Source organism: Zootermopsis nevadensis, unplaced genomic scaffold (genome assembly GCF_977971745.1).
Source record: "Zootermopsis nevadensis isolate Lab colony 2312 unplaced genomic scaffold, Znev_1.0 Znev_ptg000046l, whole genome shotgun sequence".
In the NCBI taxonomy this organism is placed as follows: Eukaryota; Metazoa; Arthropoda; class Insecta; order Blattodea; family Termopsidae; genus Zootermopsis; species Zootermopsis nevadensis.
Window position 1 is genome coordinate 2449947 of NW_028259178.1, and position 72089 is coordinate 2522035.

The window sequence follows — 72089 nt, forward strand, 5'->3', positions numbered from 1 at the left end:
TTCGAATAATTTCGAAAAATTAAAATGTCTCTATCGTCCAAACCCTTTTACATACATTGACGAGATTCTGACATGAGGTTGACATATAAGTTCCCTCAAAGTGACATAAGTTCTGTCTCTCAGATGCCTACAGATCGGGAGATATTTGCCTTTTAAAATTGACTTTCGAATAATCTCGAAAAATTAAAATGTTTCTATTATCCAAACCCTTGGACATACATTGACGAGATTCTGACATGAGGTTGACATATACGTGCCCTCAAAGTGACATACGTTTTGTCTCTCAGATTCTTACAGATCGGGAGATATTTGCCTTTTAAAAATTGACTTTCGAATAACTAACTAAACTAACTAACTAGATGGCTTACCGAACCCGAAGGTTCATCACCGAATTAACCAAAGCCCTCCACCGGACCCTGTCCTGGGCCAACAACATCCAGTTTCCTTCAACTCCTATCTCCCATAGATCCCGCCTGAGATTATCCTCCCATCTACGTCTAGGTCTCCCCAGCGGTCTCTTCCCTTCAGGTTTCCCAACCAGTACCCGGTGCACACCTCTTGTCCCATCCATGCGCGCTACATGTCCCGCCCATCTCACTCTTCTCGACTTAATCACCCTCACAATACTGGGGGAGCAGTACAGATTTTAAGCTCGTCATTGTGCAGTTTTCTCCACGCCCCATCGTCTTCCCTCTTAGGCCCAAATATCCTCCTCAACACCCGATTCTCAAACACCTGCAATCTGTGTTCCTCCCTCTGAGTGAGGGACCATGTTTCGCACCCATACAAAACAACAGGCAAGATTATTGTTTTGTATACTTTAATTTTCAGGTTCTTAGAAATCAGACGGGAAGACAAAATATTTTGGACTGAGAAGTAGCAAGCATTTCCGGAATTTAGTCTCCTCCTAACTTCCTCACAAGTATCATTTTGATTTGTTATTGTTGTTCCCAAATATTTGAACTTTGTAACCCTTTCAAAGGATTTATTAGCTACCCTAAGATAATTTTGCCCGCCTGTCTTCTGATGACGAGATACTAACATGTACTTAGTTTTTTCTGAATTTACTTCCAGCCCCACTTGTCTACCAGCCTCTAGTAAAACTTCTGCGTTCCTCTTTATTGTATTTATATCGTCCCCCAATAAATTAACATCATCAGCATATGCCAATAGCTGATGTGTCCCGTTCAATTGCAAACCCTCCTGCCTACCTTGGACCTTCCTGATGGCGTATTCTAGCGCAAAGTTAAAGAGCAAGGGAGACAAAGCATCTCCTTGTTTTAGACCGTTCTTGATGAGGAATGTCTCAGATACATATTTACCTACTCGAATTTTGCTGCAGGTTTCATTTAAGCACATTTTTATTAGACCCACTAGCTTCTTTGGTATACCAAATTCAATAAGAATATTATATAGCACTTCTCTCTTCACAGAGTCATAGGCTTTTTTGAAATCTATAAATAACTGATGTACAGTCCCACCGAACTCCCATTTTTTCTCTAGTATCTGACGAATGCAAAAGATCTGATCAATCGTTGATCTGTTTCGTCTGAACCCACACTGATGATCCCCAATAGTTTCATTCGCATATGGGGTTAATCTTGCCAAAAGAATGTTGGATAGAATTTTGTATGAGGTTGATAGCAGCGATATTCCTCGGTAATTACCACACTCAGTCTTGTCCCCCTTCTTATAAATAGGAATAATTATGGATTCCTTCCATTGATGTGGCATCTCTTCCTTATCCCAAATTAACTGAATAAGCTTATGGATCCTCATATGCAACCCTTTGCCACCTGCTTTAATTAATTCGGCCGGAATCTGATCAATTCCTGGAGATTTATAACTTTTCAACTTCCCAATGGCTAGTTCCACTTCATCTAAGCTAGGTTCTGGCACCAACAGTTCAGCTGTATGCATTTTAATCTGTCTAATATCACCAGTATTATGAACATTTAAGAGCTCGCTAAAGAAATTTTTCCACCTATTCACAATTTTTATTGGATCTGCAAGCAAATTGCCACTATCATCCTTTACCAAATTAGTCTGGGGTTGATATCCTTTCTTAAAGTTATTAATGCCTCTGTACAGGTCTCTGATGTTTTTTTCCTTATTATTTGTCTCAAGTTCAGCAATTTTGCCCTTCAGGTATTCCCTTTTCTTAGTCCTAAAGGTTCTACTAGCCTCACGTCTCACGTTACATAGATTATCCGCATTTGTTTTGTTTGGGTTCTGCAACCATTGAAATTTTGTTTGCTTCCTTCGATCTATTAATTTTGAACATTCTTCATCAAACCACGGTTTATTTTGCTTTCTCCTGTAGTATCCTAGTTTCTCTTTTGCTGAAATTTTGATGCAGTTTCTGACATTTTCCCACTCCCTGTTGATGTCCACACTTTCATTATCCTCATTTGTCTCTAAAATTTGAAACCTATTCGAAATTTCAACTTGATATTGTTCCTTTGCCTCTCCCTCACTTAATTTTTTCAAATCAAATCTTTCTGTGTCAAAATTTTGTTTAGTTCGTCTACTTACTGAAAGCCGCTCCCTCACTTTTGCTACCACCAGATAATGATCAGTGTCGCAATCTGCTCCTCTGAATGATCTCACATCAATTACATTTGTCTGCCTTCTCTTATCTACTAAAACATGATCTATTTGATTGTGTGTTCTGCCATCTGGGGAAGTCCAAGTGTATTTATGAACATCACGGTGTGGAAATTTTGTACTTTTTACAATTAAATCTTTTGACGTAGCGAAGGTCACTGCTCTGACGCCATTATCATTACTAAGTGCATGGAGACTCTCGCTGCCTATTGTGGGTTTGAAGACATCCTCCCTCCCAATTTTTGCATTGAAATCTCCTAGCAGAATTTTCATGTGATACTTGCCAAATGTATCAAATACTGATTCCAATTCTTCATAAAAGCTATCCTTGATATCATCGCTTTTGTCTTCAGTTGGGGCATGAACATTAAGGACAATGATGTCGCACCAACGTCCTTCCAAAATTACGTAAGACAACCTGTCACTAACAAATTCTACTCTCTTAACTGCTGCCCTAATTCTGCTATGAACAAAAAAACCCGTCCCTAGCTGATGATTGTCATTCCCCTTTCCATAGAAAAATGTAAAATTGTCCACTGGGATCGTGCCCTCCCCCTCCCATCGCACTTCCTGCACTGCCACTAAGTCTAACTTATAATTACCTAATTCCCTACACACTGATTTCAGTGCCCCAGCCCTATAGAGGCTCCTAATGTTCCAGGTACCAAATCTCATGTCCTTTTTCAATTGCCGTGGTCGTGCCAAAGAGTCCGTCCTGATCCGAGGCTTGGTTGATTTTTTCGTAACACATATTTTTTTTTAAAGGTGAAAGGTTGTTAGCCCTACACCCAACCCCCAACCTGGAGGACCAGGGTATCACTCTTAGTCTAGCGCATCTCCTTAGACCTGTCCGGCTTGGGTGACCCTACCATGAGCCGAAGCTCAGGCCGGCATAGCCCTAAGGGTCATTTGAGCACGCAAGCCTCCTCACCCGGCAGATTGCCTTCGACAAGGTGGTGATACCTTCGAGAAGGCTTTCGAATAATCTCGAAAAATTAAAATGTCTCTATCGTCCAAACCCTTGGACATACATTGACGAGATTCTGACATGAGGTTGACATATACGTTCCCTCAAAGTGACATACGTTTTGTCTCTCAGATGCCTACAGATCGGGAGATATTTGCCTTTTAATAATTGACTTTCGAATAATCTCGAAAAATTAAAATGTCTCTATCGTCCAAACCCTTGGACATATATTGACGAGATTCTGACATGAAGTTGACATATATGTTCCCTCAAAGTGACAGAAGATTTGTCTCTCAGATGCCTACAGATCGGGAGATATTTGCCTTTTAAAAATTGACTTTCGAATAATCTCGAAAAATTAAAATGTCTCTATCGTCCAAACCTTGGACATACATTGACGAGATTCTGACATGAAGTTGACATATACGTTCCCTCAAAGTGACAGACGTTTTGTCTCTCAGATTCCTACAGATCGGGAGATATTTGCCTTTTAAAAATTGACTTTCGAATAATCTCGAAAAATTTAAATGTCTCTATCGTCCAAACCCTTTCACATACATTGACAAGATTCTGACATGAAGTTGACATATACGTTCCCTCAAAGTGACATAAGTTTTGTCTCTCAGATTCCTACAGATCGGAAGATATTTGCCTTTTCAAAAATTGACTTTCGAATAATCTCGAAAAATTAAAATGTCTCTATCCTCCAAACCCTTGGACATACATTGACGTGACTCTGACAGGAAGTTTACATATACGTTCCCTCAATGTGACATAAGGTTTGTCTCTCAGATTCCTACAGATCGGGAGATATTTGCTTTTTCAAAAATTGACTTTCGAATAATCTCGAAAAATTTAAATGTCTCTATCGTCCAAACCCTTGGACATACATTGACGAGATTCTGACATGAAGTTGACATTTACGTTCCCTCAAAGTGGCATAAGTTTTGTCTCTCAGATGCCTACAGATCGGGAGATATTTGCCTTTTAATAATTGACTTTCGAATAATCTCGAAAAATTAAAATGTCTCTATCGTCCAAACCCTTGGACATACATTGACGAGATTCTGACATGAGGTTGACATATACGTTCCCTCAAAGTGACATACGTTTTGTCTCTCAGATGCCTACAGATCGGGAGATATTTGCCTTTTAAGAATTGACTTTCGAATAATCTCGAAAAATTAAAATGTTTCTATCGTCCAAACCCTTGGACATACATTGACGAGATTCTGACATGAAGTTGACATATACGTTCCCTCAAAGTGACATAAGTTTTGTCTCTCAGATTCCTACAGATCGGGAGATATTTGCCTTTTCAAAAATTGACTTTCGAATAATCTCGAAAAATTAAAATGTCTCTATAATCGAAACCCTTGGACATACATTGACGTGACTCTGACAGGAAGTTGACATATACGTTCCCTCAAAGTGACATAAGTTTTGTCTCTCAGATTCCTACAGATCGGGAGATATTTGCCTTTTAAGAATTGACATTCGAATAATCTCGAAAAATTAAAATGTCTCTATCGTCCAAACCCTTGGACATACATTGACGGAATTCTGACATGAAGTTGACATATACGTTCCCTCAAAGTGACATAAGTTTTGTCTCTCAGATTCCTACAGATCGGGAGATATTTGCCTTTTCAAAAATTGACTCGCGAATAATCTCGAAAAATTAAAATGTCTCTATCCTCCAAACCCTTGGACATACATTGACGTGACTCTGAGAGGAAGTTGACATATACGTTCCCTCAAAGTGACATAAGTTTTGTCTCTCAGATTCCTACAGATCGGGAGATATTTGCCTTCTAATAATTGACTTTCGAATAATCTCGAAAAATTTAAATGTCTCTATCGTCCAAACCCTTTCACATACATTGACGAGATTCTGACATGAAGTTGACATATACGTTCCCTCAAAGTGACATAAGTTTTGTCTCTCAGATTCCTACAGATCGGAAGATATTTGCCTTTTCAAAAATTGACTTTCGAAAAATCTCGAAAAATTGAAATGTCTCTATCCTCCAAACCCTTGAACATACATTGGCGTGACTCTGACAGGAAGTTTACATACACGTTCCCTCAATGTGACATCAGGTTTGTCTCTCAGATTCCTACAGATCGGGAGATATATGCTTTTTCAAAAATTGACTTTCGAATAATCTCGAAAAATTAAAATGTCTCTATCGTCCAAACACTTGGACATACATTGACGAGATTCTGACATGAAGTTGACATATACGTTCCCTCAAAGTGGCATAAGTTTTGTCTCTCAGATGCCTATAGATCGGGAGATATTTGCCTTTTAATAATTGACTTTCGAATAATCTCGAAAAATTAAAATGTCTCTATCGTCCAAACCCTTGGACATACATTGACGAGATTCTGACATGAGGTTGACATATACGTTCCCTCAAAGTGACATACGTTTTGTCTCTCAGATGCCTACAGATCGGGAGATATTTGCCTTTTAAAAATTGACTTTCGAATAATCTCGAAAAATTAAAATGTCTCTATCGTCCAAACCCTTGGACATATATTGACGAGATTCTGACATGAAGTTGACATATGTGTTCCCTCAAAGTGACAGAAGATTTGTCTCTCACATGCCTACAGATCGGGAGATATTTGCCTTTTAAAAATTGACTTTCGAATAATCTCGAAAAATTAAAATGTCTCTATCGTCCAAACCCTTGGACATACATTGACGAGATTCTGACATGAAGTTGACATATACGTTCCCTCAAAGTGACAGACGTTTTGTCTCTCAGAATCCTACAGATCGGGAGATATTTGCCTTTTAAAAATTGACTTTCGAATAATCTCGAAAAATTTAAATGTCTCTATCGTCCAAAAACTTGGACATACATTGACGTGACTCTGACATGAAGTTGACATATGCCTTCCCTCAAAGTGACATGAGTTTTGTCTCTCATATTCCTACAGATCGGGAGATATTTGCTTTTTCAGAAATTGACTTTCGAATAATTTCGAAAAATTAAAATGTCTCTATCGTCCAAACCCTTGGACATACATTGACGTGACTCTCACAGCAAGTTGACATATACGTTCCCTCAAAGTGACATAAGTTTTGTCTCTCAGATTCCTACAGATCGGGAGATATTTGCCTTTTAAAAATTGACCTTCGAATAATCTCGAAAAATTAAAATGTCTCTATAGTCCAAACCCTTGGACATACATTGACGAGATTCTGACATGAAGTTGACATAAACGTTCCCTCAAAGTGACATAAGTTTTGTCTCTCAGATTCTACAGATCGGGAGATATTTGCCTTTTGAAGAATTGACTTTCGAATAATCTCGAAAAATTAAAATGTCTCTATCCTCCAAACGATTAGACATACATTGACGTGACTCAGTCAGGAAGTTGACATATACGTTCCCTCAAAGTGACATAAGTTTTGTCTCTCAGATTAGTACAGATCGGGAGATATTTGCCTTTTAAGAATTGACATTCGAATAATCTCGAAAAATTAAAATGTCTCTCTCGTCAAACCCTTGGACATACATTGACGAGATTCTGACATGAAGTTGACATATACGTTCCCTCAAAGTGACATTAGTTTTGTCTCTCAGATGCCTACAGATCGGGAGATATTTGCCTTTAAAAATTGACTTTCGAATAATCTCGAAAAATTAAAATGTCTCTATCGTCCAAACCCTTGGACATACATTGACGTGACTCTGACAGGAAGTTTACATATACGTTCCCTCAATGTGACATAAGGTTTGTCTCTCAGATTCCTACAGATCGGGAGATATTTGCTTTTTCAAAAATTGACTTTCGAATAATCTCGAAAAATTAAAATGTCTCTATCCTCCAAACCCTTGGACATACATTGATGAGATTCTGACATGAAGTTGACATATACGTTCCCTCAAAGTTGCATAAGTTTTGTCTCTCAGATGCCTACAGATCGGGTGATATTTGCCTTTTAATAATTGAGTTTCGAATAATCACGAAAAATTAAAATGTTTCTATCGTCCAAACTCTTTTACATACATTGACGAGATTCTGACATGAGGTTGACATATACGTTCCCTCAAAGTGACATACGTTTTGTCTCTCAGATGCCTACAGATCGGGAGATATTTGCCTTTTAAAAATTGACTTTAGAATAATCTCGAATAATTAAAATGTCTCTATCGTCCAAACCCTTGGACATACATTGACGTGACTCTGACAGGAAGTTGACATATACGTTCCCTCAAAGTGACATAAGTGTTGTCCCTCATTTTACTACAGATCGGAAGATATTTGGCTTTTAATAATTGACTTTCGAATAATCTCGAAAAATTAAAATGTCTCTATCGTCCAAACCCTTGGACATACATTGACGAGATTCTGACATGAGGTTGACATATACGTTCCCTCAAAGTGACATAAGTTTTGTCTCTCAGATGCCTACAGATCGGGAGATATTTGCCTTTTAAAAATTGACTTTCGAATAATCTCGAAAAATTAAAATGTCTCTATCGTCCAAACCCTTGTACATACATTGACGATATTCTGACATGAGGTTGACATATACGTTCCCTCAAAGTGACATACGTTTTGTCTCTCAGATGCCTACAGATCGGGAGATATTTGCCTTTTAATAATTGACTTTCGAATAATCTCGAAAAATTAAAATGTCCCTATCCTCCAAACCCTTGGACATACATTGACGTGACTCTGACATGAAGTTGACATATGCCTTCCCTCAAAGTGACATGAGTTTTGTCTCTCAGATTCCTACAGATCGGGAGATATTTGCTTTTTCAAAAATTGACTTTCGAATAATCTCGAAAAATTAAAATGTCTCTATCGTCCAAACCCTTGGACATACATTGACGTGACTCTCACAGCAAGTTGACATATACGTTCCCTCAAAGTGACATAAGTTTTGTCTCTCAGATTCCTACAGATCGGGAGATATTTGCCTTCTAATAATTGACTTTCGAATAATCTCGAAAAATTTAAATGTCTCTATCGTCCAAACCCTTTCACATACATTGACGAGATTCTGACATGAAGTTGACATATACGTTCCCTCAAAGTGACATAAGTTTTGTCTCTCAGATTCCTACAGATCGGAAGATATTTGCCTGTTAAAAAATTGACTTTCGAAAAATCTCGAAAAATTTAAATGTCTCTATCCTCCAAACCCTTGGACATACATTGACGTGACTCTGACAGGAAGTTTACATACACGTTCCCTCAATGTGACATAAGGTTTGTCTCTCAGATTCCTACAGATCGGGAGATATTTGCTTTTTCAAAAATTGACTTTCGAATAATCTCGAAAAATTAAAATGTCTCTATCGTCCAAACCCTTGGACATACATTGACGAGATTCTGACATGAAGTTGATATATACGTTCCCTCAAAGTGGCATAAGGTTTGTCTCTCAGATGCCTATAGATCGGGAGATATTTGCCTTTTAATAATTGACTTTCGAATAATCTCGAAAAATTAAAATGTCTCTATCGTCCAAACCCTTGGACATACATTGACGAGATTATGACATGAGGTTGACATATACGTTCCCTCAAAGTGACATACGTTTTGTCTCTCAGATGCCTACAGATCGGGAGATATTTGCCTTTTAAAAATTGACTTTCGAATAATCTCGAAAAATTAAAATGTCTCTGTCGTCCAAACCCTTGGACATACTTTGACGAGATTCTGACATGAAGTTGACATATACGTTCCCTCAAAGTGACATTAGTTTTGTCTCTCATATTCCTACAGATCGGGAGATATTTGCCTTTTAAAAATTGACTTTCGAATAATCTCGAAAAATTAAAATGTTTCTATTATCCAAACCCTTGGACATACATTGACGAGATTCTGACATGAGGTTGACATATACGTTCCCTCAAAGTGACATACGTTTTGTCTCTCAGATGCCTACAGATCGGGAGATATTTGCCTTTTAATAATTGACTTTCGAATAATCTCGAAAAATTAAAATGTCTCTATCGTCCAAACCCTTGGACATATATTGACGAGATTCTGACATGAAGTTGACATATATGTTCCCTCAAAGTGACAGAAGATTTGTCTCTCAGATGCCTACAGATCGGGAGATATTTGCCTTTTAAAAATTGACTTTCGAATAATCTCGAAAAATTAAAATGTCTCTATCGTCCAAACCTTGGACATACATTGACGAGATTCTGACATGAAGTTGACATATACGTTCCCTCAAAGTGACAGACGTTTTGTCTCTCAGATTCCTACAGATCGGGAGATATTTGCCTTTTAAAAATTGACTTTCGAATAATCTCGAAAAATTTAAATGTCTCTATCGTCCAAACCCTTTCACATACATTGACAAGATTCTGACATGAAGTTGACATATACGTTCCCTCAAAGTGACATAAGTTTTGTCTCTCAGATTCCTACAGATCGGAAGATATTTGCCTTTTCAAAAATTGACTTTCGAATAATCTCGAAAAATTAAAATGTCTCTATCCTCCAAACCCTTGGACATACATTGACGTGACTCTGACAGGAAGTTTACATATACGTTCCCTCAATGTGACATAAGGTTTGTCTCTCAGATTCCTACAGATCGGGAGATATTTGCTTTTTCAAAAATTGACTTTCGAATAATCTCGAAAAATTTAAATGTCTCTATCGTCCAAACCCTTGGACATACATTGACGAGATTCTGACATGAAGTTGACATTTACGTTCCCTCAAAGTGGCATAAGTTTTGTCTCTCAGATGCCTACAGATCGGGAGATATTTGCCTTTTAATAATTGACTTTCGAATAATCTCGAAAAATTAAAATGTCTCTATCGTCCAAACCCTTGGACATACATTGACGAGATTCTGACATGAGGTTGACATATACGTTCCCTCAAAGTGACATACGTTTTGTCTCTCAGATGCCTACAGATCGGGAGATATTTGCCTTTTAAGAATTGACTTTCGAATAATCTCGAAAAATTAAAATGTTTCTATCGTCCAAACCCTTGGACATACATTGACGAGATTCTGACATGAAGTTGACATATACGTTCCCTCAAAGTGACATAAGTTTTGTCTCTCAGATTCCTACAGATCGGGAGATATTTGCCTTTTCAAAAATTGACTTTCGAATAATCTCGAAAAATTAAAATGTCTCTATAATCGAAACCCTTGGACATACATTGACGTGACTCTGACAGGAAGTTGACATATACGTTCCCTCAAAGTGACATAAGTTTTGTCTCTCAGATTCCTACAGATCGGGAGATATTTGCCTTTTAAGAATTGACATTCGAATAATCTCGAAAAATTAAAATGTCTCTATCGTCCAAACCCTTGGACATACATTGACGGAATTCTGACATGAAGTTGACATATACGTTCCCTCAAAGTGACATAAGTTTTGTCTCTCAGATTCCTACAGATCGGGAGATATTTGCCTTTTCAAAAATTGACTCGCGAATAATCTCGAAAAATTAAAATGTCTCTATCCTCCAAACCCTTGGACATACATTGACGTGACTCTGAGAGGAAGTTGACATATACGTTCCCTCAAAGTGACATAAGTTTTGTCTCTCAGATTCCTACAGATCGGGAGATATTTGCCTTCTAATAATTGACTTTCGAATAATCTCGAAAAATTTAAATGTCTCTATCGTCCAAACCCTTTCACATACATTGACGAGATTCTGACATGAAGTTGACATATACGTTCCCTCAAAGTGACATAAGTTTTGTCTCTCAGATTCCTACAGATCGGAAGATATTTGCCTTTTCAAAAATTGACTTTCGAAAAATCTCGAAAAATTGAAATGTCTCTATCCTCCAAACCCTTGAACATACATTGGCGTGACTCTGACAGGAAGTTTACATACACGTTCCCTCAATGTGACATCAGGTTTGTCTCTCAGATTCCTACAGATCGGGAGATATATGCTTTTTCAAAAATTGACTTTCGAATAATCTCGAAAAATTAAAATGTCTCTATCGTCCAAACACTTGGACATACATTGACGAGATTCTGACATGAAGTTGACATATACGTTCCCTCAAAGTGGCATAAGTTTTGTCTCTCAGATGCCTATAGATCGGGAGATATTTGCCTTTTAATAATTGACTTTCGAATAATCTCGAAAAATTAAAATGTCTCTATCGTCCAAACCCTTGGACATACATTGACGAGATTCTGACATGAGGTTGACATATACGTTCCCTCAAAGTGACATACGTTTTGTCTCTCAGATGCCTACAGATCGGGAGATATTTGCCTTTTAAAAATTGACTTTCGAATAATCTCGAAAAATTAAAATGTCTCTATCGTCCAAACCCTTGGACATATATTGACGAGATTCTGACATGAAGTTGACATATGTGTTCCCTCAAAGTGACAGAAGATTTGTCTCTCACATGCCTACAGATCGGGAGATATTTGCCTTTTAAAAATTGACTTTCGAATAATCTCGAAAAATTAAAATGTCTCTATCGTCCAAACCCTTGGACATACATTGACGAGATTCTGACATGAAGTTGACATATACGTTCCCTCAAAGTGACAGACGTTTTGTCTCTCAGAATCCTACAGATCGGGAGATATTTGCCTTTTAAAAATTGACTTTCGAATAATCTCGAAAAATTTAAATGTCTCTATCGTCCAAAAACTTGGACATACATTGACGTGACTCTGACATGAAGTTGACATATGCCTTCCCTCAAAGTGACATGAGTTTTGTCTCTCATATTCCTACAGATCGGGAGATATTTGCTTTTTCAGAAATTGACTTTCGAATAATTTCGAAAAATTAAAATGTCTCTATCGTCCAAACCCTTGGACATACATTGACGTGACTCTCACAGCAAGTTGACATATACGTTCCCTCAAAGTGACATAAGTTTTGTCTCTCAGATTCCTACAGATCGGGAGATATTTGCCTTTTAAAAATTGACCTTCGAATAATCTCGAAAAATTAAAATGTCTCTATAGTCCAAACCCTTGGACATACATTGACGAGATTCTGACATGAAGTTGACATAAACGTTCCCTCAAAGTGACATAAGTTTTGTCTCTCAGATTCTACAGATCGGGAGATATTTGCCTTTTGAAGAATTGACTTTCGAATAATCTCGAAAAATTAAAATGTCTCTATCCTCCAAACGATTAGACATACATTGACGTGACTCAGTCAGGAAGTTGACATATACGTTCCCTCAAAGTGACATAAGTTTTGTCTCTCAGATTAGTACAGATCGGGAGATATTTGCCTTTTAAGAATTGACATTCGAATAATCTCGAAAAATTAAAATGTCTCTCTCGTCAAACCCTTGGACATACATTGACGAGATTCTGACATGAAGTTGACATATACGTTCCCTCAAAGTGACATTAGTTTTGTCTCTCAGATGCCTACAGATCGGGAGATATTTGCCTTTAAAAATTGACTTTCGAATAATCTCGAAAAATTAAAATGTCTCTATCGTCCAAACCCTTGGACATACATTGACGTGACTCTGACAGGAAGTTTACATATACGTTCCCTCAATGTGACATAAGGTTTGTCTCTCAGATTCCTACAGATCGGGAGATATTTGCTTTTTCAAAAATTGACTTTCGAATAATCTCGAAAAATTAAAATGTCTCTATCCTCCAAACCCTTGGACATACATTGATGAGATTCTGACATGAAGTTGACATATACGTTCCCTCAAAGTTGCATAAGTTTTGTCTCTCAGATGCCTACAGATCGGGTGATATTTGCCTTTTAATAATTGAGTTTCGAATAATCACGAAAAATTAAAATGTTTCTATCGTCCAAACTCTTTTACATACATTGACGAGATTCTGACATGAGGTTGACATATACGTTCCCTCAAAGTGACATACGTTTTGTCTCTCAGATGCCTACAGATCGGGAGATATTTGCCTTTTAAAAATTGACTTTAGAATAATCTCGAATAATTAAAATGTCTCTATCGTCCAAACCCTTGGACATACATTGACGTGACTCTGACAGGAAGTTGACATATACGTTCCCTCAAAGTGACATAAGTGTTGTCCCTCATTTTACTACAGATCGGAAGATATTTGGCTTTTAATAATTGACTTTCGAATAATCTCGAAAAATTAAAATGTCTCTATCGTCCAAACCCTTGGACATACATTGACGAGATTCTGACATGAGGTTGACATATACGTTCCCTCAAAGTGACATAAGTTTTGTCTCTCAGATGCCTACAGATCGGGAGATATTTGCCTTTTAAAAATTGACTTTCGAATAATCTCGAAAAATTAAAATGTCTCTATCGTCCAAACCCTTGTACATACATTGACGATATTCTGACATGAGGTTGACATATACGTTCCCTCAAAGTGACATACGTTTTGTCTCTCAGATGCCTACAGATCGGGAGATATTTGCCTTTTAATAATTGACTTTCGAATAATCTCGAAAAATTAAAATGTCCCTATCCTCCAAACCCTTGGACATACATTGACGTGACTCTGACATGAAGTTGACATATGCCTTCCCTCAAAGTGACATGAGTTTTGTCTCTCAGATTCCTACAGATCGGGAGATATTTGCTTTTTCAAAAATTGACTTTCGAATAATCTCGAAAAATTAAAATGTCTCTATCGTCCAAACCCTTGGACATACATTGACGTGACTCTCACAGCAAGTTGACATATACGTTCCCTCAAAGTGACATAAGTTTTGTCTCTCAGATTCCTACAGATCGGGAGATATTTGCCTTCTAATAATTGACTTTCGAATAATCTCGAAAAATTTAAATGTCTCTATCGTCCAAACCCTTTCACATACATTGACGAGATTCTGACATGAAGTTGACATATACGTTCCCTCAAAGTGACATAAGTTTTGTCTCTCAGATTCCTACAGATCGGAAGATATTTGCCTGTTAAAAAATTGACTTTCGAAAAATCTCGAAAAATTTAAATGTCTCTATCCTCCAAACCCTTGGACATACATTGACGTGACTCTGACAGGAAGTTTACATACACGTTCCCTCAATGTGACATAAGGTTTGTCTCTCAGATTCCTACAGATCGGGAGATATTTGCTTTTTCAAAAATTGACTTTCGAATAATCTCGAAAAATTAAAATGTCTCTATCGTCCAAACCCTTGGACATACATTGACGAGATTCTGACATGAAGTTGATATATACGTTCCCTCAAAGTGGCATAAGGTTTGTCTCTCAGATGCCTATAGATCGGGAGATATTTGCCTTTTAATAATTGACTTTCGAATAATCTCGAAAAATTAAAATGTCTCTATCGTCCAAACCCTTGGACATACATTGACGAGATTATGACATGAGGTTGACATATACGTTCCCTCAAAGTGACATACGTTTTGTCTCTCAGATGCCTACAGATCGGGAGATATTTGCCTTTTAAAAATTGACTTTCGAATAATCTCGAAAAATTAAAATGTCTCTGTCGTCCAAACCCTTGGACATACTTTGACGAGATTCTGACATGAAGTTGACATATACGTTCCCTCAAAGTGACATTAGTTTTGTCTCTCATATTCCTACAGATCGGGAGATATTTGCCTTTTAAAAATTGACTTTCGAATAATCTCGAAAAATTAAAATGTTTCTATTATCCAAACCCTTGGACATACATTGACGAGATTCTGACATGAGGTTGACATATACGTGCCCTCAAAGTGACATACGTTTTGTCTCTCAGATGCCTACAGATCGGGAGATATTTGCCTTTTAAAAATTGACTTTCGAATAATCTCGAAAAATTAAAATGTCTCTATCGTCCAAACCCTTGGACATACATTGACGAGATTCTGACATGAGGTTGACATATACGTTCCCTCAAAGTGACGTACGTTTTGTCTCTCAGATGCCTACAGATCGGGAGATATTTGCCTTTTAAAAATTGACTTTCGTATAATCTCGAAAAATTAAAATGTCTCTATCGTCCAAACCCTTTTACATATATTGACGAGATTCTGACATGAAGTTGACATATGTGTTCCCTCAAAGTGACAGAAGATTTGTCTCTCAGATTCCTACAGATCGGGAGATATTTGCCTTTTAAAAATTGACTTTCGAATAATCTCGAAAAATTAAAATGTCTCTATCGTCCAAACCCTTGGACATACATTGACGAGATTCTGACATGAAGTTGACATATACGTTCCCTCAAAGTGACAGACGTTTTGTCTCTCAGATTCCTACAGATCGGGAGATATTTGCCTTTTCAAAAATTGACTTTCGAATAATCTCGAAAAATTAAAATGTCTCTATCCTCCAAACCCTTGGACATACATTGACGTGACTCTGACAGGAAGTTTACATATACGTTCCCTCAATGTGACATAAGGTTTGTCTCTCAGATTCCTACAGATCGGGAGATATTTGCTTTTTCAAAAATTGACTTTCGAATAATCTCGAAAAATTTAAATGTCTCTATCGTCCAAACCCTTGGACATACATTGACGAGATTCTGACATGAAGTTGACATTTACGTTCCCTCAAAGTGGCATAAGTTTTGTCTCTCAGATGCCTACAGATCGGGAGATATTTGCCTTTTAATAATTGACTTTCGAATAATCTCGAAAAATTAAAATGTCTCTATCGTCCAAACCCTTGGACATACATTGACGAGATTCTGACATGAGGTTGACATATACGTTCCCTCAAAGTGACATACGTTTTGTCTCTCAGATGCCTACAGATCGGGAGATATTTGCCTTTTAAGAATTGACTTTCGAATAATCTCGAAAAATTAAAATGTTTCTATCGTCCAAACCCTTGGACATACATTGACGAGATTCTGACATGAAGTTGACATATACGTTCCCTCAAAGTGACATAAGTTTTGTCTCTCAGATTCCTACAGATCGGGAGATATTTGCCTTTTCAAAAATTGACTTTCGAATAATCTCGAAAAATTAAAATGTCTCTATAATCGAAACCCTAGGACATACATTGACGTGACTCTGACAGGAAGTTGACATATACGTTCCCTCAAAGTGACATAAGTTTTGTCTCTCAGATTCCTACAGATCGGGAGATATTTGCCTTTTAAGAATTGACATTCGAATAATCTCGAAAAATTAAAATGTCTCTATCGTCCAAACCCTTGGACATACATTGACGGAATTCTGACATGAAGTTGACATATACGTTCCCTCAAAGTGACATAAGTTTTGTCTCTCAGATTCCTACAGATCGGGAGATATTTGCCTTTTCAGAAATTGACTTTCGAATAATCTCGAAAAATTTTAAATGTCTCTATCCTCCAAACCCTTGGACATACATTGACGTGACTCTGAGAGGAAGTTGACATATACGTTCCCTCAAAGTGACATAAGTTTTGTCTCTCAGATTCCTACAGATCGGGAGATATTTGCCTTCTAATAATTGACTTTCGAATAATCTCGAAAAATTTAAATGTCTCTATCGTCCAAACCCTTTCACATACATTGACGAGATTCTGACATGAAGTTGACATATACGTTCCCTCAAATTTACATAAGTTTTGTCTCTCAGATTCCTACAGATCGGAAGATATTTGCCTTTTCAAAAATTGACTTTCGAAAAATCTCGAAAAATTAAAATGTCTCTATCCTCCAAACCCTTGGACATACATTGACGTGACTCTGACAGGAAGTTTACATACACGTTCCCTCAATGTGACATCAGGTTTGTCTCTCAGATTCCTGCAGATCGGGAGATATATGCTTTTTCAAAAATTGACTTTCGAATAATCTCGAAAAATTAAAATGTCTCTATGGACCAAACACTTGGACATACATTGACGAGATTCTGACATGAAGTTGACATATACGTTCCCTCAAAGTGGCATACGTTTTGTCTCTCAGATGCCTATAGATCGGGAGATATTTGCCTTTTAATAATTGACTTTCGAATAATCTCGAAAAATTAAAATGTCTCTATCGTCCAAACCCTTGGACATACATTGACGAGATTCTGACATGAGGTTGACATATACGTTCCCTCAAAGTGACATACGTTTTGTCTCTCAGATGCCTACAGATCGGGAGATATTTGCCTTTTAAAAATTGACTTTCGAATAATCTCGAAAAATTAAAATGTCTCTATCGTCCAAACCCTTGGACATATATTGACGAGATTCTGACATGAAGTTGACATATGTGTTCCCTCAAAGTGACAGAAGATTTGTCTCTCACATGCCTACAGATCGGGAGATATTTGCCTTTTAAAAATTGACTTTCGAATAATCTCGAAAAATTAAAATGTCTCTATCGTCCAAACCCTTGGACATACATTGACGAGATTCTGACATGAAGTTGACATATACGTTCCCTCAAAGTGACAGACGTTTTGTCTCTCAGAATCCTACAGATCGGGAGATATTTGGCTTTTAAAAATTGACTTTCGAATAATCTCGAAAAATTTAAATGTCTCTATCGTCCAAACCCTTTCACATACATTGACAAGATTCTGACATGAAGTTGACATATACGTTCCCTCAAAGTGACATAAGTTTTGTCTCTCAGATTCCTACAGATCGGAAGATATTTGCCTTTTCAAAAATTGACTTTCGAATAATCTCGAAAAATTAAAATGTCTCTATCCTCCAAACCCTTGGACATACATTGACGTGACTCTGACAGGAAGTTTACATATACGTTCCCTCAATGTGACATAAGGTTTGTCTCTCAGATTCCTACAGATCGGGAGATATTTGCTTTTTCAAAAATTGACTTTCGAATAATCTCGAAAAATTTAAATGTCTCTATCGTCCAAACCCTTGGACATACATTGACGAGATTCTGACATGAAGTTGACATTTACGTTCCCTCAAAGTGGCATAAGTTTTGTCTCCCAGATGCCTACAGATCGGGAGATATTTGCCTTTTAATAATTGACTTTCGAATAATCTCGAAAAATTAAAATGTCTCTATCGTCCAAACCCTTGGACATACATTGACGAGATTCTGACATGAGGTTGACATATACGTTCCCTCAAAGTGACATACGTTTTGTCTCTCAGATGCCTACAGATAGGGAGATATTTGCCTTTTAAAAATTGACTTTCGAATAATCTCGAAAAATTAAAATGTTTCTATCGTCCAAACCCTTGGACATACATTGACGAGATTCTGACATGAAGTTGACATATACGTTCCCTCAAAGTGACATAAGTTTTGTCTCTCAGATTCCTACAGATCGGGAGATATTTGCCTTTTCAAAAATTGACTTTCGAATAATCTCGAAAAATTAAAATGTCTCTATAATCGAAACCCTTGGACATACATTGACGTGACTCTGACAGGAAGTTGACATATACGTTCCCTCAAAGTGACATAAGTTTTGTCTCTCAGATTCCTACAGATCGGGAGATATTTGCCTTTTAAGAATTGACATTCGAATAATCTCGAAAAATTAAAATGTCTCTATCGTCCAAACCCTTGGACATACATTGACGGAATTCTGACATGAAGTTGACATATACGTTCCCTCAAAGTGACATAAGTTTTGTCTCTCAGATTCCTACAGATCGGGAGATATTTGCCTTTTCAAAAATTGACTTTCGAATAATCTCGAAAAATTAAAATGTCTCTATCCTCCAAACCCTTGGACATACATTGACGTGACTCTGAGAGGAAGTTGACATATACGTTCCCTCAAAGTGACATAATTTTTGTCTCTCAGATTCCTACAGATCGGGAGATATTTGCCTTTTAAGAATTGACTTTCGAATAATCTCTAGAAATTTAAATGTCTCTATCCTCCAAACCCTTGGACATACATTGACGTGACTCTGACATGAAGTTGACATATGCCTTCCCTCAATGTGACATGAGTTTTGTCTCTCAGATTCCTACAGATCGGGAGATATTTGCTTTTTCAAAAATTGACTTTCGAATAATCTCGAAAAATTAAAATGTCTCTATCGTCCAAACCCTTGGACATACATTGACGTGACTCTCACAGCAAGTTGACATATACGTTCCCTCAAAGTGACATAAGTTTTGTCTCTCAGATTCCTACAGATCGGGAGATATTTGCCTTCTAATAATTGACTTTCGAATAATCTCGAAAAATTTAAATGTCTCTATCGTCCAAACCCTTTCACATACATTGACGAGATTCTGACATGAAGTTGACATATACGTTCCCTCAAAGTGACATAAGTTTTGTCTCTCAGATTCCTACAGATCGGGAGATATTTGCTTTTTCAAAAATTGACTTTCGAATAATCTCGAAAAATTTAAATGTCTCTATCGTCCAAACCCTTGGACATACATTGACGAGATTCTGACATGAAGTTGACATTTACGTTCCCTCAAAGTGGCATAAGTTTTGTCTCTCAGATGCCTACAGATCGGGAGATATTTGCCTTTTAATAATTGACTTTCGAATAATCTCGAAAAATTAAAATGTCTCTATCGTCCAAACCCTTGGACATACATTGACGAGATTCTGACATGAGGTTGACATATACGTTCCCTCAAAGTGACATACGTTTTGTCTCTCAGATGCCTACAGATCGGGAGATATTTGCCTTTTAAGAATTGACTTTCGAATAATCTCGAAAAATTAAAATGTTTCTATCGTCCAAACCCTTGGACATACATTGACGAGATTCTGACATGAAGTTGACATATACGTTCCCTCAAAGTGACATAAGTTTTGTCTCTCAGATTCCTACAGATCGGGAGATATTTGCCTTTTCAAAAATTGACTTTCGAATAATCTCGAAAAATTAAAATGTCTCTATAATCGAAACCCTAGGACATACATTGACGTGACTCTGACAGGAAGTTGACATATACGTTCCCTCAAAGTGACATAAGTTTTGTCTCTCAGATTCCTACAGATCGGGAGATATTTGCCTTTTAAGAATTGACATTCGAATAATCTCGAAAAATTAAAATGTCTCTATCGTCCAAACCCTTGGACATACATTGACGGAATTCTGACATGAAGTTGACATATACGTTCCCTCAAAGTGACATAAGTTTTGTCTCTCAGATTCCTACAGATCGGGAGATATTTGCCTTTTCAGAAATTGACTTTCGAATAATCTCGAAAAAATTTAAATGTCTCTATCCTCCAAACCCTTGGACATACATTGACGTGACTCTGAGAGGAAGTTGACATATACGTTCCCTCAAAGTGACATAAGTTTTGTCTCTCAGATTCCTACAGATCGGGAGATATTTGCCTTCTAATAATTGACTTTCGAATAATCTCGAAAAATTTAAATGTCTCTATCGTCCAAACCCTTTCACATACATTGACGAGATTCTGACATGAAGTTGACATATACGTTCCCTCAAATTTACATAAGTTTTGTCTCTCAGATTCCTACAGATCGGAAGATATTTGCCTTTTCAAAAATTGACTTTCGAAAAATCTCGAAAAATTAAAATGTCTCTATCCTCCAAACCCTTGGACATACATTGACGTGACTCTGACAGGAAGTTTACATACACGTTCCCTCAATGTGACATCAGGTTTGTCTCTCAGATTCCTGCAGATCGGGAGATATATGCTTTTTCAAAAATTGACTTTCGAATAATCTCGAAAAATTAAAATGTCTCTATCGTCCAAACACTTGGACATACATTGACGAGATTCTGACATGAAGTTGACATATACGTTCCCTCAAAGTGGCATACGTTTTGTCTCTCAGATGCCTATAGATCGGGAGATATTTGCCTTTTAATAATTGACTTTCGAATAATCTCGAAAAATTAAAATGTCTCTATCGTCCAAACCCTTGGACATACATTGACGAGATTCTGACATGAGGTTGACATATACGTTCCCTCAAAGTGACATACGTTTTGTCTCTCAGATGCCTACAGATCGGGAGATATTTGCCTTTTAAAAATTGACTTTCGAATAATCTCGAAAAATTAAAATGTCTCTATCGTCCAAACCCTTGGACATATATTGACGAGATTCTGACATGAAGTTGACATATGTGTTCCCTCAAAGTGACAGAAGATTTGTCTCTCACATGCCTACAGATCGGGAGATATTTGCCTTTTAAAAATTGACTTTCGAATAATCTCGAAAAATTAAAATGTCTCTATCGTCCAAACCCTTGGACATACATTGACGAGATTCTGACATGAAGTTGACATATACGTTCCCTCAAAGTGACAGACGTTTTGTCTCTCAGAATCCTACAGATCGGGAGATATTTGGCTTTTAAAAATTAACTTTCGAATAATCTCGAAAAATTTAAATGTCTCTATCGTCCAAACCCTTTCACATACATTGACAAGATTCTGACATGAAGTTGACATATACGTTCCCTCAAAGTGACATAAGTTTTGTCTCTCAGATTCCTACAGATCGGAAGATATTTGCCTTTTCAAAAATTGACTTTCGAATAATCTCGAAAAATTAAAATGTCTCTATCCTCCAAACCCTTGGACATACATTGACGTGACTCTGACAGGAAGTTTACATATACGTTCCCTCAATGTGACATAAGGTTTGTCTCTCAGATTCCTACAGATCGGGAGATATTTGCTTTTTCAAAAATTGACTTTCGAATAATCTCGAAAAATTTAAATGTCTCTATCGTCCAAACCCTTGGACATACATTGACGAGATTCTGACATGAAGTTGACATTTACGTTCCCTCAAAGTGGCATAAGTTTTGTCTCCCAGATGCCTACAGATCGGGAGATATTTGCCTTTTAATAATTGACTTTCGAATAATCTCGAAAAATTAAAATGTCTCTATCGTCCAAACCCTTGGACATACATTGACGAGATTCTGACATGAGGTTGACATATACGTTCCCTCAAAGTGACATACGTTTTGTCTCTCAGATGCCTACAGATAGGGAGATATTTGCCTTTTAAGAATTGACTTTCGAATAATCTCGAAAAATTAAAATGTTTCTATCGTCCAAACCCTTGGACATACATTGACGAGATTCTGACATGAAGTTGACATATACGTTCCCTCAAAGTGACATAAGTTTTGTCTCTCAGATTCCTACAGATCGGGAGATATTTGCCTTTTCAAAAATTGACTTTCGAATAATCTCGAAAAATTAAAATGTCTCTATAATCGAAACCCTTGGACATACATTGACGTGACTCTGACAGGAAGTTGACATATACGTTCCCTCAAAGTGACATAAGTTTTGTCTCTCAGATTCCTACAGATCGGGAGATATTTGCCTTTTAAGAATTGACATTCGAATAATCTCGAAAAATTAAAATGTCTCTATCGTCCAAACCCTTGGACATACATTGACGGAATTCTGACATGAAGTTGACATATACGTTCCCTCAAAGTGACATAAGTTTTGTCTCTCAGATTCCTACAGATCGGGAGATATTTGCCTTTTCAAAAATTGACTTTCGAATAATCTCGAAAAATTAAAATGTCTCTATCCTCCAAACCCTTGGACATACATTGACGTGACTCTGAGAGGAAGTTGACATATACGTTCCCTCAAAGTGACATAATTTTTGTCTCTCAGATTCCTACAGATCGGGAGATATTTGCCTTTTAAGAATTGACTTTCGAATAATCTCTAGAAATTTAAATGTCTCTATCCTCCAAACCCTTGGACATACATTGACGTGACTCTGACATGAAGTTGACATATGCCTTCCCTCAAAGTGACATGAGTTTTGTCTCTCAGATTCCTACAGATCGGGAGATATTTGCTTTTTCAAAAATTGACTTTCGAATAATCTCGAAAAATTAAAATGTCTCTATCGTCCAAACCCTTGGACATACATTGACGTGACTCTCACAGCAAGTTGACATATACGTTCCCTCAAAGTGACATAAGTTTTGTCTCTCAGATTCCTACAGATCGGGAGATATTTGCCTTCTAATAATTGACTTTCGAATAATCTCGAAAAATTTAAATGTCTCTATCGTCCAAACCCTTTCACATACATTGACGAGATTCTGACATGAAGTTGACATATACGTTCCCTCAAAGTGACATAAGTTTTGTCTCTCAGATTCCTACAGATCGGAAGATATTTGCCTTTTCAAAAATTGACTTTCGAAAAATCTCGAAAAATTAAAATGTCTCTATCCTCCAAACCCTTGGACATACATTGACGTGACTCTGACAGGAAGTTTACATACACGTTCCCTCAATGTGACATAAGGTTTGTCTCTCAGATTTATACAGATCGGGAGATATTTGCTTTTTCAAAAATTGACTTTCGAATAATCTCGAAAAATTAAAATGTCTCTATCGTCCAAACCCTTGGACATACATTGACGAGATTCTGACATGAAGTTGACATATACGTTCCCTCAAAGTGGCATACGTTTTGTCTCTCAGATGCCTATAGATCGGGAGATATTTGCCTTTTAATAATTGACTTTCGAATAATCTCGAAAAATTAAAATGTCTCTATCGTCCAAACCCTTGGACATACATTGACGAGATTCTGACATGAGGTTGACATATACGTTCCCTCAAAGTGACATACGTTTTGTCTCTCAGATGCCTACAGATTGGGAGATATTTGCCTTTTAAAAATTGACTTTCGAATAATCTCGAAAAAATAAAATGTATCTATCCTCCAAACCCTTGGACATACATTGACGTGACTCTGACAGGGAGTTGACATATACGTTCCCTCAAAGTGACATAAGTTTTGTCTCTCAGATTCCTACAGATCGGGAGATATTTGCCTTTTAAGATTTGACATTCGAATAATCTCGAAAAATTAAAATGTCTCTATCGTCCAAACCCTTGGACATACATTGACGAGATTCTGACATGAAGTTGACATATACGTTCCCTCAAAGTGACATTAGTTTTGTCTTTCATATGCCTACAGATCGGGAGATATTTGCCTTTTAAAAATTGACTTTCGAATAATCTCGAAAAATTAAAATGTCTCTATCGTCCAAACCCTTGGACATGCATTGACGAGATTCTGACATGAAGTTGACATATACGTTCCCTCAAAGTGACATACGTTTTGTCTCTCAGATGCCTACAGATCGGGAGATATTTGCCTTTTAATAATTGACTTTCGAATAATCTCGAAAAATTAAAATGTCTCTATCGTCCAAACCCTTTTACATACATTGACGAGATTCTGACATTAGGTTGACATATACGTTCCCTCAAAGTGACATACGTTTTGTCTCTCAGATGCCTACAGATCGGGAGATATTTGCCTTTTAAAAATTGACTTTCGAATAATCTCGAAAAATTAAAATGTCTCTATCGTCCAAACCCTTAGACATCTATTGACGAGATTCTGACATGAAGTTGACATATGTGTTCCCTCAAAGTGACATAAGATTTGTCTCTCAGATGCGTACAGATCGGGAGATATTTGCCTTTTAAAAATTGACTTTCGAATAATCTCGAAAAATTAAAATGTCTCTATCCTCCAAACCCTTGGACATACATTGACGTGACTCTGAGAGGAAGTTGACATATACGTTCCCTCAAAGTGACATAAGTTTTGTCTCTCAGATTCCTACAGATCGGGAGATATTTGCCATCTAATAATTGACTTTCGAATAATCTCGAAAAATTTAAATGTCTCTATCGTCCAAACCCTTTCACATACATTGACGAGATTCTGACATTAAGTTGACATATACGTTCCCTCAAAGTGACATAAGTTTTGTCTCTCAGATTCCTACAGATCGGAAGATATTTGCCTTTTCAAAAATTGACTTTCGAAAAATCTCGAAAAATTAAAATGTCTCTATCCTCCAAACCCTTGGACATACATTGACGTGACTCTGACAGGAAGTTTACATACACGTTCCCTCAATGTGACATCAGGTTTGTCTCTCAGATTCCTACAGATCGGGAGATATATGCTTTTTCAAAAATTGACTTTCGAATAATCTCGAAAAATTAAAATGTCTCTATCGTCCAAACACTTGGACATACATTGACGAGATTCTGACATGAAGTTGACATATACGTTCCCTCAAAGTGGCATAAGTTTTGTCTCTCAGATGCCTATAGATCGGGAGATATTTGCCTTTTAATAATTGACTTTCGAATAATCTCGAAAAATTAAAATGTCTCTATCGTCCAAACCCTTGGACATACATTGACGAGATTCTGACATGAAGTTGACATATACGTTCCCTCAAAGTGACATAAGTTTTGTCTCTCAGATTCCTACAGATCGGAAGATATTTGCCTTTTCAAAAATTAACTTTCGAATAATCTCGAAAAATTTAAATGTCTCTATCCTCCAAACCCTTGGACATACATTGACGTGACTCTGACATGAAGTTGACATATGCCTTCCCTCAAAGTGACATGAGTTTTGTCTCTCATATTCCTACAGATCGGGAGATATTTGCTTTTTCAAAAATTGACTTTCGAATAATTTCGAAAAATTTAAATGTCTCTATCGTCCAAACCCTTGGACATACATTGACGTGACTCTCACAGCAAGTTGACATATACGTTCCCTCAAAGTGACATAAGTTTTGTCTCTCAGATTCCTATAGATCGGGAGATATTTGCCTTTTAAAAATTGACCTTCGAATAATCTCGAAAAATTAAAATGTCTCTATAGTCCAAACCCTTGGACATACATTGACGAGATTCTGACATGAAGTTGACATAAACGTTCCCTCAAAGTGACATAAGTTTTGTCTCTCAGATTCTACAGATCGGGAGATATTTGCCTTTTGAAAAATTGACTTTCGAATAATCTCGAAAAATTAAAATGTCTCTATCCTCCAAACGATTAGACATACATTGACGTGACTCTGTCAGGAAGTTGACATATACGTTCCCTCAAAGTGACATAAGTTTTGTCTCTCAGATTAGTACAGATCGGGAGATATTTGCCTTTTAAGAATTGACATTCGAATAATCTCGAAAAATTAAAATGTCTCTCTCGTCAAACCCTTGGACATACATTGACGAGATTCTGACATGAAGTTGACATATACGTTCCCTCAAAGTGACATTAGTTTTGTCTCTCAGATGCCTACAGATCGGGAGATATTTGCCTTTTAAAAATTGACTTTCGAATAATCTCGAAAAATTAAAATGTCTCTATCGTCCAAACCCTTGGACATACATTGACGAGATTATGACATGAAGTTGACATATACGTTCCCTCAAAGTGACATAAGTTTTTTCTCTCAGATTCCTACAGATCGGGAGATATTTGCCTTTTCAAAAATTGACTTTCGAATAATCTCGAAAAATTAAAATGTCTCTATCCTCCAAACCCTTGGACATACATTGACGTGACTCTGAGAGGAAGTTGACATATACGTTCCCTCAAAGTGACATAATTTTTGTCTCTGAGATTCCTACAGATCGGGAGATATTTGCCTTTTAAGAATTGACTTTCGAATAATCTCTAGAAATTTAAATGTCTCTATCCTCCAAACCCTTGGACATACATTGACGTGACTCTGACATGAAGTTGACATATGCCTTCCCTCAAAGTGACATGAGTTTTGTCTCTCAGATTCCTACAGATCGGGAGATATTTGCTTTTTCAAAAATTGACTTTCGAATAATCTCGAAAAATTAAAATGTCTCTATCGTCCAAACCCTTGGACATACATTGACGTGACTCTCACAGCAAGTTGACATATACGTTCCCTCAAAGTGACATAAGTTTTGTCTCTCAGATTCCTACAGATCGGGAGATATTTGCCTTCTAATAATTGACTTTCGAATAATCTCGAAAAATTTAAATGTCTCTATCGTCCAAACCCTTTCACATACATTGACGAGATTCTGACATGAAGTTGACATATACGTTCCCTCAAAGTGACATAAGTTTTGTCTCTCAGATTCCTACAGATCGGAAGATATTTGCCTTTTCAAAAATTGACTTTCGAAAAATCTCGAAAAATTAAAATGTCTCTATCCTCCAAACCCTTGGACATACATTGACGTGACTCTGACAGGAAGTTTACATACACGTTCCCTCAATGTGACATAAGGTTTGTCTCTCAGATTCCTACAGATCGGGAGATATTTGCTTTTTCAAAAATTGACTTTCGAATAATCTCGAAAAATTAAAATGTCTCTATCGTCCAAACCCTTGGACATACATTGACGAGATTCTGACATGAAGTTGACATATACGTTCCCTCAAAGTGACATAAGTTTTGTCTCTCAGATGCCTATAGATCGGGAGATATTTGCCTTTTAATAATTGACTTTCGAATAATCTCGAAAAATTAAAATGTCTCTATCGTCCAAACCCTTGGACATACATTGACGAGATTCTGACATGAGGTTGACATATACGTTCCCTCAAAGTGACATACGTTTTGTCTCTCAGATGCCTACAGATTGGGAGATATTTGAATTTTAAAAATTGACTTTCGAATAATCTCGAAAAAATAAAATGTATCTGTCGTCCAAACCCTTGGACATACTTTGACGAGATTCTGACATGAAGTTGACATATAAGTTCCCTCAAAGTGACATAAGTTTTGTCTCTCAGATTTTTACAGATCGGGAGATATTTGCCTTTTCAAAAATTGACTTTCGAATAATCTCGAAAAATTAAAATGTCTCTATCCTCCAAACCCTTGGACATACATTGACGTGACTCTGACAGGGAGTTGACATATACGTTCCCTCAAAGTGACATAAGTTTTGTCTCTCAGATTCCTACAGATCGGGAGATATTTGCCTTTTAAGATTTGACATTCGAATAATCTCGAAAAATTAAAATGTCTCTATCGTCCAAACCCTTGGACATACATTGACGAGATTCTGACATGAAGTTGACATATACGTTCCCTCAAAGTGACATTAGTTTTGTCTTTCATATGCCTACAGATCGGGAGATATTTGCCTTTTAAAAATTGACTTTCGAATAATCTCGAAAAATTAAAATGTCTCTATCGTCCAAACCCTTGGACATGCATTGACGAGATTCTGACATGAAGTTGACATATACGTTCCCTCAAAGTGACATACGTTTTGTCTCTCAGATGCCTACAGATCGGGAGATATTTGCCTTTTAATAATTGACTTTCGAATAATCTCGAAAAATTAAAATGTCTCTATCGTCCAAACCCTTTTACATACATTGACGAGATTCTAACATTAGGTTGACATATACGTTCCCTCAAAGTGACATAAGTTCTGTCTCTCAGATGCCTACAGATCGGGAGATATTTGCCTTTTAAAATTGACCTTCGAATAATCTCGAAAAATTAAAATGTTTCTATTATCCAAACCCTTGGACATACATTGACGAGATTCTGACATGAGGTTGACATATACGTTCCCTCAAAGTGACATACGTTTTGTCTCTCAGATGCCTATAGATCGGGAGATATTTGCCTTTTAAAAATTGACTTTCGAATAATCTCGAAAAATTAAAATGTCTCTATCGTCCAAACCCTTGGACATCTATTGATGAGATTCTGACATGAAGTTGACATATGTGTTCCCTCAAAGTGACATAAGATTTGTCTCTCAGATGCGTACAGATCGGGAGTTATTTGCCTTTTAAAAATTGACTTTCGAATAATCTCGAAAAATTAAAATGTCTCTATCCTCCAAACCCTTGGACATACATTGACGTGACTCTGAGAGGAAGTTGACATATACGTTCCCTCAAAGTGACATAAGTTTTGTCTCTCAGATTCCTACAGATCGGGAGATATTTGCCTTCTAATAATTGACTTTCGAATAATCTCGAAAAATTTAAATTTCTCTATCGTCCAAACACTTTCACATACATTGACGAGATTCTGACATGAAGTTGACATATACGTTCCCTCAAAGTGACATAAGTTTTGTCTCTCAGATTCCTACAGATCGGAAGATATTTGCCTTTTCAAAAATTGACTTTCGAAAAATCTCGAAAAATTAAAATGTCTCTATCCTCCAAACCCTTGGACATACATTGACGTGACTCTGACAGGAAGTTTACATACACGTTCCCTCAATGTGACATCAGGTTTGTCTCTCAGATTCCTACAGATCGGGAGATATATGCTTTTTCAAAAATTGACTTTCGAATAATCTCGAAAAATTAAAATGTCTCTATCGTCCAAACACTTGGACATACATTGACGAGATTCTGACATGAAGTTGACATATACGTTCCCTCAAAGTGGCATAAGTTTTGTCTCTCAGATGCCTATAGATCGGGAGATATTTGCCTTTTAATAATTGACTTTCGAATAATCTCGAAAAATTAAAATGTCTCTATCGTCCAAACCCTTGGACATACATTGACGAGATTCTGACATGAGGTTGACATATACGTTCCCTCAAAGTGACATACGTTTTGTCTCTCAGATGCCTACAGATCGGGAGATATTTGCCTTTTAAAAATTGACTTTCGAATAATCTCGAAAAATTAAAATGTCTCTATCGTCCAAACCCTTGGACATATATTGACGAGATTCTGACATGAAGTTGACATATGTTCCCTCAAAGTGACAGAAGATTTGTCTCTCACATGCCTACAGATCGGGAGATATTTGCCTTTTAAAAATTGACTTTCGAATAATCTCGAAAAATTAAAATGTCTCTATCGTCCAAACCCTTGGACATATATTGACGAGATTCTGACATGAAGTTGACATATACGTTCCCTCAAAGTGACAGACGTTTTGTCTCTCAGAATCCTACAGATCGGGAGATATTTGCCTTTTAAAAATTGACTTTCGAATAATCTCGAAAAATTTAAATGTCTCTATCGTCCCAACCCTTTCACATACATTGACAAGATTCTGACATGAAGTTGACATATACGTTCCCTCAAAGTGACATAAGTTTTGTCTCTCAGATTCCTACAGATCGGAAGATATTTGCCTTTTCAAAAATTGACTTTCGAATAATCTCGAAAAATTAAAATGTCTCTATCCTCCAAACCCTTGGACATACATTGACGTGACTCTGACAGGAAATTTACATATACGTTCCCTCAATGTGACATAAGGTTTGTCTCTCAGATTCCTACAGATCGGGAGATATTTGACTTTTAATAATTGACTTTCGAATAATCTCGAAAAATTAAAATGTCTCTATCGTCCAAACCCTTGGACATACATTGACGAGATTCTGACATGAGGTTGACATATACGTTCCCTCAAAGTGACATATGTTTTGTCTCTCAGATGCCTACAGATCGGGAGATATTTGCCTTTTAAGAATTGACTTTCGAATAATCTCGAAAAATTAAAATGTTTCTATCGTCCAAACCCTTGGACATACATTGACGAGATTCTGACATGAAGTTGACATATACGTTCCCTCAAAGTGACATAAGTTTTGTCTCTCAGATTCCTACAGATCGGGAGATATTTGCCTTTTCAAAAATTGACTTTCGAATAATCTCGAAAAATTTAAATGTCTCTATAATCGAAACCCTTGGACATACATTGACGGAATTCTGACATGAAGTTGACATATACGTTCCCTCAAAGTGACATAAGTTTTGTCTCTCAGATTCCTACAGATCGGGAGATATTTGCCTTTTCAAAAATTGACTTTCGAATAATCTTGAAAAATTAAAATGTCTCTATCCTCCAAACCCTTGGACATTCATTGACGTGACTCTGAGAGGAAGTTGACATATACGTTCCCTCAAAGTGACATAATTTTTGTCTCTCAGATTCCCACAGATCGGGAGATATTTGCCTTTTAAGAATTGACTTTCGAATAATCTCTAGAAATTTAAATGTCTCTATCCTCCAAACCCTTGAACATACATTGACGTGACTCTGACATGAAGTTGACATATGCCTTCCCTCAAAGTGACATGAGTTTTGTCTCTCAGATTCCTACAGATCGGGAGATATTTGCTTTTTCATAAATTGACTTTCGAATAATCTCGAAAAATTAAAATGTCTCTATCCTCCAAACGATTAGACATACATTGACGTGACTCTCACAGCAAGTTGACATATACGTTCCCTCAAAGTGACATAAGTTTTGTCTCTCAGATTCCTACAGATCGGGAGATATTTGCCTTCTAATAATTGACTTTCGAATAATCTCGAAAAATTTAAATGTCTCTATCGTCCAAACCCTTGGACATACATTGACGAGATTCTGACATGAAGTTGACATATACGTTCCCTCAAAGTGACATAAGTTTTGTCTCTCAGATTCCTACAGATCGGAAGATATTTGCCTTTTCAAAAATTGACTTCGAAAAATCTCGAAAAATTAAAATGTCTCTATCCTCCAAACCCTTGGACATACATTGACGTGACTCTGACAGGAAGTTTACATACACGTTCCCTCAATGTGACATAAGGTTTGTATCTCAGATTCCTACAGATCTGGAGATATTTGCTTTTTCAAAAATTGACTTTCGAATAATCTCGAAAAATTAAAATGTCTCTATCGTCCAAACCCTTGGATATACATTGACGAGATTCTGACATGAAGTTGACATATACGTTCCCTCAAAGTGGCATAAGTTTTGTCTCTCAGATGCCTATAGATCGGGAGATATTTGCCTTTTAATAATTGACTTTCGAATAATCTCGAAAAATTAAAATGTCTCTATCGTCCAAACCCTTGGACATACATTGACGAGATTCTGACATGAGGTTGACATATACGTTCCCTCAAAGTGACATAAGTTTTGTCTCTCAGATGCCTACAGATCGGGAGATATTTGCCTTTTAAAAATTGACTTTCGAATAATCTCGAAAAATTAAAATGTCTCTGTCGTCCAAACCCTTGGACATACTTTGACGAGATTCTGACATGAAGTTGACATATACTTTCCCTCAAAGTGACATTAGTTTTGTCTCTCATATTCCTACAGATCGGGAGATATTTGCCTTTTAAAAATTGACTTTCGAATAATCTCGAAAAATTAAAATGTCTCTATCGTCCAAACCCTTGGACATGCATTGACGAGATTCTGACATGAAGTTGACATATACGTTCCCTCAAAGTGACATACGTTTTGTCTCTCAGATGCCTACAGATCGGAAGATATTTGCCTTTTAATAATTGACTTTCGAATAATCTCGAAAAATTAAAATGTCTCTATCGTCCAAACCCTTTTACATACATTGACGAGATTCTGACATGAGGTTGACATATAAGTTCCCTCAAAGTGACATAAGTTCTGTCTCTCAGATGCCTACAGATCGGGAGATATTTGCCTTTTAAAATTGACTTTCGAATAATCTCGAAAAATTAAAATGTTTCTATTATCCAAACCCTTGGACATACATTGACGAGATTCTGACATGAGGTTGACATATACGTGCCCTCAAAGTGACATACGTTTTGTCTCTCAGATGCCTACAGATCGGGAGATATTTGCCTTTTAAAAATTGACTTTCGAATAATCTCGAAAAATTAAAATGTCTCTATCGTCCAAACCCTTGGACATACATTGACGAGATTCTGACATGAGGTTGACATATACGTTCCCTCAAAGTGACATACGTTTTGTCTCTCAGATGCCTACAGATCGGGAGATATTTGCCTTTTAAAAATTGACTTTCGTATAATCTCGAAAAATTAAAATGTCTCTATCGTCCAAACCCTTGGACATATATTGACGAGATTCTGACATGAAGTTGACATATGTGTTCCCTCAAAGTGACAGAAGATTTGTCTCTCAGATGCCTACAGATCGGGAGATATTTGCCTTTAAAAAATTGACTTTCGAATAATCTCGAAAATTTAAAATGTTTCTATCGTCCAAACCCTTGGACATACATTGACGAGATTCTGACATGAAGTTGACATATACGTTCCCTCAAAGTGACAGACGTTTTGTCTCTCAGATTCCTACAGATCGGGAGATATTTGCCTTTTAAAAATTGACTTTCGAATAATCTCGAAAAATTTAAATGTCTCTATCGTCCAAACCCTTTCACATACATTGACAAGATTCTGACATGAAGTTGACATATACGTTCATTCAAAGTGACATAAGTTTTGTCTCTCAGATTCCTACAGATCGGAAGATATTTGCCTTTTCAAAAATTGACTTTCGAATAATCTCGAAAAATTAAAATGTCTCTATCCTCCAAACCCTTGGACATACATTGACGTGACTCTGACAGGAAGTTTACATATACGTTCCCTCAATGTGACATAAGGTTTGTCTCTCAGATTCCTACAGATCGGGAGATATTTGCTTTTTCAAAAATTGACTTTCGAATAATCTCGAAAAATTTAAATGTCTCTATCGTCCAAACCCTTGGACATACATTGACGAGATTCTGACATGAAGTTGACATTTACGTTCCCTCAAAGTGGCATAAGTTTTGTCTCTCAGATGCCTACAGATCGGGAGATATTTGCCTTTTAATAATTGACTTTCGAATAATCTCGAAAAATTAAAATGTCTCTATCGTCCAAACCCTTGGACATACATTGACGAGATTCTGACATGAGGTTGACATATACGTTCCCTCAAAGTGACATACGTTTTGTCTCTCAGATGCCTACAGATCGGGAGATATTTGCCTTTTAAGAATTGACTTTCGAATAATCTCGAAAAATTAAAATGTTTCAATCGTCCAAACCCTTGGACATACATTGACAAGATTCTGACATGAAGTTGACATATACGTTCCCTCAAAGTGACATAAGTTTTGTCTCTCAGATTCCTACAGATCGGGAGATATTTGCCTTTTCAAAAATTGACTTTCGAATAATCTCGAAAAATTAAAATGTCTCTATAATCGAAACCCTTGGACATACATTGACGTGACTCTGACAGGAAGTTGACATATACGTTCCCTCAAAGTGACATAAGTTTTGTCTCTCAGATTCCTACAGATCGGGAGATATTTGCCTTTTAAGAATTGACATTCGAATAATCTCGAAAAATTAAAATGTCTCTATCGTCCAAACCCTTGGACATACATTGACGGAATTCTGACATGAAGTTGACATATACGTTCCCTCAAAGTGACATAAGTTTTGTCTCTCAGATTCCTACAGATCGGGAGATATTTGCCTTTTCAAAAATTGACTTTCGAATAATCTCGAAAAATTTTAAATGTCTCTATCCTCCAAACCCTTGGACATACATTGACGTGACTCTGAGAGGAAGTTGACACATACGTTCCCTCAAAGTGACATAAGTTTTGTCTCTCAGATTCCTACAGATCGGGAGATATTTGCCTTCTAATAATTGACTTTCGAATAATCTCGAAAAATTTAAATGTCTCTATCGTCCAAACCCTTTCACATACATTGACGAGATTCTGACATGAAGTTGACATATACGTTCCCTCAAAGTGACATAAGTTTTGTCTCTCAGATTCCTACAGATCGGAAGATATTTGCCTTTTCAAAAATTGACTTTCGAAAAATCTCGAAAAATTAAAATGTCTCTATCCTCCAAACCCTTGGACATACATTGACGTGACTCTGACAGGAAGTTTACATACACGTTCCCTCAATGTGACATCAGGTTTGTCTCTCAGATTCCTGCAGATCGGGAGATATATGCTTTTTCAAAAATTGACTTTCGAATAATCTCGAAAAATTAAAATGTCTCTATCGTCCAAACACTTGGACATACATTGACGAGATTCTGACATGAAGTTGACATATACGTTCCCTCAAAGTGGCATAAGTTTTGTCTCTCAGATGCCTATAGATCGGGAGATATTTGCCTTTTAATAATTGACTTTCGAATAATCTCGAAAAATTAAAATGTCTCTATCGTCCAAACCCTTGGACATACATTGACGAGATTCTGACATGAGGTTGACATATACGTTCCCTCAAAGTGACATACGTTTTGTCTCTCAGATGCCTACAGATCGGGAGATATTTGCCTTTTAAAACTTGACTTTCGAATAATCTCGAAAAATTAAAATGTCTCTATCGTCCAAACCCTTGGACATATATTGACGAGATTCTGACATGAAGTTGACATATGTGTTCCCTCAAAGTGACAGAAGATTTGTCTCTCACATGCCTACAGATCGGGAGATATTTGCCTTTTAAAAATTGACTTTCGAATAATCTCGAAAAATTAAAATGTCTCTATCGTCCAAACCCTTGGACATACATTGACGAGATTCTGACATGAAGTTGACATATACGTTCCCTCAAAGTGACAGACGTTTTGTCTCTCAGAATCCTACAGATCGGGAGATATTTGGCTTTTAAAAATTGACTTTCGAATAATCTCGAAAAATTTAAATGTCTCTATCGTCCAAACCCTTGGACATACATTGACGGAATTCTGACATGAAGTTGACATATACGTTCCCTCAAAGTGACATAAGTTTTGTCTCTCAGATTCCTACAGATCGGGAGATATTTGCCTTTTCAAAAATTGACTTTCGAATAATCTCGAAAAAGTAAAATGTCTCTATCCTCCAAACCCTTGGACATACATTGACGTGACTCTGAGAGGAAGTTGACATATACGTTCCCTCAAAGTGACATAATTTTTGTCTCTCAGATTCCTACAGATCGGAAGATATTTGCCTTTTCAAAAATTGACTTTCGAATAATCTCTAGAAATTTAAATGTCTCTATCCTCCAAACCCTTGGACATACATTGACGTGACTCTGACATGAAGTTGACATATGCCTTACCTCAAAGTGACATGAGTTTTGTCTCTCAGATTCCTACAGATCGGGAGATATTTGCTTTTTCAAAAATTGACTTTCGAATAATCTCGAAAAATTAAAATGTCTCTATCGTCCAAACCCTTGGACATACATTGACGTGACTCTCACAGCAAGTTGACATATACGTTCCCTCAAAGTGACATAAGTTTTGTCTCTCAGATTCCTACAGATCGGGAGATATTTGCCTTCTAATAATTGACTTTCGAATAATCTCGAAAAATTTAAATGTCTCTATCGTCCAAACCCTTTCACATACATTGACGAGATTCTGACATGAAGTTGACATATACGTTCCCTCAAAGTGACATAAGTTTTGTCTCTCAGATTCCTACAGATCGGAAGATATTTGCCTTTTCAAAAATTGACTTTCGAAAAATATCGAAAAATTAAAATGTCTCTATCCTCCAAACCCTTGGACATACATTGACGTGACTCTGACAGGAAGTTTACATACACGTTCCCTCAATGTGACATAAGGTTTGTCTCTCAGATTCCTACAGATCGGGAGATATTTGCTTTTTCAAAAATTGACTTTCGAATAATCTCGAAAAATTAAAATGTCTCTATCGTCCAAACCCTTGGACATACATTGACGAGATTCTGACATGAAGTTGACATATACGTTCCCTCAAAGTGGCATAAGTTTTGTCTCTCAGATGCCTATAGATCGGGAGATATTTGCTTTTAATAATTGACTTTCGAATAATCTCGAAAAATTAAAATGTCTCTATCGTCCAAACCCTTGGACATACATTGACGAGATTCTGACATGAGGTTGACATATACGTTCCCTCAAAGTGACATACGTTTTGTCTCTCAGATGCCTACAGATTGGGAGATATTTGCCTTTTAAAAATTGACTTTCGAATAATCTCGAAAAAATAAAATGTATCTGTCGTCCAAACCCTTGTACATACTTTGACGAGATTGTGACATGAAGTTGACATATAAGTTCCCTCAAAGTGACATAAGTTTTGTCTCTCAGATTTTTACAGATCGGGAGATATTTGCCTTTTCAAAAATTGACTTTCGAATAATCTCGAAAAATTAAAATGTCTCTATCCTCCAAACCCTTGGACATACATTGACGTGACTCTGACAGGGAGTTGACATATACGTTCCCTCAAAGTGACATAAGTTTTGTCTCTCAGATTCCTACAGATCGGGAGATATTTGCCTTTTAAGATTTGACATTCGAATAATCTCGAAAAATTAAAATGTCTCTATCGTCCAAACCCTTTTACATACATTGACGAGATTCTGACATTAGGTTGACATATACGTTCCCTCAAAGTGACATAAGTTCTGTCTCTCAGATGCCTACAGATCGGGAGATATTTGCCTTTTAAAATTGACCTTCGAATAATCTCGAAAAATTAAAATGTTTCTATTATCCAAACCCTTGGACATACATTGACGAGATTCTGACATGAGGTTGACATATACGTTCCCTCAAAGTGACATACGTTTTGTCTCTCAGATGCCTACAGATCGGGAGATATTTGCCTTTTAAAAATTGACTTTCGAATAATCTCGAAAAATTAAAATGTCTCTATCGTCCAAACCCTTGGACATCTATTGACGAGATTCTGACATGAAGTTGACATATGTGTTCCCTCAAAGTGACATAAGATTTGTCTCTCAGATGCGTACAGATCGGGAGATATTTGCCTTTTAAAAATTGACTTTCGAATAATCTCGAAAAATTAAAATGTCTCTACCCTCCAAACCCTTGGACATACATTGACGTGACTCTGAGAGGAAGTTGACATATACGTTCCCTCAAAGTGACATAAGTTTTGTCTCTCAGATTCCTACAGATCGGGAGATATTTGCCTTCTAATAATTGACTTTCGAATAATCTCGAAAAATTTAATTGTCTCTATCGTCCAAACCCTTTCACATACATTGACGAGATTCTGACATGAAGTTGACATATACGTTCCCTCAAAGTGACATAAGTTTTGTCTCTCAGATTCCTACAGATCGGAAGATATTTGCCTTTTCAAAAATTGACTTTCGAAAAATCTCGAAAAATTAAAATGTCTCTATCCTCCAAACCCTTGGACATACATTGACGTGACTCTGACAGGAAGTTTACTTACACGTTCCCTCAATGTGACATCAGGTTTGTCTCTCAGATTCCTACAGATCGGGAGATATATGCTTTTTCAAAAATTGACTTTCGAATAATCTCGAAAAATTAAAATGTCTCTATCGTCCAAACACTTGGACATACATTGACGAGATTCTGACATGAAGTTGACATATACGTTCCCTCAAAGTGGCATAAGTTTTGTCTCTCAGATGCCTATAGATCGGGAGATATTTGCCTTTTAATAATTGACTTTCGAATAATCTCGAAAAATTAAAATGTCTCTATCGTCCAAACCCTTGGACATACATTGACGAGATTCTGACATGAGGTTGACATATACGTTCCCTCAAAGTGACATACGTTTTGTCTCTCAGATGCCTACAGATCGGGAGATATTTGCCTTTTAAAAATTGACTTTCGAATAATCTCGAAAAATTAAAATGTCTCTATCGTCCAAACCCTTGGACATATATTGACGAGATTTTGACATGAAGTTGACATATGTTCCCTCAAAGTGACAGAAGATTTGTCTCTCACATGCCTACAGATCGGGAGATATTTGCCTTTTAAAAATTGACTTTCGAATAATCTCGAAAAATTAAAATGTCTCTATCGTCCAAACCCTTGGACATACATTGACGAGATTCTGACATGAAGTTGACATATACGTTCCCTCAAAGTGACAGACGTTTTGTCTCTCAGAATCCTACAGATCGGGAGATATTTGCCTTTTAAAAATTGACTTTCGAATAATCTCGAAAAATTTAAATGTCTCTATCGTCCAAACCCTTTCACATACATTGACAAGATTCTGACATGAAGTTGACATATACGTTCCCTCAAAGTGACATAAGTTTTGTCTCTCAGATTCCTACAGATCGGAAGATATTTGCCTTTTCAAAAATTGACTTTCGAATAATCTCGAAAAATTAAAATGTCTCTATCCTCCAAACCCTTGGACATACATTGACGTGACTCTGACAGGAAGTTTACATATACGTTCCCTCAATGTGACATAAGGTTTGTCTCTCAGATTCCTACAGATCGGGAGTTATTTGCCTTTTAATAATTGACTTTCGAATAATCTCGAAAAATTAAAATGTCTCTATCGTCCAAACCCTTGGACATACATTGACGAGATTCTGACATGAGGTTGACATATACGTTCCCTCAAAGTGACATATGTTTTGTCTCTCAGATGCCTACAGATCGGGAGATATTTGCCTTTTAAGAATTGACTTTCGAATAATCTCGAAAAATTAAAATGTTTCTATCGTCCAAACCCTTGGACATACATTGACGAGATTCTGACATGAAGTTGACATATACGTTCCCTCAAAGTGACATAAGTTTTGTCTCTCAGATTCCTACAGATCGGGAGATATTTGCCTTTTCAAAAATTGACTTTCGAATAATCTCGAAAAATTAAAATGTCTCTATCCTCCAAACCCTTGGACATTCATTGACGTGACTCTGAGAGGAAGTTGACATATACGTTCCCTCAAAGTGACATAATTTTTGTCTCTCAGATTCCTACAGATCGGGAGATATTTGCCTTTTAAGAATTGACTTTCGAATAATCTCTAGAAATTTAAATGTCTCTATCCTCCAAACCCTTGGACATACATTGACGAGATTCTGACATGAAGTTGACATATACGTTCCCTCAAAGTGACATAAGTTTATGTCTCTCAGATTCCTACAGATCGGGAGATATTTGCCTTTTCAAAAATTGACTTTCGAATAATCTCGAAAAATTAAAATGTCTCTATAATCGAAACCCTTGGACATACATTGACGTGACTCTGACAGGAAGTTGACATATACGTTCCCTCAAAGTGACATAAGTTTTGTCTCTCAGATTCCTACAGATCGGGAGATATTTGCCTTTTAAGAATTGACATTCGAATAATCTCGAAAAATTAAAATGTCTCTATCGTCCAAACCCTTGGACATACATTGACGGAATTCTGACATGAAGTTGACATATACGTTCCCTCAAAGTGACATAAGTTTTGTCTCTCAGATTCCTACAGATCGGGAGATATTTGCCTTTTCAAAAATTGACTTTCGAATAATCTCGAAAAATTAAAATGTCTCTATCCTCCAAACCCTTGGACATTCATTGACGTGACTCTGAGAGGAAGTTGACATATACGTTCCCTCAAAGTGACATAATTTTTGTCTCTCAGATTCCTACAGATCGGGAGATATTTGCCTTTTAAGAATTGACTTTCGAATAATCTCTAGAAATTTAAATGTCTCTATCCTCCAAACCCTTGGACATACATTGACGTGACTCTGACATGAAGTTGACATATGCCTTCCCTCAAAGTGACATGAGTTTTGTCTCTCAGATTCCTACAGATCGGGAGATATTTGCTTTTTCAAAAATTGACTTTCGAATAATCTCGAAAAATTAAAATGTCTCTATCGTCCAAACCCTTGGACATACATTGACGTGACTCTCACAGCAAGTTGACATATACGTTCCCTCAAAGTGACATAAGTTTTGTCTCTCAGATTCCTGCAGATCGGGAGATATTTGCCTTCTAATAATTGACTTTCGAATAATCTCGAAAAATTTAAATGTCTCTATCGTCCAAACCCTTTCACATACATTGACGAGATTCTGACATGAAGTTGACATATACGTTCCCTCAAAGTGGCATAAGTTTTGTCTCTCAGATTCCTACAGATCGGAAGATATTTGCCTTTTCAAAAATTGACTTCGAAAAATCTCGAAAAATTAAAATGTCTCTATCCTCCAAACCCTTGGACATACATTGACGTGACTCTGACAGGAAGTTTACATACACGTTCCCTCAATGTGACATAAGGTTTGTCTCTCAGATTCCTACAGATCGGGAGATATTTGCTTTTTCAAAAATTGACTTTCGAATAATCTCGAAAAATTAAAATGTCTCTATCGTCCAAACCCTTGGATATACATTGACGAGATTCTGACATAAAGTTGACATATACGTTCCCTCAAAGTGGCATAAGTTTTGTCTCTCAGATGCCTATAGATCGGGAGATATTTGCCTTTTAATAATTGACTTTCGAATAATCTCGAAAAATTAAAATGTCTCTATCGTCCAAACCCTTGGACATACATTGACGAGATTCTGACATGAGGTTGACATATACGTTCCCTCAAAGTGACATACGTTTTGTCTCTCAGATGCCTACAGATTGGGAGATATTTGCCTTTTAAAAATTGACTTTCGAATAATCTCGAAAAATTAAAATGTATCTGTCGTCCAAACCCTTGGACATACTTTGACGAGATTCTGACATGAAGTTGACATATAAGTTCCCTCAAAGTGACATAAGTTTTGTCTCTCAGATTTTTACAGATCGGGAGATATTTGCCTTTTCAAAAATTGACTTTCGAATAATCTCGAAAAATTAAAATGTCTCTATCCTCCAAACCCTTGGACATACATTGACGTGACTCTGACAGGGAGTTGACATATACGTTCCCTCAAAGTGACATAAGTTTTGTCTCTCAGATTCCTACAGATCGGGAGATATTTGCCTTCTAATAATTGACTTTCGAATAATCTCGAAAAATTTAATTGTCTCTATCGTCCAAACCCTTTCACATACATTGACGAGATTCTGACATGAAGTTGACATATACGTTCCCTCAAAGTGACATAAGTTTTGTCTCTCAGATTCCTACAGATCGGGAGATATTTGCCTTTTCAAAAATTGACTTTCGAAAAATCTCGAAAAATTAAAATGTCTCTATCCTCCAAACCCTTGGACATACATTGACGTGACTCTGACAGGAAGTTTACTTACACGTTCCCTCAATGTGACATCAGGTTTGTCTCTCAGATTCCTACAGATCGGGAGATATATGCTTTTTCAAAAATTGACTTTCGAATAATCTCGAAAAATTAAAATGTCTCTATCGTCCAAACACTTGGACATACATTGACGAGATTCTGACATGAAGTTGACATATACGTTCCCTCAAAGTGGCATAAGTTTTGTCTCTCAGATGCCTATAGATCGGGAGATATTTGCCTTTTAATAATTGACTTTCGAATAATCTCGAAAAATTAAAATGTCTCTATCGTCCAAACCCTTGGACATACATTGACGAGATTCTGACATGAGGTTGACATATACGTTCCCTCAAAGTGACATACGTTTTGTCTCTCAGATGCCTACAGATCGGGAGATATTTGCCTTTTAAAAATTGACTTTCGAATAATCTCGAAAAATTAAAATGTCTCTATCCTCCAAACCCTTGGACATATATTGACGAGATTCTGACATGAAGTTGACATATGTTCCCTCAAAGTGACAGAAGATTTGTCTCTCACATGCCTACAGATCGGGAGATATTTGCCTTTTAAAAATTGACTTTCGAATAATCTCGAAAAATTAAAATGTCTCTATCGTCCAAACCCTTGGACATACATTGACGAGATTCTGACATGAAGTTGACATATACGTTCCCTCAAAGTGACAGACGTTTTGTCTCTCAGAATCCTACAGATCGGGAGATATTTGCCTTTTAAAAATTGACTTTCGAATAATCTCGAAAAATTTAAATGTCTCTATCGTCCAAACCCTTTCACATACATTGACAAGATTCTGACATGAAGTTGACATATACGTTCCCTCAAAGTGACATAAGTTTTGTCTCTCAGATTCCTACAGATCGGAAGATATTTGCCTTTTCAAAAATTGACTTTCGAATAATCTCGAAAAATTAAAATGTCTCTATCCTCCAAAACCTTGGACATACATTGACGTGACTCTGACAGGAAGTTTACATATACGTTCCCTCAATGTGACATAAGGTTTGTCTCTCAGATTCCTACAGATCGGGAGATATTTGCCTTTTAATTATTGACTTTCGAATAATCTCGAAAAATTAAAATGTCTCTATCGTCCAAACCCTTGGACATACATTGACGAGATTCTGACATGAGGTTGACATATACGTTCCCTCAAAGTGACATATGTTTTGTCTCTCAGATGCCTACAGATCGGGAGATATTTGCCTTTTAAGAATTGACTTTCGAATAATCTCGAAAAATTAAAATGTTTCTATCGTCCAAACCCTTGGACATACATTGACGAGATTCTGACATGAAGTTGACATATACGTTCCCTCAAAGTGACATAAGTTTTGTCTCTCAGATTCCTACAGATCGGGAGATATTTGCCTTTTCAAAAATTGACTTTCGAATAATCTCGAAAAATTAAAATGTCTCTATCCTCCAAACCCTTGGACATTCATTGACGTGACTCTGAGAGGAAGTTGACATATACGTTCCCTCAAAGTGACATAATTTTTGTCTCTCAGATTCCTACAGATCGGGAGATATTTGCCTTTTAAGAATTGACTTTCGAATAATCTCTAGAAATTTAAATGTCTCTATCCTCCAAACCCTTGGACATACATTGACGAGATTCTGACATGAAGTTGACATATACGTTCCCTCAAAGTGACATAAGTTTATGTCTCTCAGATTCCTACAGATCGGGAGATATTTGCCTTTTCAAAAATTGACTTTCGAATAATCTCGAAAAATTAAAATGTCTCTATAATCGAAACCCTTGGACATACATTGACGTGACTCTGACAGGAAGTTGACATATACGTTCCCTCAAAGTGACATAAGTTTTGTCTCTCAGATTCCTACAGATCGGGAGATATTTGCCTTTTAAGAATTGACATTCGAATAATCTCGAAAAATTAAAATGTCTCTATCGTCCAAACCCTTGGACATACATTGACGGAATTCTGACATGAAGTTGACATATACGTTCCCTCAAAGTGACATAAGTTTTGTCTCTCAGATTCCTACAGATCGGGAGATTTTTGCCTTTTCAAAAATTGACTTTCGAATAATCTCGAAAAATTAAAATGTCTCTATCCTCCAAACCCTTGGACATTCATTGACGTGACTCTGAGAGGAAGTTGACATATACGTTCCCTCAAAGTGACATAATTTTTGTCTCTCAGATTCCTACAGATCGGGAGATATTTGCCTTTTAAGAATTGACTTTCGAATAATCTCTAGAAATTTAAATGTCTCTATCCTCCAAACCCTTGGACATACATTGACGTGACTCTGACATGAAGTTGACATATGCCTTCCCTCAAAGTGACATGAGTTTTGTCTCTCAGATTCCTACAGATCGGGAGATATTTGCTTTTTCAAAAATTGACTTTCGAATAATCTCGAAAAATTAAAATGTCTCTATCGTCCAAACCCTTGGACATACATTGACGTGACTCTCACAGCAAGTTGACATATACGTTCCCTCAAAGTGACATAAGTTTTGTCTCTCAGATTCCTACAGATCGGGAGATATTTGCCTTCTAATAATTGACTTTCGAATAATCTCGAAAAATTTAAATGTCTCTATCGTCCAAACCCTTTCACATACATTGACGAGATTCTGACATGAAGTTGACATATACGTTCCCTCAAAGTGGCATAAGTTTTGTCTCTCAGATTCCTACAGATCGGAAGATATTTGCCTTTTCAAAAATTGACTTCGAAAAATCTCGAAAAATTAAAATGTCTCTATCCTCCAAACCCTTGGACATACATTGACGTGACTCTGACAGGAAGTTTACATACACGTTCCCTCAATGTGACATAAGGTTTGTCTCTCAGATTCCTACAGATCGGGAGATATTTGCTTTTTCAAAAATTGACTTTCGAATAATCTCGAAAAATTAAAATGTCTCTATCGTCCAAACCCTTGGATATACATTGACGAGATTCTGACATAAAGTTGACATATACGTTCCCTCAAAGTGGCATAAGTTTTGTCTCTCAGATGCCTATAGATCGGGAGATATTTGCCTTTTAATAATTGACTTTCGAATAATCTCGAAAAATTAAAATGTCTCTATCGTCCAAACCCTTGGACATACATTGACGAGATTCTGACATGAGGTTGACATATACGTTCCCTCAAAGTGACATACGTTTTGTCTCTCAGATGCCTACAGATTGGGAGATATTTGCCTTTTAAAAATTGACTTTCGAATAATCTCGAAAAATTAAAATGTATCTGTCGTCCAAACCCTTGGACATACTTTGACGAGATTCTGACATGAAGTTGACATATTAGTTCCCTCAAAGTGACATAAGTTTTGTCTCTCAGATTTTTACAGATCGGGAGATATTTGCCTTTTCAAAAATTGACTTTCGAATAATCTCGAAAAATTAAAATGTCTCTATCCTCCAAACCCTTGGACATACATTGACGTGACTCTGACAGGGAGTTGACATATACGTTCCCTCAAAGTGACATAAGTTTTGTCTCTCAGATTCCTACAGATCGGGAGATATTTGCCTTTTAAGAATTGACATTCGAATAATCTCGAAAAATTAAAATGTCTCTATCGTCCAAACCCTTGGACATACATTGACGAGATTCTGACATGAAGTTGACATATACGTTCCCTCAAAGTGACATTAGTTTTGTCTCTCATATGCCTACAGATCGGGAGATATTTGCCTTTTAAAAATTGACTTTCGAATAATCTCGAAAAATTAAAATGTCTCTATCGTCCAAACCCTTGGACATGCATTGACGAGATTCTGACATGAAGTTGACATATACGTTCCCTCAAAGTGACATACGTTTTGTCTCTCAGATGCCTACAGATCGGGAGATATTTGCCTTTTAATAATTGACTTACGAATAATCTCGAAAAATTAAAATGTCTCTATCGTCCAAACCCTTTTACATACATTGACGAGATTCTGACATTAGGTTGACATATACGTTCCCTCAAAGTGACATAAGTTCTGATCCTCAGATGCCTACAGATCGGGAGATATTTGCCTTTTAAAATTGACCTTCGAATAATCTCGAAAAATTTAAATGTTTCTATTATCCAAACCCTTGGACATACATTGACGAGATTCTGACATGAGGTTGACATATACGTTCCCTCAAAGTGACATACGTTTTGTCTCTCAGATGCCTACAGATCGGGAGATAGTTGCCTTTTAAAAATTGACTTTCGAATAATCTCGAAAAATTTAAATGTTTCTATCGTCCAAACCCTTGGACATCTATTGACGAGATTCTGACATGAAGTTGACATATGTGTTCCCTCAAAGTGACATAAGATTTGTCTCTCAGATGCATACAGATCGGGAGATATTTGCCTTTTAAAAATTGACTTTCGAATAATCTCGAAAAATTAAAATGTCTCTATCGTCCAAACCCTTGGACATACATTGACGAGATTCTGACAGGAAGTTGACATATACGTTCCCTCAAAGTGACATAATTTTTGTCTTTCAGATTCCTACAGATCGGGAGATATTTGCCTTTTAAGAATTGACTTTCGAATAATCTCGAAAAATTAAAATGTCTGTATCGTCCAAACCCTTGGACATACATTGACGAGATTCTGACATGAGGTTGACATATACGTTCCCTCAAAGTGACATAAGTTTTGTCTCTCAGATTCCTACAGATCGGGAGATATTTGCCTTTTCAAAAATTGACTTTCGAATAATCTCTAAAAATTTAAATGTCTCTATCCTCCAAACCCTTGGAAATACATTGACGTGACTCTGACATGAAGTTGACATATGCCTTCCCTCAAAGTGACATGAGTTTTGTCTCTCAGATTCCTACAGATCGGGAGATATTTGCTTTTTCAAAAATTGACTTTCGAATAATCTCGAAAAATTAAAATGTCTCTATCGTCCAAACCCTTGGACATACATTGACGAGATTCTGACATGAGGTTGACATATACGTTCCCTCAAAGTGGCATAAGTTTTGTCTCTCAGATGCCTACAGATCGGGAGATATTTGCCTTTAAATAATTGACTTTCAAATAATCTCGAAAAATTAAAATGTCTCTATCGTCCAAACCCTTGGACATACATTGACGGGATTCTGACATGAGGTTAACATATACGTTACCTCAAAGTGACATACGTTTTGTCTCTCAGATGCCTACAGATCGGGAGATATTTGCCTTTTAAAAATTGACTTTCGAATAATCTCGAAAAATTTAAATGTCTCTATCCTCCAAACCCTTGGACATACATTGACGTGACTTTGACAGGAAGTTGACATATACGTTCCCTCAAAGTGACATAAGTTTTATCTCTCAGATTCCTACAGATCGGGAGATATTTGCCTTTTAAAAATTGACATTCGAATAATCTCGAAAAATTAAAATGTCTCTATCGTCCAAACCCTTGGACATATATTGACGAGATTCTGACATGAAGTTGACATATACGTTCCCTCAACGTGACATTAGTTTTGTCTCTCAGATTAATACAGATCGGAAGATATTTGCCTTTTCAAAAATTGACTTTCGAATAATCTCGAAAAATTAAAATGTCTCTATCGTCCAAACCCTTTGACATACATTGACAAGATTCTGACATGAAGTTGACATATACGTTCCCTAAAAGTGACATAAGTTTTGTCTCTCAGATTCCTACAGATCGGGAGATATTTGCCTTTTCAAAAATTGACTTTCGAATAATCTCGAAAAATTAAAATGTCTCTATCCTCCAAACTCTTGGACATACATTGACGTGACTCTGACAGGAAGTTTACATATACGTTCCCTCAATGTGACATAAGGTTTGTCTCTCAGATTCCTACAGATCGGGAGATATTTGCTTCTTCAAAAATTGACTTTCGAATAATCTCGAAAAATTAAAATGTCTCTATCGTCCAAACCCTTGGACATACATTGACGAGATCCTGACATGAGGTTGACATATACGTTCCCTCAAAGTGACATACGTTTTGTCTCTCAGATGCCTACAGTTGGGAGATATTTGCCTTTTAAAAATTGACTTTCGAATAATCTCGAAAAATTAAAATGTATCTGTCGTCCAAACCCTTGGACATACTTTGACGAGATTCTGACATGAAGTTGACATATAAGTTCCCTCAAAGTGACATAAGTTTTGTCTGTCAGATTTTTACAGATCGGGAGATATTTGCCTTTTCAAAAATTGACTTTCGAATAATCTCGAAAAATTAAAATGTCTCTATCCTCCAAACCCTTGGACATACATTGACGTGACTCTGACAGGGAGTTGACATATACGTTCCCTCAAAGTGACATAAGTTTTGTCTCTCAGATTCCTACAGATCGGGAGATATTTGCCTTTTAAGAATTGACATTCGAATAATCTCGAAAAATTAAAATGTCTCTATCGTCCAAACCTTGGACATACATTGACGAGATTCTGACATGAAGTTCACATATACGTTCCCTCAAAGTGACATAAGTTCTGTCTCTCAGATGCCTACAGATCGGGAGATATTTGCCTTTTAAAATTGACCTTCGAATAATCTCGAAAAATTAAAATGTTTCTATTATCCAAACCCTTGGACATACATTGACGAGATTCTGACATGAGGTTGACATATACGTTCCCTCAAAGTGACATACGTTTTGTCTCTCAGATGCCTTCAGATCGGGAGATATTTGCCTTTTAAAAATTGACTCTCGAATAATCTCGAAAAATTAAAATGTCTCTATCGTCCAAACCCTTGGACATCTATTGACGAGATTCTGACATGAAGTTGACATATGTGTTCCCTCAAAGCGACATAAGATTTGTCTCTCAGATGCGTACAGATCGGGAGATATTTGCCTTTTAAAAATTGACTTTCGAATAATCTCGAAAAATTAAAATGTCTCTATCGTCCAAACCTTTGGACATACATTGACGAGATTCTGACAGGAAGTTGACATATACGTTCCCTCAAAGTGACATAATTTTTGTCTTTCAGATTTCTACAGATCGGGAGATATTTGCCTTTTCAAAAATTGACTTTCGAATAATCTCTAAAAATTTAAATGTCTCTATCCTCCAAACCCTTGGACATACATTGACGTGACTCTGACATGAAGTTGACATATGCCTTCCCTCAAAGTGACATGAGTTTTGTCTCTCAGATTCCTACAGATCGGGAGATATTTGCTTTTTCAAAAATTGACTTTCGAATAATCTCGAAAAATTAAAATGTCTCTATCGTCCAAACCCTTGGACATACATTGACGAGATTCTGACATGAGGTTGACATATACGTTCCCTCTAAGTGGCATAAGTTTTGTCTCTCAGATGCCTACAGATCGGGAGATATTTGCCTTTAAATAATTGACTTTCAAATAATCTCGAAAAATTAAAATGTCTCTATCGTCCAAACCCTTGGACATACATTGACGGGATTCTGACATGAGGTTGACATATACGTTCCCTCAAAGTGACATACGTTTTGTCTCTCAGATGCCTACAGATCGGGAGATATTTGCCTTTTAAATATTGACTTTCGAATAATCTCGAAAAATTTAAATGTCTCTATCGTCCAAACCCTTGGACATACATTGACGAGATTCTGACATGAAGTTGACATATACGTTCCCTCAAAGTGACATAAGTTTTGTCTCTCATATTCCTACAGATCGAGAGATATTTGCCTTTTCAAAAATTGACTTTCGAATAATCTCGAAAAATTAAAATGTCTCTATCCTCCAAACCCTTGGACATACATTGACGTGGCTCTGACAGGAAGTTGACATATACGTTCCCTCAAAGTGACAAAAGTTTTGTCTCTCAGATTCCTACAGATCGGGAGATATTTGCCTTTTAAAAATTGACATTCGAATAATCTCGAAAAATTAAAATGTCTCTATCGTCCAAACCCTTGGACATATATTGACGAGATTCTGACATGAAGTTGACATATACGTTCCCTCAACGTGACATTAGTTTTGTCTCTCAGATGCCTACAGATCGGGAGATATTTGCCTTTTAAAAATTGACTTTCGAATATTCTCGAAAAATTAAAATGTCTCTATCGTCCAAACCCTTTGACATACATTGACAAGATTCTGACATGAAGTTGACATATACGTTCCCTAAAAGTGACATAAGTTTTGTCTCTCAGATTCCTACAGATCGGGAGATATTTGCCTTTTCAAAAATTGACTTTCGAATAATCTCGAAAAATTAAAATGTCTCTATCCTCCAAACCCTCGGACATACATTGACGTGACTCTGACAGGAAGTTCACATATACGTTCCCTCAAAGTGACATAAGTTTTGTCTCTCAGATTCCTACAGATCGGGAGATATTTGCCTTTTAAGAATTGACTTTCGAATAATCTCGAAAAATTAAAATGTCTCTATCGTCCAAACCCTTGGACATACATTGACGGGATTCTGACACGAGGTTGACATATACGTTCCCTCAAAGTGACATACGTTTTGTCTCTCAGATGCCTACAGATCGGGAGATATTTGCCTTTTAAAAATTGACTTTCGAATAATCTCGAAAAATTTAAATGTCTCTATCGTCCAAACCCTTGGACATACATTGACGAGATTCTGACATGAAGTTGACATATACGTTCCCTCAAAGTGACATAAGTTTTGTCTCTCATATTCCTACAGATCGGTAGATATTTGCCTTTTCAAAAATTGACTTTCGAATAATCTCGAAAAATTAAAATGTCTCTATCCTCCAAACCCTTGGACATACATTGACGTGGCTCTGACAGGAAGTTGATATATACGTTCCCTCAAAGTGACATAAGTTTTGTCTCTCAGATTCCTACAGATCGGGAGATATTTGCCTTTTAAAAATTGACATTCGAATAATCTCGAAAAATTAAAATGTCTCTATCGTCCAAACCCTTGGACATATATTGACGAGATTCTGACATGAAGTTGACATATACGTTCCCTCAACGTGACATTAGTTTTGTCTCTCAGGTGCCTACAGATCGGGAGATATTTGCCTTTTAAAAATTGACTTTCGAATAATCTCGAAAAATTAAAATGTCTCTATCGTCCAAACCCTTTGACATACATTGACAAGATTCTCACATGAAGTTGACATATACGTTCCCTAAAAGTGACATAAGTTTTGTCTCTCAGATTCCTACAGATCGGGAGATATTTGCCTTTTGAAAAATTGACTTTCGAAAAAATCTCGAAAAATTAAAATGTCTCTATCCTCCAAACCCTCGGACATACATTGACGTGACTCTGACAGGAAGTTGACATATACGTTCCCTCAAAGTGACATAAGTTTTGTCTCTCAGATTCCTACAGATCGGGAGATATTTCCCTTTTAAAATTGACTTTCGAATAATCTCGAAAAATTAAAATGTCTCTATCGTCCAAACCCTTGGACATACGTTGACGAGATTCTGAGATGAGGTTGACATATGCGGTCCCTCAAAGTGACATAAGTTTTGTCTCTCAGATGCCTACAGATCGGGAGATATTTGCCTTTTAAAAATTGACTTTCGAATAATCTCGAAAAATTAAAATGTCTCTATCGTCCAAACCCTTGGACATACATTGACGAGATTCTGACATGAAGTTGACATATACGTTCCCTCAAAGTGACATAAGTTTTGTCTCTCAGATTAATACAGATCGGAATATATTTGCCTTTTCAAAAATTGACTTTCGAATAATCTCGAAAAATTAAAATGTCTCTATCCTCCAAACTCTTGAACATACATTGACGTGACTCTGACAGGAAGTTTACATATACGTTCCCTCAATGTGACATAAGGTTTGTCTCTCAGATTCCTACAGATCGGGAGATATTTGCTTCTTCAAAAATTGACTTTCGAATAATCTCGAAAAATTAAAATGTCTCTATCGTCCAAACACTTGGACATACATTGACGAGATTCTGACATGAGGTTGACATATACGTCCCCTCAAAGTGACATAAGTTTTGTCTCTCAGATGCCTACAGATCGGGAGATATTTGCCTTTTAATAATTGACTTTCGAATAATCTCGAAAAATTAAAATGTCTCTATCGTCCAAACCCTTGGACATACATTGACGAGATTCTGACATGAGGTTGACATATACGTTCCCTCAAAGTGACATACGTTTTGTTTCTCAGATGCCTACAGATCGGGAGATATTTGCCTTTTAAAAATTGACTTTCGAATAATCTCGAAAAATTAAAAAGTCTCTATCGTCCAAACCCTTGGACATATATTGACGAGATTCTGACATGAAGTTCACATATGTGTTCCCTCACAGTGACATAAGATTTGTCTCTCAGATGCGTACAGATCGGGAGATATTTGCCTTTTAAAAATTGACTTTCGAATAATCTCGAAAAATTAAAATGTCTCTATCGTCCAAACCCTTGGACATACATTGACGAGATTCTGACATGAGGTTGACATATACGTTCCCTCAAAGTGACATAAGTTTTGTCTCTCAGATTCCTACAGATCGGGAGATATTTGCCTTTTCAAAAATTGACTTTCGAATAATCTCTAAAAATTTAAATGTCTCTATCCTCCAAACCCTTGGACATACATTGACGTGACTCTGACATGAAGTTGACATATGCCTTCCCTCAAAGTGACATGAGTTTTGTCTCTCAGATTCCTACAGATCGGGAGATATTTGCTTTTTCAAAAATTGACTTTCGATTAATCTCGAAAAATTAAAATGTCTCTATCGTCCAAACCCTTGGACATACATTGACGAGATTCTGACATGAGGTTGACATATACGTTCCCTCAAAGTGGCATACGTTTTGTCTCTCAGATGCCTACAGATCGGGAGATATTTGCCTTTAAATAATTGACTTTCGAATAATCTCGAAAAATTAAAATGTCTCTATCGTCCAACCCCTGGACATACATTGACGGGAATCTGACATGAGGTTGACATATACGTTCCCTCAAAGTGACATAAGTTTTGTCTCTCAGATTCCTACAGATCGGGAGATATTTGCCTTTTCAAAAATTGACTTTCGAATAATCTCGAACAATTAAAATGTCTCTATCCTCCAAAAACTTGGACATACATTGACGTGACTCTGACAGGAAGTTGACATATACGTTCCCTCAAAGTGACATAAGTTTTGTCTTTCAGATTCCCACAGATCGGGAGATATTTGCCTTTTAATAATTGACTTTCGAATAATCTCGAAAAATTAAAATGTCTCTATCGTCCAAACCCTTGGACATATATTGACGAGATTCTGACATGAAGTTGACATATACGTTCCATCAACGTGACATTAGTTTTGTCTCTCAGATGCCTACAGATCGGGAGATATTTGCCTTTTAAAACTTGACTTTCGAATAATCTCGAAAAATTAAAATGTCTCTATCGTCCAAACCCTTTGACATACATTGACGAGATTCTGACATGAAGTTGACATATACGTTCCCTCAAAGTGACATAAGTTTTGTCTCTCAGATTCCTACAGATCGGGAGATATTTGCCTTTTCAAAAATTGACTTTCGAATAATCTCGAAAAATTAAAATGTCTCTATCCTCCAAACCCTTGGACATACATTAACGTGACTCTGACATGAAGTTGACATAAACGTTCCCTCAAAGTGGCATAAGTTTTGTCTCTCAGATGCCTATAGATCGGGAGATATTTGCCACTTAATAATTGACTTTCGAATAATCTCGAAAAATTAAAATGTCTCTATCGTCCAAACCCTTGGACATACATTGACGAGATTCTGACATGAGGTTGACATATACGTTCCCTCAAAGTGACATACGTTTTGTCTCTCAGATGCCTACAGATTGGGAGATATTTGCCTTTTAAAAATTGACTTTCGAATAATCTCGAAAAATTAAAATGTATCTGTCGTCCAAACCCTTGGACATACTTTGACGAGATTCTGACATGAAGTTGACATATAAGTTCCCTCAAAGTGACATAAGTTTTGTCTCTCAGATTTTTACACATCGGGAGATATTTGCCTTTTCAAAAATTGACTTTCGAATAATCTCGAAAAATTAAAATGTCTCTATCCTCCAAACCCTTGGACATACATTGACGTGACTCTGACAGGGAGTTGACATATACGTTCCCTCAAAGTGACATAAGTTTTGTCTCTCAGATTCTTACAGATCGGGAGATATTTGCCTTTTAAGAATTGACATTCGAATAATCTCGAAAAATTAAAATGTCTCTATCGTCCAAACCCTTGGACATACATTGACGAGATTCTGACATGAAGTTGACATATACGTTCCCTCAAAGTGACATTAGTTTTGTCTCTCATATGCCTACAGATCGGGAGATATTTGCCTTTTAATAATTGATTTTCGAATAATCTCGAAAAATTAAAATGTCTCTATCGTCCAAACCCTTGGACATGCATTGACGAGATTCTGACATGAAGTTGACATATACGTTCCCTCAAAGTGACATACGTTTTGTCTCTCAGATGTCTACAGATCGGGAGATATTTTCCTTTTAAAATTGACTTTCGAATAATCTCGAAAAATTAAAATGTTTCTATTATCCAAACCCTTGGACATACATTGACGAGATTCTGACATGAGGTTGACATATACGTTCCCTCAAAGTGACATACGTTTTGTCTCTCAGATGACTACAGATCGGGAGATATTTGCCTTTTAAAAATTGACTTTCGAATAATCTCGAATAATTAAAATGTCTCTATCGTCCAAACCCTTGGACATCTATTGACGAGATTCTGACATGAAGTTGACATATGTGTTCCCTCAAAGTGAAATAAGATTTGTCTCTCAGATGCGTACAGATCGGGAGATATTTGCCTTTTAAAAATTGACTTTCGAATTATCTCGAAAAATTAAAATGTCTCTATCGTCCAAACCCTTGGACATACATTGGCGAGATTCTGACAGGAAGTTGACATATACGTTCCCTCAAAGTGACATAAATTTTGTCTTTCAGATTCCTACAGATCGGGAGATATTTGCCTTTTAAAAATTGACTTTCGAATAATCTCGAAAAATTAAAATGTCTGTATCGTCCAAACCCTTGGACATACATTGACGAGATTCTGACATGAGGTTGACATATACGTTCCCTCAAAGTGACATAAGTTTTGTCTCTCAGATTCCTACAGATCGGGAGATATTTGCCTTTTCAAAAATTGACTTTCGAATAATCTCGAAAAATTAAAATGTCTCTATCCTCCAAACTCTTGGACATACATTGACGTGACTCTGACAGGAAGTTTACATATACGTTCCCTCAATGTGACATAAGGTTTGTCTCTCAGATTCCTACAGATCGGGAGATATTTGCTTCTTCAAAAATTGACTTTCGAATAATCTCGAAAAATTAAAATGTCTCTATCGTCCAAACACTTGGACATACATTGACGAGATTCTGACATGAGGTTGACATATACGTTCCCTCAAAGTGGCATAAGTTTTGTTTCTCAGATTCCTACAGATCGGTTGATATTTGCCTTTTCAAAAATTGACTTTCGAATAATCTCGAAAAATTAAAATGTCTCTATCCTCCAAACCCTTGGACATACATTGACGTGACTCTGACAGGAAGTTGACATATACGTTCCCTCAAAGTGACATAAGTTTTGTCTCTCAGATGCCTACAGATCGGGAGATATTTGCCTTTTAATAATTGACTTTCGAATAATCTCGAAAAATTAAAATGTCTCTATCGTCCAAACCCTTGGACATACATTGACGAGATTCTGACATGAGGTTGACATATACGTTCCCTCAAAGAGACATACGTTTTGTTTCTCAGATGCCTACAGATCGGGAGATATTTGCATTTTAAAAATTGACTTTCGAATAATCTCGAAAAATTAAAATGTCTCTATCGTCCAAACCCTTGGACATATATTGACGAGATTCTGACATGAAGTTCACATATGTGTTCCCTCACAGTGACATAAGATTTGTCTCTCAGATGCGTACAGATCGGGAGATATTTGAATTTTAAAAATTGACTTTCGAATAATCTCGAAAAATTAAAATGTCTCTATCCTCCAAACCCTTGGACATACATTGACGTGACTCTGACAGGAAGTTGACATATACGTTCCCTCAAAGTGACATAAGTTTTGTCTCTCAGATGCCTACAGATCGGGAGATATTTGAATTTTAATAATTGACTTTCGAATAATCTCGAAAAATTTAAATGTCTCTATCGTCCAAACCCTTGGACATACATTGACGAGATTCTGACATGAGGTTGACATATACGTTCCCTCAATGTGACATAAGTTTTGTCTCTCAGATGCCTACAGATCGGGAGATATTTGCCTTTTAATATTGACTTTCGAATAATCTCGAAAAATTTAAATGTCTCTATTGTCCAAACCCTTGGACATATATTGACGAGATTCTGACATGAGGTTGACATATACGTTCCCTCAAAGTGACATACGTTTTGTTTCTCAGATGCCTACAGATCGGGAGATATTTGCCTTTTAAAAATTGACTTTCGAATAATCTCGAAAAATTAAAATGTCTCTATCGTCCAAACCCTTGGACATATATTGACGAGATTCTGACATGAAGTTCACATATGTGTTCCCTCACAGTGACATAAGATTTGTCTCTCAGATGCGTACAGATCGGGAGATATTTGCCTTTTAATAATTGACTTTCGAATAATCTCGAAAAATTAAAATGTCTCTATCGTCCAAACCCCTGGACATACATTGACGAGATTCTGACATGAGGTTGACATATACGTTCCCTCAAAGTGACATAAGATTTGTCTTTCAGATTCCTACAGATCGGGAGATATTTGCCTTTTCAAAAATTGACTTTCAAATAATCTCTAAAAATTTAAATGTCTCTATCCTCCAAACCCTTGGACATACATTGACGTGACTCTGACATGAAGTTGACATATGCCTTCCCTCAAAGTGACATGAGTTTTGTCTCTCAGATTCCTACAGATCGGGAGATATTTGCTTTTTCAAAAATTGACTTTCGATTGATCTCGAAAAATTAAAATGTCTCTATCGTCCAAACCCTTGGACATACATTGACGAGATTCTGACATGAGGTTGACATATACGTTCCCTCAAAGTGGCATATGTTTTGTCTCTCAGATGCCTACAGATCAGGAGATATTTGCCTTTAAATAATTGACTTTCGAATAATCTCGAAAAATTAAAATGTCTCTATCGTCCAACCCCTTGGACATACATTGACGGGATTCTGACATGAGGTTGACATATACGTTCCCTCAAAGTGACATAAGTTTTGTCTCGATTCTGACATGAAGTTGACATATGTGTTCCCTCAAAGTGACATAAGATTTGTCTCTCAGATTCCTACAGATCGGGAGATATTTGCCTTTTCAAAAATTGACTTTCGAATAATCTCGAAAAATTAAAATGTCTCTATCGTCCAAACCCTTGGACATACATTGACGACATTCTGACATGAAGTTGACATATACGTTCCCTCAAAGTGAGATAAGTTTTGTCTCTCAGATTCATACAGATCGGGAGATATTTGCCTTTTAAAAATTGACTTTCGAATAATCTCGAAAAATTTAAATGTCTCTATCGTCCAAACCCTTGGACATACAATGACGAAATTCTGACATTAAGTTGACATATACGGTCCCTCAAAGTGACATAAGTTTTGTCTCTCAGATTCCTACAGATCGGAAGATATTTGTTTTTTCAAAAATTGACTTTCGAATAATCTCGAAAAATTAAAATGTCTCTATCGTCCAAACCCTTGGACATACATTGACGAGATTCTGACATGAAGTTGACAGATACGTTCCCTCAAAGTGACATAAGTTTTGTATCTCAGATTCCTACAGATCGGGAGATATTTCCCTTTTCAAAAATTGACTTTCGAATAATCTCGAAAAATTAAAATGTCTCTATCCTCCAAACCCTTGGACATACATTGACGTGACTCTGACAGGAAGTTGACATATACGTTACCTCAAAGTGACATAAGTTTTGTCTCTCAGATTCCTACAGATCGGGAGATATTTGCCTTTTAAGAATTGACTTTCGAATAATCTCGAAAAATTAAAATGTCTCTATCGTCCAAACTCTTGGACATACATTGACGAGATTCTGACATGAGGTTGACATATACGGTCCCTCAAAGTGACATAAGTTTTGTCTCTCAGATGCCTACAGATCGGGAGATATTTGCCTTTTAAAATTGACTTTCGAATAATCTCGAAAAATTAAAATGTCTCTATCGTCCAAACCCTTGGACATACATTGACGAGATTCTTACATGAAATTGACATATACGTTCCCTCAAAGTGACATAAGTTCTGTCTCTCAGATTCCTACAGATCGGGAGATATTTGCCTTTTCAAAAATTGACTTTCGAATAATCTCGAAAAATTAAAATGTCTCTATCCTCCAAACCCTTGGACTTACATTGACGTGACTTTGACAGGAAGTTGACATATACGTTCCCTCAAAGTGACATAAGTTTTGTCTCTCAGATTCCTACAGATCGGGAGATATTTGCCTTTTAAAAATTGACTTTCGAATAATCTCGAAAAATTAAAATGTCTCTATCGTCCAAACCCTTGGACATATATTGACGAGATTCTGACATGAAGTTGACATATGTGTTCCTTCAAAGCGATATAAGATTTGTCTCTCAGATGCGTACAGATCGGGAGATATTTGCCTTTTAAGAATTGACTTTCGTATAATCTCGAAAAATTAAAATGTCTCTATCGTCCAAACCCTTGGACATACATTGACGAGATTCTGACATGAAGTTGACATATACGTTCCCTCAAAGTGAGATAAGTTTTGTCTCTCAGATTCATACAGATCGGGAGATATTTGCCTTTTAATAATTGACTTTCGAATAATCTCGAGAAATTTAAATGTCTCTATCGTCCAAACCCTTGGACATATTTTGACGAGATTCTGACATTAAGTTGACATATACGTTCCCTCAATGTGACATAAGTTTTGTCTCTCAGATTCCGACAGATCGGAAGATATTTGTTTTTTCAAAAATTGACTTTCGAATAATCTCGAAAAATTAAAATGTCTCTATCGTCCAAACCCTTGGACATACATTGACGAGATTCTGACATGAAGTTGACATATACGTTCCCTCAAAGTGACATAAGTTTTGTCTCTCAGATTCCTACAGATCGGGAGATATTTGCCTTTTCAAAAATTGACTTTCGAATAATCTCGAAAAATTAAAATGTCTCTATCCTCCAAATCCTTGGACATACATTGACGTGACTCTGACAGGAAGTTGACATATACGTTCCCTCAAAGTGACATAAGTTTTGTCTCTCAGATTCCTACAGATCGGGAGATATTTGCCTTTTAAGAATTGACTTTCGAATAATCTCGAAAAATTAAATTTCTCTATCGTCCAAACCCTTGGACATACATTGACGAGAGTCTGACATGAGGTTGACATATACGGTCCCTCAAAGTGACATAAGTTTTGTCTCTCAGATGCCTACAGATCGGGAGATATTTGCCTTTTAAAAATTGACTTTCGAATAATCTCGAAAAATTAAAATGTCTCTATCGTCCAAACCCTTGGACATACATTGACGAGATTCTGACATGAAGTTGACATATACGTTCCCTCAAAGTGACATAAGTTCTGTCTCTCAGATTCCTACAGATCGGGAGATATTTGCTTTTTCAAAAATTGACTTTCGAATAATCTCGAAAAATTAAAATGTCTCTATCCTCCAAACCCTTGGACATACATTGACGTGACATTGACAGGAAGTTGACATATACGTTCCCTCAAAGTGCATAAGTTTTGTCTCTCAGATTCCTACAGATCGGGAGATATTTGCCTTTTAAAAATTGACTTTCGAATAATCTCGAAAAAGTAAAATGTCTGTATCGTCCAAACCCCTGGACATACATTGACGTGACTCTGACATGAAGTTGACATATGCCTTCCCTCAAAGTGACATGAGTTTTGTCTCTCAGATTCCTACAGATCGGGAGATATTTGCTTTTTCAAAATTGACTTTCGAATAATCTCGAAAAATTTAAATGTCTCTATCGTCCAAACCCTTGGACATACATTGACGTGACTCTCACAGCAAGTTGACATATACGTTCCCTCAAAGTGACATAAGTTTTGTCTCTCAGATTCCTACAGATCGGGAGATATTTGCCTTTTAATAATTGACTTTCGAATAATCTCGAAAAATTAAAATGTCTCTATCCTCCAAACCCTTGTACATACATTGACGTGACTCTGACAGGAAGTTTACATATACGTTCCCTCAATGTGACATAAGATTTGTCTCTCAGATTCCTACAGATCGGGAGATATTTGCTTTTTCAAAAATTGACTTTCGAATAATCACGAAAAATTAAAATGTCTCTATCGTCCAAACCCTTGGACATACATTGACGAGATTCTGATATGAAGTTGACATATACGTTCCCTCAAAGTGGCATAAGTTTTGTCTCTCAGATGCCTACAGATCGGGAGATATTTGCCTTTTAATAATTGACTTTCGAATAATCTCGAAAAATTAAAATGTCTCTATCCTCCAAAACCTTGGACATACATTGACGAGATTCTGACATGAGGTTGACATATACGTTCCCTCAAAGTGACATACGTTTTGTCTCTCAGATTCCTACAGATCGGGAGATATTTGCCTTTTCAAAAATTGACTTTCGAATAATCTCGAAAAATTAAAATATCTCTATCCTCCAAACCCTTGGACATACATTGACGTGACTCTGACAGGAAGTTGACATATACGTTTCCTCAAAGTGACATAAGTTTTGTCTCTCAGATTCCTACAGATCGGGAGATATTTGCCTTTTAAGAATTGACTTTCGAATAATCTCGAAAAATTAAAATGTCTCTATCGTCCAAACCCTTGGACATACATTGACGAGATTCTGACATGAGGTTGACATATACGGTCCCTCCAAGTGACATAAGTTTTGTCTCTCAGATGCCTACAGATCGGGAGATATTTGCCTTTTAAAAATTGACTTTCGAATAATCTCGAAAAATTAAAATGTCTCTATCGTCCAAACCCTTGGACATACATTGATGATATTCTGACATGAAGTTGACATATACGTTCCATCAAAGTGACATCAGTTTTGTCTCTCAGATTCCTACAGATCGGGAGATATTTGCCTTTTCAAAAATTGACTTTCGAATAATCTCGAAAAATTAAAATGTCTCTATCCACCAAACCCTTGGACATACATTGACGTGACTCTGACAGGAAGTTGACATATACGTTCCCTCAAAGTGACATAAGTTTTGTCTCTCAGACTCCTACAGATCGGGAGATATTTGCCTTTTAAAAATTGACTTTCGAATAATCTCGAAAAATTAAAATGTCTGTATCATCCAAACCCTTGGACATACATTGACGAGATTCTGACATGAGGTTGACATATACGTTCCCTCAAAGTGACATAAGTTTTGTCTCTCAGATTCCTACAGATCTGGAAATATTTGCCTTTTAAGAATTGACTTTCGAATAATCTCGAAAAATTTAAATGTCTCTATCGTCCAAACCCTTTCACATACATTGACGAGATTCTGACATGAAGTTGACATATACGTTCCCTCAGAGTGACATAAGTTTTGTCTCTCAGATTCTTACAGATCGGAAGATATTTGCCTTTTAATAATTGACTTTCGAATAATCTCGAAAAATTAAAATGTCTCTATCCTCCAAACCCTTGGACATACATTGACGTGACTCTGACAGGAAGTTTACATATACGTTCCCTCAATGAGACATAAGGTTTGTCTCTCAGATTCCTACAGATCGGGAGATATTTGCTTTTTCAAAAATTGACTTTCGAATAATCTCGAAAAATTAAAATGTCTCTATCGTCCAAACCCTTGGACATACATTGACGAGATTCTGACATGAAGTTGACATATACGTTCCCTCAAAGTGGCAAAAGTTTTGTCGCTCAGATGCCTACAGATCGTGAGATATTTGCCTTTTAATAATTGACTTTCGAATAATCTCGAAAAATTAAAATGTCTCTATCGTCCAAACCCTTGGTCATACACTGACGAGATTCTGACATGAGGTTGACATATACGTTCCCTCAAAGTGACATACGTTTTGTGTCTCAGATGCCTACAGATCGGGAGATATTTGCCTTTAAAAAATTGACTTTCGAATAATCTCGAAAAATTAAAATGTCTCTATCCTCCAAACCCTTGGACATACATTGACGTGACTCTGACAGGAAGTTTACATATACGTTCCCTCAAAATGACATAAGTTTTGTCTCTCAGATTCCTACAGATCGGGAGATATTTGCCTTTTAAGAATTGACTTTCGAATAATCTCGAAAAATTAAAAGGTCTCTATGGTCCAAACCCTTGGACGTACATTGACGCGATTCTGACATGAGGTTGATATATACGGTCCCTCAAAGTGACATAAGTTTTGTCTCTCAGATGCCTACAGATCGGGAGATATTTGCCTTTTAAAATTGACTTTCGAATAATCTCGAAAAATTAAAATGTCTCTATCGTCCAAACCCTTGGACATACATTGACGAGATTCTGACATAAAGTTGACATATACGTTCCCTCAAAGTGACATAAGTTCTGTCTCTCAGATTCCTACAGATCGGGAGATATTTGCCTTTTCAATAATTGACTTTCGAATAATCTCGAAAAATTAAAATGTCTCTATCCTCCAAACCCTTGGACATAAATTGACGTGACTTTGACAAGAAGTTGACATATACGTTCCCTCAAAGTGACATAAGTTTTGTCTCTCAGATTCCTACAGATAGGGAGATATTTGCCTTTTAAAAATTGACTTTCGAATAATCTCGAAAAATTAAAATGTCTGTATCGTCCAAACCCTTGGACATACATTGACGAGATTCTGACATGAGGTTGATGTATACGTTCCCTCAAAGTGACATAAGTTTTGTCTCTCAGATTCCTACAGATCGGGAGATATTTTCCTTTTCAAAAATTGACTTTCGAATAATCTCTAAAAATTTAAATGTCTCTATCCTCCAAACCCTTGGACATACATTGACGTGACTCTGACATGAAGTTGACATATACGTTCCCTCAAAGTGACATGAGTTTTGTCTCTCAGATTCCTACAGATCGGGAGATATTTGCTTTTTCAAAAATTGACTTTCGAATAATCTCGAAAAATTAAAATGTCTCTCTCGTCCAAACCCTTGGACATACATTGACGTGACTCTCACAGCAAGTTGACATATACGTTCCCTCAAAGTGGCATAAGTTTTGTCTCTCAGATGCCTACAGATCGAAAGATATTTGCCTTTAAATAATTGACTTTCGAATAATCTCGAAAAATTAAAATGTCTCTATCGTCCAAACCCTTGGACATACATTGACGGGATTCTGACATGAGGTTGACATATACGTTCCCTCAAAGTGACATACGTTTTGTCTCTCAGATGCCTACAGATCGGGAGATATTTGCCTTTTAAAAATTGACTTTCGAATAATCTCGAAAAATTAAAATGTCTCCATCGTCCAAACCCTTTCACATACATTGACGAGATTCTGACATGAAGTTGACATATACGTTCCCTCAGAGTGACATAAGTTTTGTCTCTCAGATTCTTACAGATCGGAAGATATTTGCCTTTTAATAATTGACTTTCGAATAATCTCGAAAAATTAAAATGTCTCTATCCTCCAAACCCTTGGACATACATTGACGTGACTCTGACAGGAAGTTTACATATACATTCCCTCAATGTGACATAAGGTTTGTCTCTCAGATTAATACAGATCGGGAGATATTTGCTTTTTCAAAAATTGATTTTCGAATAATCTCGAAAAATTAAAATGTCTCTATCGTCCAAACCCTTGGACATACATTGACGTGACTCTCACAGCAAGTTGACATATACGTTCCCTCAAAGTGACATAAGTTTTGTCTCTCAGATTCCTACAGATCGGGAGATATTTGCCTTTTAAAAATTGACTTTCGAATAATCTCGAAAAATTTAAATGTCTCTATCGTCCAACCCCTTTCACATACATTGACGAGATTCTGACATGAAGTTGACATATACGTTCCCTCAAAGTGACATAAGTTTTGTCTCTCAGATTCCTACAGATCGGAAGATATTTGCCTTTTCAAAAATTGACTTTCGAATAATCTCGAAAAATTAAAATGTCTCTAACGTCCAAACCCTTGGACATACATTGACGTGACTCTGACAGGAAGTTTACATATACGTTCCCTCAATGTGACATAAGGTTTGTCTCTCAGATTCCTACAGATCGGGAGATATTTGCTTTTTCAAAAATTGACTTTCGAATAATCTCGAAAAATTAAAATGTCTCTATCGTCCAAACCCTTGGATATACATTGACGGGATTCTGTCATGAGGTTGACATATACGTTCCCTCAAAGTGACATAAGTTTTGTCTCTCAGATTCCTACAGATCGGGAGATATTTGCCTTTTCAAAAATTGTCTTTCGAATAATCTCGAAAAATTAAAATGTCTGTATCGTCCAAACCCTTGGACATACATTGACGAGATTCTGACATGAGGTTGACATATACGTTCCCTCAAAGTGACATAAGTTTTGTCTCTCAGATGCCTACAGATCGGGAGATATTTGCCTTTTAAAATTGACTTTCGAATAATCTCGAAAAATTAAAATGTCTCTATCGTCCAAACCCTTGGACATACATTGACGAGATTCTGACATAAAGTTGACATATACGTTCCCTCAAAGTGACATAAGTTCTGTCTCTCAGATTCCTACAGATCGGGAGATATTTGCCTTTTCAATAATTGACTTTCGAATAATCTCGAAAAATTAAAATGTCTCTATCCTCCAAACCCTTGGACATAAATTGACGTGACTTTGACAAGATGTTGACATATACGTTCCCTCAAAGTGACATAAGTTTTGTCTCTCAGATTCCCACAGATAGGGAGATATTTGCCTTTTAAAAATTGACTTTCGAATAATCTCGAAAAATTAAAATGTCTGTATCGTCCAAACCCTTGGACATACATTGACGAGATTCTGACATGAGGTTGATGTATACGTTCCCTCAAAGTGACATAAGTTTTGTCTCTCAGATTCCTACAGATCGGGAGATATTTGCCTTTTCAAAAATTGACTTTCGAATAATCTCTAAAAATTTAAATGTCTCTATCCTCCAAACCCTTGGACATACATTGACGTGACTCTGACATGAAGTTGACATATACGTTCCCTCAAAGTGACATGAGTTTTGTCTCTCAGATTCCTACAGATCGGGAGATATTTGCTTTTTCAAAAATTGACTTTCGAATAATCTCGAAAAATTAAAATGTCTCTCTCGTCCAAACCCTTGGACATACATTGACGTGACTCTCACAGCAAGTTGACATATACGTTCCCTCAAAGTGGCATAAGTTTTGTCTCTCAGATGCCTACAGATCGGAAGATATTTGCCTTTAAATAATTGACTTTCGAATAATCTCGAAAAATTAAAATGTCTCTATCGTCCAAACCCTTGGACATACATTGACGGGATTCTGACATGAGGTTGACATATACGTTCCCTCAAAGTGACATACGTTTTGTCTCTCAGATGCCTACAGATCGGGAGATATTTGCCTTTTAAAAATTGACTTTCGAATAATCTCGAAAAATTAAAATGTCTCCATCGTCCAAACCCTTTCACATACATTGACGAGATTCTGACATGAAGTTGACATATACGTTCCCTCAGAGTGACATAAGTTTTGTCTCTCAGATTCTTACAGATCGGAAGATATTTGCCTTTTAATAATTGACTTTCGAATAATCTCGAAAAATTAAAATGTCTCTATCCTCCAAACCCTTGGACATACATTGACGTGACTCTGACAGGAAGTTTACATATACATTCCCTCAATGTGACATAAGGTTTGTCTCTCAGATTAATACAGATCGGGAGATATTTGCTTTTTCAAAAATTGATTTTCGAATAATCTCGAAAAATTAAAATGTCTCTATCGTCCAAACCCTTGGACATACATTGACGTGACTCTCACAGCAAGTTGACATATACGTTCCCTCAAAGTGACATAAGTTTTGTCTCTCAGATTCCTACAGATCGGGAGATATTTGCCTTTTAAAAATTGACTTTCGAATAATCTCGAAAAATTTAAATGTCTCTATCGTCCAACCCCTTTCACATACATTGACGAGATTCTGACATGAAGTTGACATATACGTTCCCTCAAAGTGACATAAGTTTTGTCTCTCAGATTCCTACAGATCGGAAGATATTTGCCTTTTCAAAAATTGACTTTCGAATAATCTCGAAAAATTAAAATGTCTCTAACGTCCAAACCCTTGGACATACATTGACGTGACTCTGACAGGAAGTTTACATATACGTTCCCTCAATGTGACATAAGGTTTGTCTCTCAGATTCCTACAGATCGGGAGATATTTGCTTTTTCAAAAATTGACTTTCGAATAATCTCGAAAAATTAAAATGTCTCTATCGTCCAAACCCTTGGATATACATTGACGGGATTCTGACATGAGGTTGACATATACGTTCCCTCAAAGTGACATAAGTTTTGTCTCTCAGATTCCTACAGATCGGGAGATATTTGCCTTTTCAAAAATTGTCTTTCGAATAATCTCGAAAAATTAAAATGTCTGTATCGTCCAAACCCTTGGACATACATTGACGAGATTCTGACATGAGGTTGACATATACGTTCCCTCAAAGTGACATAAGTTTTGTCTCTCAGATGCCTACAGATCGGGAGATATTTGCCTTTTAAAATTGACTTTCGAATAATCTCGAAAAATTAAAATGTCTCTATCGTCCAAACCCTTGGACATACATTGACGAGATTCTGACATAAAGTTGACATATACGTTCCCTCAAAGTGACATAAGTTCTGTCTCTCAGATTCCTACAGATCGGGAGATATTTGCCTTTTCAATAATTGACTTTCGAATAATCTCGAAAAATTAAAATGTCTCTATCCTCCAAACCCTTGGACATAAATTGACGTGACTTTGACAAGATGTTGACATATACGTTCCCTCAAAGTGACATAAGTTTTGTCTCTCAGATTCCTACAGATAGGGAGATATTTGCCTTTTAAAAATTGACTTTCGAATAATCTCGAAAAATTAAAATGTCTGTATCGTCCAAACCCTTGGACATACATTGACGAGATTCTGACATGAGGTTGATGTATACGTTCCCTCAAAGTGACATAAGTTTTGTCTCTCAGATTCCTACAGATCGGGAGATATTTGCCTTTTCAAAAATTGACTTTCGAATAATCTCTAAAAATTTAAATGTCTCTATCCTCCAAACCCTTGGACATACATTGACGTGACTCTGACATGAAGTTGACATATACGTTCCCTCAAAGTGACATGAGTTTTGTCTCTCAGATTCCTACAGATCGGGAGATATTTGCTTTTTCAAAAATTGACTTTCGAATAATCTCGAAAAATTAAAATGTCTCTCTCGTCCAAACCCTTGGACATACATTGACGTGACTCTCACAGCAAGTTGACATATACGTTCCCTCAAAGTGGCATAAGTTTTGTCTCTCAGATGCCTACAGATCGGAAGATATTTGCCTTTAAATAATTGACTTTCGAATAATCTCGAAAAATTAAAATGTCTCTATCGTCCAAACCCTTGGACATACATTGACGGGATTCTGACATGAGGTTGACATATACGTTCCCTCAAAGTGACATACGTTTTGTCTCTCAGATGCCTACAGATCGGGAGATATTTGCCTTTTAAAAATTGACTTTCGAATAATCTCGAAAAATTAAAATGTCTCCATCGTCCAAACCCTTTCACATACATTGACGAGATTCTGACATGAAGTTGACATATACGTTCCCTCAGAGTGACATAAGTTTTGTCTCTCAGATTCTTACAGATCGGAAGATATTTGCCTTTTAATAATTGACTTTCGAATAATCTCGAAAAATTAAAATGTCTCTATCCTCCAAACCCTTGGACATACATTGACGTGACTCTGACAGGAAGTTTACATATACATTCCCTCAATGTGACATAAGGTTTGTCTCTCAGATTCCTACAGATCGGGAGATATTTGCTTTTTCAAAAATTGATTTTCGAATAATCTCGAAAAATTAAAATGTCTCTATCGTCCAAACCCTTGGACATACATTGACGTGACTCTCACAGCAAGTTGACATATACGTTCCCTCAAAGTGACATAAGTTTTGTCTCTCAGATTCCTACAGATCGGGAGATATTTGCCTTTTAAAAATTGACTTTCGAATAATCTCGAAAAATTTAAATGTCTCTATCGTCCAACCCCTTTCACATACATTGACGAGATTCTGACATGAAGTTGACATATACGTTCCCTCAAAGTGACATAAGTTTTGTGTCTCAGATTCCTACAGATCGGAAGATATTTGCCTTTTCAAAAATTGACTTTCGAATAATCTCGAAAAATTAAAATGTCTCTAACGTCCAAACCCTTGGACATACATTGACGTGACTCTGACAGGAAGTTTACATATACGTTCCCTCAATGTGACATAAGGTTTGTCTCTGAGATTCCTACAGATCGGGAGATATTTGCTTTTTCAAAAATTGACTTTCGAATAATCTCGAAAAATTAAAATGTCTCTATCGTCCAAACCCTTGGATATACATTGACGGGATTCTGACATGAGGTTGACATATACGTTCCCTCAAAGTGACATAAGTTTTGTCTCTCAGATTCCTACAGATCGGGAGATATTTGCCTTTTCAAAAATTGTCTTTCGAATAATCTCGAAAAATTAAAATGTCTGTATCGTCCAAACCCTTGGACATACATTGACGAGATTCTGACATGAGGTTGACATATACGTTCCCTCAAAGTGACATAAGTTTTGTCTCTCAGATTCCTACAGATCGGGAGATATTTGCCTTTTCAAAAATTGACTTTCGAATAATCTCTAAAAATTTAAATGTCTCTATCCTCCAAACCCTTGGACATACATTGACGTGATTCTGACATGAAGTTGACATATGCCTTCCCTCAAAGTGACATAAGTTTTGTCTCTCAGATTCCTACAGATCGGGAGATATTTGCCTATAAAGAATTGACTTTCGAATAATCTCGAAAAATTTAAATGTCTCTATCGTTCAAACCCTTTCACATACATTGGCGAGATTCTGACATGAAGTTGACATATACGTTCCCTCAAAGTGACATAAGTTTTGTCTCTCAGATTCCTACAGATCGGAAGATATTTGCCTTATCAAAAATTGACTTTCGAATAATCTCGAAAAATTAAAATGTCTCTATCCTCCAAACCCTTGGACATACATTGACGTGACTCTGACAGGAAGTTGACATATACGTTCCCTCAAAGTGACATAAGTTTTGTCTCTCAGATTAATACAGATCGTAAGATATTTGCCTTTTCAAAAATTGACTTTCGAATAATCTCGAAAAATTAAAATGTCTCTATCCTCCAAACCCTTGGACATACATTGACGTGACTCTGACAGGAAGTTGACACATACGTTCCCTCAAAGTGACATAAGTTTTGTCTCTCAGATGCCAACAGATCGGGAGATATTTGCCTTTAAATATTGATTTTCGAATAATCTCGAAAAATTAAAATGTCTCTATCGTCCAAACCCTTGGACATAGATTGATGAGATTCTGACATGAAGTTGACATATACGTTCCCTCAAAGTGACATAAGTTTTGTCTCTCAGATTCCTACAGATCGGGAGATATTTGCCTTTTAATAATTGACTTTCGAATAATCTCGAAAAATTAAAATGTCTCTATCGTCCAAACCCTTGGACATATATTGACGAGATTCTGACATGAGGTTGACATATACGTTCCCTCAAAGTGACATTAGTTTTGTCCCTCAGGTGCCTACAGATCGGGAGATATTTCCCTTTTAAAAATTGACTTTCGAATAATCTCGAAAAATTTAAATGTCTCTATCGTCCAAACCCTTGGAAATACATTGACGAGATTCTGACATGAAGTTGACATATACGTTCCCTCAAAGTGACATAAGTTCTGTCTCTCAGATTCCTACAGATCGGGAGATATTTGCCTTTTAAGAATGGACTTTCGAATAATCTCGAAAAATTAAAATGTCTCTATCGTCCAAACCCTTGGACATACATTGACGAGATTCTGACATGAGGTTTACATATACGGTCCCTCAAAGTGACATAAGTTTTGTCTCTCAGATACCTACAGATCGGGAGATATTTGCCTTCTAAAAATTGACTTTCGAATAAGCTCGAAAAATTAAAATGTCTGTATCGTCCAAACCCTTGGACATACATTGACGAGATTCTGACATGAGGTTGACATATACGTTCCCTCAAAGTGACATAAGTTTTGTCTCTCAGATTCCTACAGATCGGGAGATATTTGCCTTTTCAAAAATTGACTTTCGAATAATCTCTAAATATTTAAATGTCTCTATCCTCCAAACCCTTGGACATACATTGACGTGACTCTGACATGAAGTTGACATACGCCTTCCCTCAAAGTGACATGAGTTTTGTCTCTCAGATTCCTACAGATCGGGAGATATTTGCTTTTTCAAAAATTGACTTTCGAATAATCTCGAAAAATTAAAATGTCTCTATCGTCCAAACCCTTGGACATACATTGACGTGACTCTCACAGCAAGTTGACATATACGTTCCCTCAAAGTGACATAAGTTTTCTCTCAGATTCCTACAGATCGGGAGATATTTGCCTTTTCAAAAATTGACTTTCGAATAATCTCGAAAAATTAAAATGTCTCTATCCTCCAAACCCTTTGACATACATTGACGTGACTCTGACAGGAAGTTGACATATACGTTCCCTCAAAGTGACATAAGTTTTGTCTCTCAGATTCCTACAGATCGTGAGATATTTGCCTTTTAAGAATTGACTTTCGAATAATCTCGAAAAATTTAAATGTCTGTATCGTCCAAACCCTTCTACATACATTGACGAGATTCTGACATGAGGTTGACATATACGTTCCCTCAAAGTGACATAAGTTTTGTCTCTGACATTCCTACAGATCGGGAGATATTTGAATTTTCAAAAATTGACTTTCGAATAATCTCGAAAAATTTAAATGTCTCTATCGACCAAACCCTTGGACATACATTGACGAGATTCTGACATGAAGTTGACATATACGTTCCCTCAAAGTGACATAAGTTTTGTCTCTCAGATTCCTAGAGATCGGGAGATATTTGCCTTTTCATAAATTGACTTTCGAATAATAACGAAAAATTAAAATGTCTCTATCCTCCAAACGATTAGACATATATTGACGAGACTCTGTCAGGAAGTTGACATATACGTTCCCTCAAAGTGACATAAGTTTTGTCTCTCAGATTCCTACAGATCGGGAGATATTTGCCTTTTAAGAATTGACATTCGTATAATCTCGAAAAATTAAAATGTCTCTATCGTCCAAACCCTTGGACATACATTGACGAGATTCTGACATGAAGTTGACATATACGTTACCTCAAAGTGACATTAGGTTTGTCCTTCAGATGCCTACAGATCGGGAGATATTTGCCTTTTAATAATTGACTTTCGAATAATCTCGAAAAATTAAAATGTCTCTATCGTCCAAACCCTTGGACATACATTGACGAGATTCTGACATGAAGTTGACATATACGTTCCCTCAAAGTGACATAAGTTCTGTCTCTCAGATTCCTACAGATCGGGAGATATTTGAATTTTCAAAAATTGACTTTCGAAAAATCTCGAAAAATTAAAATGTCTCTATCGTCCAAACCCTTGGACATACATTGACGAGATTCTGACATGAGGTTGACATATACGTTCCCTCAAAGTGACATAAGTTTTGTCTCTCAGATTCCTACAGATCGGGAGATATTTGCCTTTTCAAAAATTGACTTTCGAATAATCTCTAAAAATTTAAATGTCTCTATCCTCCAAACCCTTGGACATACACTGACGTGACTCTGACATGAAGTTGACATATGCCTTCCCTCAAAGTGACATGAGTTTTGTCTCTCAGATTCCTACAGATCGGGAGATATTTGCTTTTTCAAAAATTGACTTTCGAATAAT